Below are 72,089 nucleotides of genomic sequence, written 5' to 3'. Positions count from 1 at the left end.
GAGATCGATCTTGATTTTGGTTGGCGACTTTGATCAATCCGTAACATAACTGTCAGCTTGGATATGGCACCCAGACATTGGACGCCGATCCAAGAAGCATCCAATGGCCTTCGTCCTAGTGCCTCTAGATAACTGTCATATCAAGTCATTAAATATGGTGACTGTTACGATGGCGGTAACTAAAAAGGGGCCTCTCTATGAAGGATAGCCTTGAATAAAACCTCACGATTTTCAAAGTCTTAGCCATCATTCTATGCTACAAATATAGGTAGCTCCCACTTCCTATAAAATGACACTATCCTTCCGGCCCTTAGAGAATCAAAGTCCTTTTCCTAAATAATACAAAAAAAAAATTTATTTACATAAATAATTCAATTTTTAATTTATTTATCGATTTGATGCAAAAACGATAAAACGCCATTCAAAATGACGTTTTATCAAGACCACGTCACCTCCCATTTTTCACATAGACGTCGTCCAAAAAAAAAAATAAAAAATACCATTTAAAATGACGCTTTCTAATTTTTCTCCAAAAAAATAGAAAAAAATAAAATTTATAATTTTAAATTTATAAATAAAAATTTATAAATAAATAAATTTTTAATTTGAATGAATTTTAAAATATTAAAATTTGAATTTTTAATTCAAATAAAAAATATAATTTTAAATTATTTTCTTCTTTTCAAATTAATTTTTTTTTTAAATATCTAAACAAAAATCTTAAAATTTAAAAGATTAAAAATACCATAGAAAAAGAAAAAATGAGAAAGAAATGCGAAGAAAATAAAAATTATAATTTTGAATTTAAAAAATAAAAATTTTAATTTTAATTCAAATAAAAAATATCATTTCAAATTCTTTCCCATTTCAAATTAATTTTTCTTAAAAAAAGATGTTCAAAAAAATAAAAAATTAAAAAATTAAAAAGTACCATAAAAAAGTCAAAAATTTAAAAAAATTGAAAAAAATAAAAATTATAATTTAAAATTTAAAAGAAATAAAATTTTTAATTTTAATTAAAATAAAAAATATCATTTCAAATTACTTTCCCCTTTCAAATTAATTTATTTAAAAAATATTCCAAACAAATAAAAAATACCCAAAAAAATTCATAAAAACATAAAAAAATAAAAAAATAGAAAAATTTTATAATTATAATTTTAAATTAAAAAAAAATAAATTTTTAATTTGAATTCAATTTTGATAAAAGAAAAAAATGCCATAAAAAGTGAAAAAAGAGGAAAAAATATATTAAAAAATTATAAATTAAAAATTTTAAAAAAATAATAATTTTAAATTTAATTCAAATAAAAAATATCATTTCAAATTACTTTCTTCATTTCAAATTATTTTTTTAAAAAAATATCTGAAGAAAAGAAAAAAATTGGTGTAAAAAAATAAAAAACACCATAAAAAAATAAAAAATAGAAAAGAATAGAATTGAGAAAAAATAAGAATTATAATTCTAATTCAAAAATAAAATTTATAATTTTGATAAAAAAATATGTAAAAAAATTAAAAATTAAAAAAATAGAAATTTTTAATTTTTAATTTAAAAAAATAAAATTTTTAATTTTATTTGAAATAAAAAATATCATTTCAAATTACTTTCTTTATTTTAAATTATTTTTTTAAAAAATATTCCAAACAAAGAAGTAAAAAATGAGAAAATATCCCTCACTTGAAATAATTTTAGCATAACTTTACGTTATAATTTTTATAGCCCTTTTAGCATAACTTTTTCTCTCCTAATATTCTGAGACACATTCGAGTATGTGTATCCGATCATTTAAAATTAAATAATATAAAATAAAATTAATATTTAATAATATTAAATAGAATAAAAATATCAAGCGTACAAAAAATAGTACAATAAATGTTACAAAAATACTAAGTACAAATCTAAAAAAAATTAAGTCCCACAAAGACGTCGTGGTGCCCGTGGTCGCTTGGACCTTCTCAGGAAGGTCCTCGCCGGCTGCTCCTGCTCCTGCTCCTGCTGTGACGGCTCCTCCCTTATATCAGTGGAGAAGGTCTGCTGGTCATGCTGCTTAGGAATAACTGATACTGTCGGATCATCTACGGACTGAATGACCCACTCAACCCTCTCATCTGGATACACGGATGGGTCTAAAAAGAAAGTATCATACTCATATGGTCAACTGATTTCTGGTGATATCATCTGGGGGATGTAGGAAGAAGAAAGCGCTGCCATCTGTGGATCAAAAAGCGGTGGCATCTGTGCAGCATCTAATGATGACATCTGCGGAATATGCGGTGATAGCATATGTGGAACATATGGTGATGACGTATATCTCATATCTGGCACATCGGCTGCTCTATACCAAGACGCACAGCTATATGGATCAACACCAATCGCCACCAATGTTTCAGAACTTATTCTCTCTATCTCATGCAGTATCCGAATCCGTTCATCCTCATCAGTCGTAGATAAAGCACGACGAGCATCCAACACAAGACCCGACATAGAATCAGTCTTCAAAATAAAAATAAAATAGTCAATATACTGTAAAATATAAAATAAAAATATAACACAAACAACATAAACTAACTTTTGTAGTCTTACCAGAAGACGCACAGTAGAACTCTCGTCCTCGTATCTGGGAACTACATACCGAGACTGTCCAATGACTCACACTGTAATACTAAAAAATCAAGCCATGTAGTCATCGATATATGAACAGCCTCTCAAAATGGGATCACCATGAACAATGTGATCTCAACGTGCATCCCAAATATCGATATACGCTGCATGTGTGATACGCTAGTCAATACGAGCTCTACCTCATCGATCAATACGATGAAGTCCCAGACTAGTATCAAACTGCTCTGAAATGCCCTGAATCTAACCAAATTGCTGCAGGACATGATCGAAAAGATGCCACTCTACCATATCAAAACAAATAAGTGGCACCCTAACAGTCCATATGTCATGTCCAACTGTACACATCTGCGGCAATATAGCTAATATCTCATCTGTATATGGCTCCCACAAAAATTGATAGAGTTAAAATAAAAAAAATTAGTAAGCTAAAATTTTAATAGATTATGACAACTGTAAAATGATATTTGTAAAAAATTTGAAATTTACCTATCTATATGTATCAACTAATGTATCCAACTGGCACCTATAAACCCGTGCCACTCTCGTCGATACGTGATGAACGTTGAATGCAACGTTCCATCTGTTTCACAATCTACTCATATTAAATAAATTTTATCGAATTTAAAATAGTAAGTTTCAAATAATAAAAATAATATTTTTATACCTATATCCCAATGATCCGTCTAGTCTGAATGAAACATCAGGATCATGCTGCTCTGATGGCATCTCGAGCAACTGGCATCGTAATAGACTGATAGTCGGCATACGCTCCCATATCCAAATCTGTAAATTTCAAAAAAAATCATACATGATATACCCAATGTGAAATATGAATATTAAAAATAAAAATTTATAATTCACATACCTGTAATAATACAAGATAACCACCAATCTCGCTCTAATCAGCATAAGAACACCGACACATAGCTCTGTATAGGCAAGCTAGTACTGCACTGCCCTAACTGAGTCTACGAGTGAAGTCTAAATCCTCTAATAATGGCAAAAACATCAACTTCATCTTATTCGATGAAGTATCGGATAACAGGAAACCACCTAACAACCGCAGCACCTGACCCCTAACATACTGCTGCACCATCTCCTCTGGTGCATCATCCGCAATATGAAAATATTGATAACGATCATCCAAACACTCAATCCTGAGTCGTGAATGATTGAAAAATGTGCATCGGACTCAAACCCTAGCAATCACAAGCACAAAGCCTGTCACTCCAGAATGGTAAGCGTGGGATCAACTTCGGTAACTGGATCGCCATCAACTGGTAGTCTGGTAAGGATGCTGATATCCTGTAAAGTGATGGTCGCCTCACCAAATGGAAGATGAAATATGTGTGTCTCTGGACACCATCTCTCAAGCAAAGCAGTAATAAGACCAACGTTCATCTGTATACGATCGATCCAATATACTCCATAGAATCCAAGATATCATAAATAATCCAGCACTCTATGTGGGATGTCCTCTGTCCTCCAGAAGTCAGCATCGGATCATCGTAGATGAAGGTGTCTGGACTCCTGCTTTAAAATATAATTGTTGGTGCAAAAATTCACCTACGTCGGAGAAGCTGGAGTCGAGGGAGTCGCGATCACCGTCGGAACCTGTAAAAGAAGTCTAAACTGGAGGTGGGGTTGCTCCGGCAAGACCCTCCAACGCTCAAGTCAGTTCTCTGCCTCAACAAGAATGGAGTGCTCGAACAAAAATTTTAGCAGAGTTTTGGGATAGAAAATAGAGCTTAGAGAATAACGTATCTGGGATCCCCCCTTTTATAGGCGGAGGGAGTAACAGACTGATAGCGATGTTTGTAATCGTCCGACGGTGGGCTGCCCACAGTCAGGAGGAGTTTGTTGCGAAAAGTAGTGGAGTGAAATCGTGGCTATCACCGGGACATGCCACGTGGAGTCTGTCGCAGGGGGTGGAGCGGCGTCCGTTGTCGTGACTTGCCAGAGGATGGAGGAATCGCATGGTATCCGTCGCAGAAAGTGGAGTAGGATCGTGGCCATTATTGCGGTCTGCCAGGGAGTGATGGAGCCGTGCGAAATCCATCACAGGAAGTGGAGCAGAGTCGTGGCCGTTGCTGTGGCCTGCTAGAGGGTCCAGGCCTGTCGGTCGAAGTCCGGTTGGAGTGTCTGACAGAGAGGGATGGCTAGTTGTCCGTCTGAGAGGCGCTCAGAGTCCGGCTCTCGTGGGAGTTCGGACGAAGTCTTCCTTCAGTTAAAGTCGGAGATGAGGTCCAGCTCCCGTGGGAGTCCGGACGGAGTCTTCCCGCAGTTGGAGTCGGAGACGAGATCTGGCTCCCGTAGGAGCCCGGGCGAAGTCTACCTGCAATCAAAATCAGGGGCGAAGTCTGGCTCCCTTAGGAGTCCGGACGAAGTTTACCAGCAGTCGGGGTCGAGGACGGAGCCCGGCTCCCGTAGGAGTCCGGGCGAAGCCTTCCAGCAATCGAGGTCGGGGACGAAGTCCGGGCGGAGTCTTCCCACAGCCAGAGTCGGAGACAAGATCTGGCTCCCGTAGGAGCCCGGGCGAAGTCCACCTGCAATCAAAGTCAGGGGCGAAGTCCGGCTCCCTTAGGAGTCCGGACAAAGTTTACCAGCAGTCGAGGTCGAGGACGGAGCCCGGCTCCTGTAGGAGTCCGGGCGAAGCCTTCCAACAGTCGAGGTCAGGGATGAAGTCCGGACGGAGTCTTCCTTCGACCGGAGTCGGAGACGAGATCCAGCTCCCGTAGGAGTCCGGGCTGAGTCTTCCTGCAATGGGAGTTGTGGGTGAAGTCTGGCTCCCGTAGGAGTCCAGACGAAGTTTACCTGTAAGTGAAGTCATGGGCGGAGCCCGGCTCCCATAGGAGTCCGGGCGAACTCCGTCTGCAGCCGGAGTCGGGAACGAGGTCCGGCTCCCGTAGGAGTTCGGGCAGAGTCTTCCCGCAGCTGGAGCTGGAGACGAGATCTGGCTCTTGTGGGAGTCCGGGCGGAGTCTTCCCACAGCTGGAGTTGGAGACGAGATCTGGCTCCCATAGGAGCCCGGGCGAAGTCCACCTACAATCAAAGTCAGGGGCGAAGTCTGGCTCCCTTAGGAGTCCGGACGAAGTTTACCAGCAGTCGGGGTCGAGGACGGAGCCCGGCTCCCATAGGAGTCCGGGCGAAGCCTTCCCACAGTCAAGGTCGGGGATGAAGTCCGGATGGAGTCTTCCTTCGGCTGGAGTCGGAGACGAGATCCGGCTCCCGTAGGAGTCCGGGCTGAGTCTTCCTGCAATTGGAGTTGTGGGTGAAGTCCGGCTCCCGTAGGAGTCCGGACGAAGTTTACCTGTAAGCGAAGTCGTGGGCGGAGCTCGGCTCCCGTAGGAGTCCGGGCGAAGTCCGCCTGCAGCCGGAGTCAGGAACGAGGTCCGGCTCCCGTAGGAGTCCGGGCGGAGTCTTCCCGCAGCTGGAGCTGGAGACGAGATCTGGCTCCCGTAGGAGCCCGGGCGAAGTCCACCTGCAATCAAAGTCAGGGGCGAAGTCCGGCTCCCTTAGGAGTCCGGATGAAGTTTACCAGCAGTCGGGGTCGAGGACGGAGCCCGGCTCCCGTAGGAGTCTGGGCGAAGCCTTCCTGCAGTCGAGGTCGGGGACGAAGTCCGGACGGAGTCTTCCTTCGGCCGGAGTCGAAGATGAGATCCGGCTCCCGTAGGAGTCCGGGCTGAGTCTTCCTGCAATGAGAATTGTGGGTAAAGTCTGGCTCCCGTAGGAGTCCGGACGAAATTTACCTGTAAGTGAAGTCGTGGGCGGAGCCCGGCTCCCGTAGGAGTTCGGGCGAAGTCCGCCTGCAGCCGGAGTCGGGAACGAGGTCCGGCTCCCGTAGGAGTCCGGATGAAATCTGGTAGTTGTAGGAATCTACCGTTGGAGAAGTTCAGCCGTTGACGAAGTCCGGGGTAGTTTGGATTGGAGTTGAACCTGGCTGGAAGAAGTCTGGAAGGGATTCGGGGAACAGCTGATAGTCGTAGAAAGTCGGCTGGCGGTGGAGCTCAGTGAGCACTTGGGACGGCTTAATAGATGACTGGGGAAACTCATGTTGAAGGAGCTCGGGTGGTGCAATGGGAGTTCGTCCGTCGAAGGAATTCAGTCAACACTGTGGGAATCCGACTGTTGGAGAAGTCCGGAGAGATACCATCTGCGGTCGAAAGTCGGAGGAGTCCTGGGAGGGTCAATCCTGTCAAGAACTTCGACTGAGGGTATTTTATACCCAACAATAATAATTAGATAATATATATGACTTTTAAAAAAAATTAAATAGTAAATAAGATTTGAATGCTTACGCCATCATCTAAAATAGTCTGTGATTGATGGTGCTCCTGCAATGTAAGAATACTACTGTCTTGAGGATCGAGATACCACGGATAATAAGCCATAATACGCTAATGAATCTAAAATAATGATATTATCACAAGTTATTAAAAAATAAGAAATATGATATGATAGCAATTCATTTTATGAGAAATATATTTTAAACACAATATTGTCACGCAATACAACTTAAACACAAAATTCAATTCATCTCACAGAAATACATAAAATAATGATGAAAATACATCTTTGGAGCCTTTAATTTCTTCCACTACTTGAAGTTGAAGTGTGTTGAAGTATCCTACGACAATGGTGACGGTCATGACCCTATTCCTTACAAATGTCATAGTGGTTCTTACTTCTTATTTGCCTATCATCCATCTCATGACCCGGCCCTCTGACGCCGGCGGCCAAAGAAAAAGAGGGAGAGAGAGAGGAAGAGAGAGAGAGGAAGAGGAAGAGGAGGGGCCGACCAAGGGAAGGGGACCGCTGGGGCACGCCACGGGGGGCCGCCGTCGGGGCGCATGGGCCGCCGACAGCCGTCTGTCGCCGGTTGCCAAAAAAAGAGAGAGAGAGAGAGGAAGAGAGAGAGAGAGAGGAAGAGGGAGAGGAGGGGGCCGGCCAAGGGAAGGGGAGGGTCGGGGCCCGCCGTCGGCCCTCTGACGCCGGCGGCCAACGAAAAAGAGGGAGAGAGAGAGAGGAAGAGAGAGAGAAGAGCAAGAGAGAGAGAGGAAGAGGAAGAGAGAGAGGAAGAGGAAAGAGAGAGGAGGCAACTCACCACCGTCGGGAGCTCGCCGCCGTGCCGCTAGAGAGGAGAAAACGTCGGAGATTGCCGGAGAAGAGGGAGAAGGGAAAAGAGGAAGAAGAGGGAGAAAATGCCATTCCCTTTGGCGTTTTCTCCTTTTTTTTTGTTCTTTTTTTAAATGGTTGTTTTAAATTTTTTTTAATTTCTTTAGTTATTTTTATATAATTTTTTAATAAATAAAATTAATTAAAAATGGGGATAATAATTTGAATGATAAGTTTTTATTTGAATTAAAGTTAAATTTTTTTTAATTTATAATTATAATTTTTTATTTTTTTATCATTTTCTTCCCTTTTATTCACTTCTTTTATGTCATTTTTTTGGAATTCAAATTAAAATTTTTATACTTTCAAATTATAATTTTAATTTTCTTCCATTTTTATCTTTTTGGTATTTTTTTAGGTATTTTTTTTCTTTATTTAGAATATTTTTTAAAAAATTAAATTTAAATTAATTTAGTTATTTGAAATGATGTTTTTTATTTGAATTATAATTAAATTTTTTATTTCTTAAAATTCAAAATTATAAATTTTATTTTTGAATTAGAATTACAATTCCTATTTTTTTCAATTCTATTCTTTTTCCTTTTTTCTTTTTTATGGTGTTTTTTATTTTTTTACACCATTTTTTTCTTTTCTTCAGATATTTTTTTAAAAAAATAATTTGAAATGGAGAAAGTAATTTGAAATGATATTTTTTATTTTAATTAAAGTTAAAATTCTTATTTGTTTTAAATTTTTAATTTACAATTTTTTTTCACATTTTTTCCTCTTTTTTCACTTTTTTATGGCATTTTTTTCTTTTATCAAAATTAAATTCAAATTAAAAATTTATTTTTTTTAATTTAAAATTATAATTATAATTTTTTTCTATTTTTTTTATTTTTTTCTATTCTTATGAAATTTTTTTGGGTATTTTTTTATTTGTTTGGAATATTTTTTAAATAAATTAATTTGAAATGGAGAAAGTAATTTGAAATGATATTTTTTATTGTAATTAAAATTAAAAATTTTATTTATTTTAAATTTCAAATTATAATTTTTTTTTGATTTTTTTTAAATTTTTGACTTTTTATGGTACTTTTTATTTTTTTAATTTTTTATTTTTTGAACATCTTTTTTTTTTAAAATTAATTTGAAATGGGGAAGAATTTGAAATAATGTTTTTTATTTGAATTAAAATTAAAATTTTTATTTTTTAAATTTAAAATTATAATTTTTATTTTTTTCATATTTCTTTCTCATTTTTCTTTTTTTATGATATTTTTAATCTTTTAAATTTTTAAGAGTTTTGTTTAGATATTTTTTTTAAAAAATTAATTTGAAAAGAAGAAAATAATTTAAAATTATATTTTTTGTTTGAATTAAAATTTTAAATTTTTATATTTTAAAATTCATTCAAAATTAAAAATTTTATTTATTTATAAATTTTTATTTATAAATTTAAAATTATAAATTTTATTTTTTTTCTCATTTTTTTTATTTTTTTCTTTTTTTTGGAAAAAAATTAGAAAACGTCATTTTAAATGGTATTTTTTATTTTTTTTTGGACGATGTCTACGTGGAAAATGGGGGGTGACGTGGCCTTGATAAAACGCCATTTTGAATAGCATTTTATCGTTTTTGCATCAAACCGGTAAATAAGTTAAAAGTTGAATTATTTATTTAAATAATTTTTTTTTGTATTACTTAGGAAAAGGACTCGAGAATCAAAGGGATAGGCACAATTTTCAAGGATCTCATGAGGAACAAAAAAAAAAACTTTGTGACTCTCACTCCCTCTCCAAGATTCCTGTTAAGGATACTTTGTCTTTAGCCAAAGACACGAGAGAGGATTCCTAAACCAAGTCTGACAAAGCATTAATTGCCTCCTTTCTTCTCATCCTATCCCCCATGAGTAGCATTATTATTATTATTGTAAGACAAAAAAGAGAGAAATGGAGGAGAGAAAAAAGATAGCCGCTGCTGCCTGTGCTCTCCGTGCTCTTTTGAGCCCCCCTCTATCGGCCTATGAGTCTCTTGATGGCCTTGGCTTTTGCATCAGCTACCAATCTTCCTCGACCAGCTAGCCTCCTTCGGCCCCCACATCCAACATCGATTGTATTGTAGCATCGGCCTCCATTCTCAACTCTGGACGCTAACCCCCCAAAAGGCCTTTTTGTGGTCCGTCACATCATCCATTAATAAATAAGGGAAAATCACTAGTGAGGCAAATCCCTCATGCTCTCTTGCCGCTGCTTATCAGCCCGTACTATTAATAGAAGCGACCTCCACATGCTATGAGGCGACATTGCCAGATACCACTCTCAAGAATATTTAATGGGAGACAAAATATCTGTGACAATCCATGCTCTCCATCTTCTACTATAGAAAGATAAACAAGGGGACCCCTTAAGATATGCCTCCTCTCTCTCTCGAAAATACTCTTTCTCATCTATTGCGTATAAATCTAACTTGAGCGTTGGAGGGTTTCCACTGGAACCACCTCCGATGAGAGTTTTTTTTGCAGATCCGATCGCTATCAATCCGTCGAATATTGCCTCACTCCAGTACCTCCAATCCGAGATAGATTTTTGCATCAACAATCTGAATTCTCTTCTTTGTGATGGTAACCAACTTCATTAGCCTCTTATCTATCAAGTTTCTCTTTTTTTTTTTTTTGGTAGGAAAAGTGTGAGATAGTTTATTAACCATAGCAAATGTACACGTATAGGTACAAAAAAAGGCCTGCAAAGCAACTGTAGCTTACAAGATGGGAAATAAATACAAATGTTAAAAGAACAGCTTTTTTATGAAGCTTCATAAAAAAAAAAAAAAAGTATAATACTGTGAGAATCCAAAAAATCTGTGTAGAAATATAACAGTAGAAAACTCCACCCAAAAAATTGTATAAGACCGTGAAAAAGTAGATTCATGTCCATAGAAGTCCGAATCCATAACTAACTATATAGTGAGCAGGTTGCACCAATGAAACATTTGAAGTCGATTCTGGGAGCAAGCTAAAACAGTGAAATAGAATTTCATATTCTCTGACTGTGGATGATTCTGCAGCAGGTAGACAATAACACGGAAGCAGGAGAGGAAGCTGTAGAATCTCACAAATGTGCCCAAAAATACATCATGAGAAGCATCGCTTGCAGACTTGAAAATGAAATTGGCCTTGTTCCATAATATCCACAAATGCTGCATATTCAAAGGACGACCAACTAACAGTGTGCAAACAATGAGCAACAGATGCAGTCTTACCTACCTGCAGACTGCTTGCCATCTAAAATACAGAATGATACAAATTCTCCCAAACCCTCAGTACATATGCTGAGCAGAACTGCTTCAACTAGCTTGCAGCTGGATACATATAAAGAGAAAGGTCCAGATAGATAAAATATGTTTATAGAAAGTGAGCTCAAAGCTGACAGTAAAAGTACAATAGTGCCACAACTCCCAACATTTCAGCTTGTGATTAAACCAACAACACTAATCCGAAAAAGGCAGACTCCTAACCATATGATCGGGAAGTAAGCTTATAATATAATACCACATCAGCATCATCATTGTTCAAAACGAGTTCCTCTGAAATCCGAATAAAGAATATCCAAGAAATCAGATGGAAGAGGGTCGTTGGGTCCCCAATTAAACTCAGACTGTCTAGCTCTATTTGCTAGATAATTAGTAGCTCTGTTATCCTGTCAAAGAATGTGAGTAATGCGACAAACATGTACATTATGTTTTCAAGAAAACAAATCCTTCAACAAAGGATGTGCAACGTCGTCGATGAGTGAGAGTATTTGAGCCACTTAATCACTATTGACGAATCACCTTCCATCCAAAGTTCAAAGACTTGTAATTCTTGGGTAACAATTCTACAACCCATCTATGCGGCTATCAGTTCAGCATAAGGGACTGTAGAGGGTGGCAATTTTTTGCCTCCAGCTTGAACCAATCGGCCATAATAATCACGGATGATGAAGGCAGCCACACCATCATAAGGAGTGACAGAGGCATCAAAATTCAACTTAAGAACACCCATGGGAGAAGGAAGCCAACAAACCAACATAGGTACTTTAAAATTCTGATTAACTGAATTAAGAGCTCTCCAGTTCCATGGTATGCTCTCGCGCTGCATGAGACCATTACCCTGAATCCCAAAAGGTAAATGGTACATAGTAGCATGAAGAAGTTGAGAAGTAGTTGATTTGTGCTGAAAGAGCCTATCATTATGTGATTTTCAAATTAACCAAACCAAACAAACCACAAATTGTTGCGTCCCTGTGGCCATGCCCGAACCAAAAGCCAAATGCTCTAGTTGCTGTAATGAAGTCGGATACAACTCCATCCCACAAAGAACACGAAGTTTCTCCCAACAGTCCTTAGCAAAAACACAGGTAATGACAACATGCTAACAATCTTCCTCCAAATCAACACATAAATCACAAAATTTCTGACTAGCTGGAAGAATGTTGTGTTGACATAACCTCGCTTTACAAGGTAACCTTCTCCATAAAAAATATTTTAACACTTATTGGCACTTGAAGATGCCACAGATGAGTAAACCAAATATTTGAACTATCCTCATTTGCTGAGTGCAAAAGTCTTTGAACATCCATGAGCGTGATCTTAATAGATCTGCTCAAACTCCAGCCTAATGATCATTCCAAAGCCCCTGAGGTATAGGAATGGCCTTGATCTTCTCCAGCAGCTCAATAGGCAAAAATTCTGACAATTTGCTTTCATCCCATTCCCTAGCAAAAGTTATCAGCTCCTGGACTTTCCCCTTATCACATGGAATATTCATATTGATGTATGTGGGAGTCAGCGACAATGGTATAGTTGAGACCTAAGGGTCATATAGCAAACTAATTGATGACCCAGAACCAATAGACCACAGAAATTGATGCTGTATCTTAGTGCCTTGCTCCACAATCCTAGGCCATATGGTTGAACATGGAGCTGGCTTAACATAAAAAGACCAAGTACCAGGAAACTTATACTTCGTAGTCACTATTTTAGCCCATAAGGATTCAGGATGCAGAATAAGCTGAGCTGCCATCTTGCCTAAGAATTCTTCTTTCCACTGTCTGAGAGAAGTAACCCCCAAACCACCACATTACCTTAGAGAACAAACTTTCTCCCATGAAATGAGCTGCAGACTCTTATGCTCAACTGAATGTCCCCATAAGAAGGCCCTATACTCTCGTTCAATGTGATCCAAGACAGTAAGTGGTACATGAATAGAAGCCAAATAGTAGAGCGGTGAGGAAGTTAAAATAGATTGTAATAATGCAACTCTCCCAGCAAAACTCAAAGCCTTTCAAGTCCAGCTCTCAATCATATTCGTTGTCTTTTCCTCCAAAAAAAAAAAATCAGTTATGATAAGCCTTTCCCAGACAAAGGCACATCAAGATATCTCCAAATTCTTCTTTTTTTGGCAATCTGTAATCCAACACAGATAGCTTGTCTAGTCATGTTGAAGAAATAAAGGAGACATAGGATTTAGTAACATTCATTGCTTGACCAGGCATCAAACAGTAGGCCTCTAAAATTGTTTTAATGCAGATGCAGTCTTTGGTTGTCGTCCTGGCTACCAAAAGCACATCATCGGTATAAAAAATGCGAGACACCCATGGTCCAGTCGTTCCCACTTTATAATCTCTCGAAATATTTCACTGAACTGCCTGAGTAAACATAACAGATAACAATTCAGAGCACAGAATATACAAGTATAGTGAAAGCGGGCAGCCTTGCTGAAGTCTTTTGGATGATTTTATCCATTCAATATGCGACCCATTGACCAAAATAGATATCTCAAAATGCATCACACAATTAGTTACTCAGTTAATAAAATGAGCATAAAAGCCAAAATACTTAAGCACCTGCACAAGGAAAGACCATTGGATAGTATCATACGCCTTAGCCATATCAATTTTGATTGCCGTCAAGCTGCGACTTCGGGGGGGGCGCGTACGAGAGAGTGCATAACTTTCTACCTAATGAAAATGTTCTCCATGATACTACAGCCCGGAATAAATGCTCCCTGCTCAATAGACACCAAGGATGACAATACCGATTTCAATCTATTTACTCAAATCTTAGCTACCATTTTATGAATTGAGTTACATAAGCTAATTGGCCTATAATCTGTTACCGTTGCCGGATTAGGCTTTTTTGATAGAAGAACAATGAAAGCATTTTTTTCAGCAACCTAGCAAAGTGACCTACTGGAATACATATTTGGTAGTATCAATCACCTCCGTCTTGACAATACTCCCAAAGTGCTGAACGAAGAATGGTTGAAAGCTGTCAGGTCCAGGTGCCTTGTCCGGATTCATCTCCATTACCACATTCTCAATCTCTTCATCTATGACCTCACTAACCAGATTATTCCTCTGTTGTATAAAAGAGTTGCAGATGATTATTCCAAATCCACATTTCTAATGTTATCTTGGTTCTGCCACCAGCTCTGAAAATATGAAAACAACACATTTTTGATACTATCAGGGTCAGAAACCGAGGTCCCACTCGAATCCAAAATACTTGTAATTCTATTTCGTCGTCTCCTCAGAATGGCAGACCGGTGGAAGAAAGCAGTATTTGTATCTTCCTCCTTAATCCATGCTAGCCTAAGACTTTTGTCGCCAAAGAACTTCTTGAAGAAATAAGTTTCTTTCATACTGCCTAATTAGAGACAACAAATGCATATGTTCTTGAAAAGGCAGTCCTCCACTTGATTCCTCTTGTTGTTGGAGAGAAAGGATCGCTTGATTAAGTTCCTAGCCCTTTTTAAATATATTTTCTATAGACGCTTTCCACCTCTTCACTGCCACCTTGATCTGTTGGATCAGCATATTCGGCTTAGTTGCTGGAGAGAAGTTACCATCACACTTTTAGGCTTGCCTCATGCAATCCCAAATGCCATTTTCGTACAATCATATTTTTTCAAATCTAAAAAGAATATTTGTCCGTATCCACACACTAGAAACGGACATTAGCAAAAGACGATGGTCAGATGCAAACGTAGTTAGATGTTGAATCTTAGATTCAAATCCAGCTCTGTGAAGTGAAAGCTCTATCCAACCTTTTCCATACCCGAGCATTGCCAAACCTATTATTACATCATGTAAAAGTAGGCCCCTGATACCCCATGTCTATAAGCAAGGATATTTTTTGGAAATTCTCGATACTCTTTTATGTCTTAAGATGTATGAAACGGTTTACCATCCTTCTTATCTTTAGGACCTAATATGCAATTGAAATCTCCAATAATGAGAAACGACCTATCCAATATTTGAACAGCTAATATTTGATTCCAAAGCAACTGTCTCTCAGCACAATATGTACTAGTATACATGGTCCCCAGTAGCCATGAAGGACCCACAGTTGGAGTGACAACTCCAAAAGTAACCTGCCTGCTCGAATGAAAAAAGTCAATTTTTTTAAGATCAAGCTTCCAAGCAACAACAATCCCACCTGATAATCCAATCGTAGGGATCATATACAATCCCCAATGAGGCCCAAACAACCTCTTAAAATGACCTGATGCCGACTTAGCAAGCCGTGTTTCAAAGAAAAACATAATATCATGATTATATTGCCTCATCATATCTTTTGTATAATTAGCAAAGGGGGGCTTGACAGCCCCTTTACAATTCCATACTAGTATATACATTAAAGATCCAATGAAGAAGCACCCATCCCTGCAGACTACTCATGACCACTTTGCTTCTGTAATTGAGTGCAACCACCTTGGTGGTCTAAACCACATCGATCTATTGCTTCAACCTGCGATTGTACCCGTCCCCTTTGACCCATAACAGAGCCTAAAATGTTCTGTAAATTAAAGAGATGCTCCTTATGTGTACCTAAATATTCTCCATGGATCTTCTGTTGTTCAGATTGCATAAGTCGGTCAACTCGAATTCCTACTGTCTCTGCTTCTTGCACCGGAACTTTCGGTCGAACTTCTTAGGGGGCTACAGGCCTCTAGACCTCCTTCACCGTTGAAGTAGATTTGCCAACATGATGACCTGGTGCATATAACTATTTATTTCTCAAGTTCATTTATTGCCACACCCCCTTCTCATACAATCATTTTGGATTGAGGGGGAGACTCGGAGTCAGGAGAGCTGCTTTTTGCCACTGCTTTAGGCGGTGATCTTTTTCGCTTTTCCTTAATGACCCCTGCTGCTCCAAAAGATTCTACTTTTGCTGAAGAAGATGAACTGATATCCATAGGTTGGTTGCACCAAGGAACCCTCTTCCTCCTCCATCATGGGTGCAAACTGAGATCCCTCTTGATGATCCATTCTTTTTTCTAGGGATCTTGCCTTCCCCGAGTTACCTGCGTTAGCCAATTGTTTCTGCTGTATCCAAGACCCAACCTTGCTTCCTGCTTCATTGAGGATGAGGACCTCCCCGGACGCGCTGACCCATTATTTCCCACTGAAACTTTAGATGCCCTGATCCATGGTCCATATATAGCTCTTTCCCTTTCTTTGTCTGGTAATTTCAAACAGTCACAAGTCTCAGATTCATTGGCAATTCTTCCACAGATAAGACAAATGTCAGGCAAATCCTCATAAATAAATTCTTGCCAAATGATTTCATCATTGACCATACCCTTTGCACCAAGGTAGATTGTCTACTGGATATCTATAAGCACACATGCTCTAGCAAATCCCAGCCTAGTAGAAGCCTCCATCCATTCATCAAGAAACAGAGGTTTACCAGCAGCAGCAGCAATGCGCAAAATTTTCTCCCTCTCCCATAGTTCTAACAGTAGATTGACAACCGAACCCAAACCCGAGCCTATCGAATGGCATCATGGCCGGGCTTAAAGTTCAGCCGCCAACTTTTCAGAGCCAATAGGTACCCAGCAAGGGACCAAGGCCCCTTGTCAAGCACTGTTAGGATTTGACGCCTCGAGATTCAGCCCACATTGAGCCCACAGCGAGGTTCGCGGCGAAAAATGGAGTCCAACGAGACCAAGATCACCTGAATCGGAGCTCGGATGGAGAAGATACGAGCTTTCGAAGATAGCACGAAAACCGAGGCGGCGGAGGACCGCCGGCGACCGGCGGCGGGCGGCAGCGGCGCGGCCGCAGGCGGCGGCGCGCGGGACGCGCGTCCCAGGCCCGCTGGCCCGCGTGGGACGCGGGACCCAGGCCCGGGCGGGACGCGGGACCCAGGCCCGCGCGGGACGCGCGTCCCAGGCCCAGGCCCGCGCGGGACGCGCGACCCAGGCCCAGGCCCGTGCGGGACGCGCGACCCAGCAGCCTGCTGGCCCATTCCCGGTCCACCGTGGACCGGGTGGTCCACGGCGCGGCCTGTGGACCGCGTGGACGTTTCCCACTCGTTTCTCGCGGTCCACGGCCCTATTCCGTGGACCGGAGCGCGATCTAAGGGTCCAGAGAGCTCCCGGTGTTGATCGGACGGCTTGGGACGTGATTTGGCTTGATTAAGGATTCCTAATCACCCTCTAACCTATGTTTAAGGCTTTAAAAGGCCTGAGACACAGCAGAGAACGAGCGGGTTTGGTTTCTCGCCGCCGTACGAACCGAGGAGAGAGAGAGAGGCGTGAGGCGCTGTGAGAGAAGGAGCAGGAGGCTCCTGGACAGCGGTCGCCAGGCTCTTCAGGGGTTCAGGGGGTCTCCAAGAGAGAGAGAGCTTTTGTGAGGGGAACTTCATGTGAGAGAGAATTGGGTGTACAAGGGTTGAGGGTGAGGTCTCCTCTTGTAAAATTTTCTTTTCATAGTGAAGTTTGCATGCCCCGTGGAGGCGAGCCCTTTTGTGGCTGATCCACGTATTTTGATTATTTTTTCTTCTGTTTTGTTTCTTCTTTCTTCCTGCTGCATCGCGTGGTACTGAAAGGGTCTTGGGAGGTGGTGTCCTGGCCAGACATCCACCCAACAAGCACACGGTTCTTCTCCTCCTTAGAAGAAAAGCAGAAAATCAAAATACCCTCCGATAATGGAGAGACATGAAAATCTCCAAACAGATTCCATCTAATTTTTAGTTCTTTCTGAACAAAATCAAGTGAAAAACCCCATCCAAGGAATTTACTCAGCAAGGCCGACTTCAACTTGACAACCGCATGGCTCACTTCCTCACCAGTGAAAGCTATAACCTTGGTAAACCTTTTCCCAAGAACCACGATATCCTCTGATATCACCCTTGTCATCTTCCACCAGAACCACTGAGAACCCTATACAACTTGCGCCCAAGAACGAGCTTCATCAGATCACACCACTAGACGGCCCCATGGGGCCTTGCGAGTCAAAACCACCATGATCCTTCTCCAGTTCAGACCGCGAAGCCTCCCCCGAGGAGGATCCCCCTTGAGATGTCTATCTCGCAGTCTCCTTTTCCAACCCCGAGTTCCCCCCCAACCGTCCATGAGCAGAATCAGAAAAAATCCTAGCCTTCAATTTTTTCCTCACTCATCAGTCTTTCTCACTATAGACAGCCGAAACTCTTCAACTGCCCTACGAAGTTTCTCTTTGCTATGTAAAGTCTGCTCGTACTTTAGTTTTGTAATATACCACGGTGGTCTTTCTTTTTTTGGTACAAATTTATTCCACGAGATGCTGTCACTTAAGTTTTTACTCCTTATTTTATACTTTGGTTGTTTTAATGTAATTTTCTTACATATTTGGTCTATTATTTTGGGTCAATGTATTAGTCCGGCCTCTGGATTCTTTATGCTTGTACATTTTACACAATAAATTAATCAAATTATACTCTTTCTACCCAAAAAAAAAAAAAAGCCAATTGCTCCATGTTGCAGAAATTTTTTACTCCAATCGAAGTCTATGGAGGTTTAGTTCGTCACGTCCGCAGCATCCTCACAAGAAGCTCCTTAGCTCTTTTCTTCTTCTTCTTTTTTTTTTTGCTTTTAGGAAAAGATGAGAACCAAGGTAGAGATCCACTTTTTATTTATAATATTTTTTTCTTTACAGATACAATGCACCTAATTTATTTGAGAGGAGAGAAATTTGGATCATTGATTATAAGAATCAAAATTTGATAGGTATCTCTATCATCTAAATTCATCAAATTCACCCCCCACCCCACCTTATTTTTCTATTTTTAAATTATTTTTGAAATACAATATGAATAGATATAACAAAATAAATAACTAAAATAAAATAAAATGTAATAGACATAAAAATCTGATTATTTTTTAAAATATTTTTTAATATTTATATTATTAGATACTATCAATACACATATACTGTTAAAAATTTTATATAATTATGTATATAATAAGATAATATATTATTATAAAACAATAAAATCATGATCCTACCATATCCAGTGTATATATAAATAAAAAATAGAAAATTATTGCATATAAAAGATATTTACATACAATATAAGGGGATTATTAGTAGTTGTACTTTTACTTTTAAATAAGAACATTATCAAAAAAAATATCATAATAAATTAATAAAATAGTAACGTAATATAATAAAATCATACAGGATATGCATAAGATACAGTATTAATGAAGAATATTTTTCACTAATATCAAAACAATTAAGCAAATATGGTTATTAATAATATCATTATTTCTATATTAATTTAGTGATTTAAATAAATTTTTATTTAATATGTCTTAATAACTAATAAGTTTCTTATTAATACATTAATAAGTTTGAGCATTGAATAGTAGCTTTATTAATAATATTATTAATATAGGCACCAGTTGGCACAAGAAGAGTCCGAGCCTCCATTCAAATATGTGTGTGTATTTGTATGCGTACGAGACTATTAGGAAGGGTGGGTTTTCTACCAAATTGGTCTGACCCGAATTGACCCAAGGTCGACCTCCCGTCGGGTGACCCGAACGCTAGAATGGGCCGTTGTCCGAGCTGGGTTCCAGAGCATGTCTTATTAAAAAATTAGAGTTAATCAAATTTAAAGAAGAAGGGAACAAAGAAGAACAGCAAATTGGGCGTTTTCTTACCGCCCATCTCTGTTTCCAGTGGCATTGGGAAAGTCCATCTACGGTGACAATCTGAAGTTAGCAATATACGTATACTCGGTCTCCTCCCATCAGGGCATCTAATAGTTCCAAATGAGCTAATTTTTTGGTGAGGCCTCCGGACGGGGGTATTACAATCCCAGCCAACATAGATTAGAAGTCATGACTGTCAAACCAGCTAAGCACTACCCGGCAAAAATAAAGCAAAACTAGTCCCCACCTGCTCATGGATCCAAGACTCCATATGTAGCCAACCTGTCTTCTTTAATTGCATCTCAATGAACCTCGAGCCCATCAGTGTACTCACACAGCCGCTGCTCCAGCCTCATGGTTACATGAGTACAGACACAACACAGCACTGTATGGTCCAAAAGGGGACTAAGGCACAAAAATATGCAAAGGTTGCGAAAAGCTCTCTAGAAAGCCGAATTTCGGCCTATGGCTTTACCTTTTTTCCCCCATCCGGATGGATAACCAGGGTGTTTCTCTTACCCGAGCGGTTAGCAATCATAATTTGGGGCAAAATGATGAACTGAAACGCCCATTCATGGAGAACAGGAAAAAACCAAAAAAACCTCTACAGAAGTAAAGATAAACATGTCATACATCCAAGATATATCCTACTAATAGTCTCAACTCCTAGCACAGATAACCAAAGACCTCTTTTGCTAGAGTCTGCAAAAGAGGAAAGAGCGACAGCTGCCATCCTTAATATGGCATTCTAGCCCTTCTGCAACACCAGGTTCACCTGAGCCACATAAACATGACAAGGAGACAAAATAGAAGAAAAACAATGAACCATAAATTAGCTATCATCTTCTCCGTCATCATCTTCATCGCCTTGAACATCATCATCTTCAGAGTCAGTGCCCTGCAGACAAATAGATCATGAACCCAGGTCATACATGCTCCTCTAGTAGTCCGAATATAACTGGAGCATAGCATTCCAATGATGCTAGCATTGTTCTTAGATTGCATCAAAACTGTAAATATACTAGGGCGCACAAATAGAGGAATAGCAATGGAATAATTTGGGTCGGCTGCAATGTCAAAGGTTCTGCATTGTACCAAAAAACAGAACAGAAAGTTTCATTTATCTGCTTCAACAAGATAAGTCGTTTGGAATATCATTTCAATCCTAGTTAAGTAACCACTTCTTTCTCATGTGTGCTTATACAATCAGTCAGCTTAGGAACTTCAAGTAGTCGAGTAAAGATAAAGCTCACCCCATGATAAAAAGAAGAATAACGATTTAACAACCTTTATGGTAAATCAGGAAGCAATACAACAAAATACAGCACAACATCTAAATTCCAATCCAATAAGGTGTCACCCAGCAGTAGAACATCTCATATTACAGATTAGCCTCCTAGTCATAGAAAGTTCTGAAAAAGAAATCAAAGGGTAGACTTCACATTCTCAAGCAACTAAGATACCATTTCATTGAAATCAATGTTTATGACAGACAATCATGTATGAGTAAACCAAGAGTTTGGATAACCAATTTGCTAAATATCAAATTCTTAGACTACCTGAATTGAGCTTTCTTGACCTTGATAGGATAAGGAAGGATAAAAAATAAAATAATGGTTTTAAATTGCATCATCAAAGAGTTTAGAGCCTAGAGACTAATTCAACTGTATTGCTAGAGGCTGATGGATGCATGCTTATGTTTGACCAGATGTTGGATATGAACAGATTCTTGATTTTGTTGAGGTTGGGAAACATGTTTCACATACTGAAATAAAGAAAGAAAATCAGGGTGGGAAGTTTCAACATAGCACAGATATGCAGCTGAAGGAGAGTCTCACTGGTGATAACTGGTAAGACGTGGGTATTTGACTTTACACCACCACGCCACAACAACACACCCCCGGCCACACACGCCCCCCCCCCCCCCCACCGCCCACGTGCGCACCCACACACGCGCACACACAACAAAAAGAAAAACAACTCTTCTGAATGCACATGTATCACACGGTGGGAATTCCCCATAATGAGATTTGGCATTCAGCTTTATCGAATTGAATTTATACTTTTGTTTATCACTAGTTACAATGCATGTGCAGAAGCATGTGGCTACAAGTAAGATTTTATGTATAGGACAAATTTTATACAAAAGGATTAGGAACCAATATATATTGCTTGTAAGAAGTTTTGTTACAACCAACAAATCACTATCAATTTCCATTTTGGAGGACATATGATGTTATGCACAGAATCTTGGGAATCCCAACTCACGGAGATGGTTTCTGTTTAGAAAGAAATCTAATAGGATTATTAAGGGACTTGAAAAGTCAGGAAGTTAAGCCACTTTTATATGGTGTTAGGATTAGGTTAGGATGTTAGGATAAAAATGACTACATGCTCATAGCTTCCAAGTGAGAATTCCTTCAGAGAAAATTACTACCAGCTCCTTTTAAGGTATTACTGTTGCTTCAAAATATCAAGGAATAATTAATGTTTCATAAGAGCAGAGCAGCAAATCACAATATACAATATTTAACAGATTCTGCTTCATCTTATCATTTATCAACTTTCTTAAGTTTAATTTGAAGTGCATAAGCTGTTTCTTTGATTCCTTCATGAGAAGACTAATAGACCACCCAAGTGTCTAGAGTCATCCGGACATGTCCAAACTCGTTCAAAAAGATTTAAGATGTCCAAATTTTATCTACATGTTGACAAGAGTCACAAAACCATGAGAAGCTAGAACCTAGCAAAGGCTGTTCCATTAGCTAAGAGAATAAGAGCATTAAACAACAATTATCAATTATACAGTTAGAGGAACAACAAGCATAATTACCTCTTCATCATCTTCATCTCCATCAAAATCCTCCTCATCAGCCTCCTGCATGAGGGTGTATTAGCATTTTAAATCTTGGGATAATGCATTCTCTCTCTCTCTCTCTCTCCTCTATAATTATATTATACACAATGCATAAGCATGAATGAACAGATGTATGCATGCGTATCTATGCATACATGCATGTACATGTATACACATATATTCATATGTACAATAAACGATGAACTTGAGGCTACAAATATATATTCTATGTACCAAAAGAAGCAAGCACAAGTAACAGCTCACATTGTTAAAGTACTTCAAAGGATTGGGCCATAAATCTTCCTTTATTATCTCAGCCACCTGCATATTTATGAGTTATAAGATAACTTTCGCACAGGATAAAAAATAAATATGATGAAACATCCTGCAAACAAATAGCTAAAGAGAAAACAGATAAAGCTGGCTTGATTTAATCTACACTAACAAGTAACAACAAATATCAACAAGATGAAAGACAGAACATCATACTATTGTAGACCCTTATTTGGCGATCATTAAGCTTCACATCACACCTGAATAATGAACCGTAAAAATTTGCCTTAAATGGAGCAGAAACAAAGAATGATAGTTTACCTCGTCAGAAAACCCTTCTGAGATGCTTTTCTGCTGAGTTTCACCAAACCAGCTAAAGAAACTGCATCACAGAATATAAAATTAGTTTCTGCAATTAATATGTTAAATTACAAAATTAGTTTTGTGACAACCAATTCATCTACATCACACACACACACACACACACACACACACACACACACACACACAGGTGGATTAGAATCCAATTGATTCGATTTTGAGATCAGATCTAGTTAATCCTAACCAAACGACAGGAGTCTGACACCAATGATCCATATGAGGTGGACCAGAATCAAATTGATGGGTTTGATATCGGATCAAGTCCATCTCGAGTGGACAGTAAGGGTCTGACATTGATGATCTGAGTCATTGGATATGATAGACTACGTCTAAACTGCTTACAGATGAAAAATCATGTTTTTAGAGACCTAGCCTATACATTGAGGGGTAAAAAAAATATGTATTGTTTTATGTTATATATACATGCATATAAATGTGACTATGGTTTTAGGTTGGCCGTCAACCTATTGCAGCTCTCCTCCATTCGTCTTGGGACCAGCTATATACAAAACATCGGAAGAGTTATACAAACACACACTAACTACCATAATAAGTCAGTCTTGACTGGATGACTAGGGGCACGGCATCGATCATCTGGGCCATTGAATGCGATCAACTATCTATAACTTGCTTATTGTCAAACAATCGTGTGACTTTGAAATCCCTAGCCTACGCATCATTTATGTCTCCTGTCATTAAAAATATAAAGTTCAACTGACATGAATAATGCATGTTTTTGATCGTTAGGTGCATAAGCTGGGGATCTAAATCACATGATTTTTTGATAGTAAGTAGTTTAAAGATAGTAAATCACATCCAACGACTCAAATCATTGATTTCGAGCCTCTGAACATCTAGTCAAGATTGACTTTATTAGCATCTCACATATTAGCTCTCTCTCTTTCATAGACAGATACACCCACATATGTATAAATGTGTGTGTATATATAAAGATACACAAGATGGATTATACTTCTTGATAATCAAGAGCACGATACAAGATGTATGGTTATGGTAAAGAACTAAAGGGGGATCATGTTCCCTTTTTTTTTCTTTTTTTTTTTTCTGTTTCTTTTTTCTTTCTTCTTTGTTCATATTGTGCTTTCTCCCACTCAAAAAGAGTGCTAAGTCTTCATATATATATATACACACACACACACACTAGCTTAGAACCTCGTGCGATGCACAGCATGTAATTATTTTTTCTTGAAATAATATTTTTATAAATTAAAAATCCAACATAATATTTTTATTTTAATAATTTATTAATATCTATTTTATATATATTTTAAAAATAATTAAAATAATAAAAAAAATATATTTTATGTATAATATATAATATATTTTATTTATAAATTATTTTATTTTTTTAAATTTAATTTTTTTCTATTTTAATATATATATATATATATGTATATATTAAATATATTAGATGTTATATTCAAAGCTCAGATCGAGAGTTTCAAATTTCAAACGGGAACCACAGCTACTCCACGAAGGTAGGATCTTTCATTGGAAAAAAAAATTAAACACATCATGGATGGAAATTGATGCATCAGTTTTAATAAATATATATATAATATAGAAACATATGGCAAGTTATTATCGGATCGATCCACTGATCCATCTAGATTTTCTTTTTTTGGTGGAACCATTTTAGTGGTCCACCTACTTGTTACCTTTCGTCTTCTTCCCTGGCTTTTCCCTTCACTCTCTCTCTCTCTCTCTCTTCATGTGTTTAGTGGCTGTACCTTCACCAAAAAGGAGGGCACGTCCTTGCGACTGCAATCTCTTTTTTTTTTTTTTTACGTTAGCTCCATTCCCAAATCCCAATCTCTCTCTCTTTTCCATCTTCTTCGATCCATCATATTGCCATAGAAAACAGGACAGCAGCATTACTTTCTTTCTCCATGGATTCTCTCCGACAATCGTTCAAATCCCCCGGATCCACAAATGCTTCTCATTGACCTGCTCCTCCAAGCAAAAGAAGCAACCCATGCTCTTCGAGGAGCCACCCGACGACAATGTTCGCTTGATGATGGAGATCAGTGAAGATGGAGGAGATGGAGGAGCTCAAGAAGCCATCCTCCAATGGCTCCAAGGAGCTCTTCATCGCCTTTTAGCTTATAACCCTATGCAATGCGATGAGGATGGAGGAGATGAAGAGGGAAGAGGCAGAGAGGAAGGAACCGCAGCAGCGGCCCTTGCCGCAGCGGCGCCGATGGACGCAGTAGTGCGAAGGCGAAGGTGGAGGCGATGGAGGGAGAAGCGGCCCCGCCGAGTCTCCAGTTTTCAGCATCGTTCCGTTCGTCGGTTCTCGCCGGTGCTATTTTTTTCTTTTTTTTTTTTGTTATTGTCTCCATGACCTGATCCACACGTGAGGCTTTATTTTCGAGTTTCCAAGTAAATATTGTACACGTGGTGAATGGGAGGAAATAGCAATTTGTATACGTGGCGGATGGAGGCTTCTCAACATGGTTGCTCCATTTTTATATATTATACTAGTTTAGAACCCCGTACGATGCACGGCATGTGATTATTTTTTTCAGATAAGTTTTGTGATAATCAACAACTTTGATTCCATGAAACTCCTTCATTAATTCATAATTTTTTATTATTTTTATTTTTAATCATTTTTTAAACTTTTCTATCTCTCGTTCTCCTTCTCTTTCAATCTTCTTCTCGCACACCCCCCAACTCTTTCAATAGTAAAATTGGCAATATCGACTGTCGGCCACCACTACCATCAATGGCCGCAGCATCTTCGAGCTTGAGATAGAGCAAAAATATAGCAATATAATGATAAATGATAGTTTTGTGAGATACTGATCAAAATCTTGATGAGTGTACCTCCAATTAATGAGTTGTGAGAGATTTAAATTTTAAAAATTAAAAAAAATTAATATTAAAATTTTGGATATCTAAACTATAAAAAATTTCTTTTAAAAAAATTAAAAATCTAAACTTTAATTTTTTTTTCCATCTCTTCTTTTACTGCTTTGATCCTCTCCCTAAGATTGATGTATCCAATCTTTGGAATGCCAAATGATCAGTATCTATTCTTTGAATATAAAAAATAATTAAAAATTTATAATTAATTAATACTATCCAAAAAAATAATTTATAATTAATAATATATTAGATAACTATCTTTTAAATCTTAATTATTATTCTTGAATTCCTTATTTAACTATCAAGCCTAGATAAATTTAAATAAAAAAAATCAAAAGCCTCAACAATAAAGTTCTCATCTTTACTGTTATTTTTTTAAAAAAATATTTTTTTATCTTTTTCTTCTTTTTTTTATTCTTTTTCTTCCTTCCCTATTCTTTTTCTCTTCTTCTGTGGACGTCATATAAACTATCTCAAATCATCTAGTTTAGGATGTATCAGACTGTAGAGTGGTGGATTGGCACGGCACTATCTTTCATATTGAGAATATTCCAACTTTCACATAAAAAATCGATAAAGGAGGAGAGAGAGCAAGGGAGAGGAAGTCGGTAACTGGTCCACGAAGAGTTAGAAAATTTTTATTTTTTTTTAATATTTAAATGAAGACGGTAATTTTTTTATCCATTTTATTTAATTTTTTTTAAAATAATTTTTTTTTGAGATTTGTTTGAGATGGGGCCTTTTCTCCATCCCTTCACACCCCTCCCCAACCCTTCACGAGTCGCTCGCTGTCTTCTCGTTCTCCCTCTCACTCCCTCCTTCCTCTTCTTTTCTCTCTTTTAGTCTCTCTCTCCCTCTCTTTTCTTCATCTCTTTGCCTCTCTTCCATTCTCTCCCTCTCATCATCGACCTCAAGATCTCCCACCCGATCAAGGCTCCCGAGGATGGAAAAACACAAGAAAAATCGGAGAAAAATGGAGGAAAAATCAACGAAAGCAAAGGAAAGACAGAAAAAATTAAAAGCGAAGGCCTCTCAAAGGGATCCAGAAACCCAGAAATCTGACAAGGATCGAGGCCGAAGAAAATGGACGACAGCGGCGGAGAGAAGACCCAAAAATCCGGCATCCTTCTAGGGCTGGCAAAATATGACCCGACCCACCAACCCGAACCATATTCGACCAGCCATAAACAGGTTTGGGTTTAAGCTAAACGGATTCGGGTCATAAACGAATCGACCCGTTTAACCCATTTAATAAGGGGGTCGGATATGGATTTTGAATATCTGACCCGTTTAACCCGTTTAATATTTAGGTTGGGTTGAGTCAGATAACCCATTTAACCTGTTTAACCTATTTCTGACCCATTTAACCTGACCTGTTTAACCTATTTCTGACCCATTTAACCTGACCTGTTTAACCTGTTTAACCCATTTAAGACCCGTTTAACATGTTTAAAACTTGTTTAACCTCTTTCTGACCCATTTAACTTGATCCGTTTAACCTGTTTAACCCGTTTAACCTGTTTAACCCATTTAACCTAATTTGACCTATTTAATAAACGGGTTAAACGGGTCGGATCAAGTTATCTGTTTAAGAAACAAGTCGGGTTCAAATTTGAATTTTTGACTCGTTTAATAAACAGATCAGGTTTAGGTTGACCATTTTTTGATCCGATCCGTTTATGACCCGACCCGTTTATGACCGACCCGACCCGTTTGCCACCCCTACATCCTTCTCCACAACACTGTGATCGTCACCATGGACGGCACCCTTGTCATCGACGGCGATCGCATCCGCATCCTCGACCCCTCCCCGAACCTCCTCCACGAATTCTCCCCCCTCGCTGATGACTTCTCCCCCCTCGCCAACGACGTCCTCGACCTCCATGACTGCTTCGTCCTCTCCGATCCGAACCCCCCCTCAAAAAAAAGCAGCCGGTTAGTTGCAGCGCCATCGCTTCCCCAAAGCCGCCGCCACCCTCACCAGTCGACAGCCACGATGCCGCCCCTCGCTCGCTCTCCCTCCACCATCCTCCGTGAAGGCTCTGTCCCAGATCCCGTGAGGGGAACAGCCGCCACTCAAGGTCTTCTTGCTTGCCGAGACCAGGCCTCCGCCCAAAGAAGATCGTGATCCACTCCTCTTGGATCACCCTTATCGGCCTCTGTTTCCTCAGCCCCTCCCTGGACCTCCTCCGTGAATTCTCCCCCCTCGCCAACGACTTCTCCCTCCTCGCCGACGACATCCTCGACCTCCATGGCCGCTTCGTCCTCTTCGATCCGTCGTTCGAGGTCTTCTTGCCTACCGAGACCAGGCCTCCACCCAAAGAAGATCATGATCCACTCCTCCAAATTCTCCACCATTTTCTGATCCACCATAGAGAGAGAAAGCGAGCGAGAGAGAGAGTTGAGACAGGAGTAGAGGCAGTGAGGAGAGAAGGATCGAACTGAAACGATGGAACCCTAGCCCTTTTTTTTGTTTTTTCTTTCCTTCACGCGTGGCGGATGGAGGGACATGTATTGCTGCCACATGGCCAAAGAGACCCTGTATTGCTGCCATGTGACGGACGGAGGCTTCTCCATTGAGAGGTCTCCGTTTATATATATATATATATATTAGATATGATATATGATAATAGATATATAGATTCCCATGAGTTGGCGGAGATCTCATGTTATGTTTTTAAAAAGTTCCTTTTCAAATCTTGCAAAGTCTTAAAACATATAATTACCATTGGCTTTGGGGTACTATTCTGTTAATTATCTTCTTACCTGCACAGTGTTTGCTTCTCCTGGTTATATATAACCCCCTCTTGTCTCTCTCTCAACAATGTTCACCATCCTCCGCTCCCATCCCCACGACACCTCCTCCTTTGTCTCCTCTCCGTCACCGTCACTGACGTCGCCACCCCACTCCTCGTTGCTGTCATCGTCGATGTGGAAGCACACCATGAACTGCACTTTGGGCGTGGCAATCTCGTTAGCATTGCAGCTCGGTGACTGCTCGATCAGCACCATAACTGAGACGGCTTTGGCTCCGATGAGGTCCAAGGGATTGGGGGGCTTGGGATGAGGAAGGGCGGCACGGATGCGCTAGAGGCCGAGTGCAGCGGTGAGGATGATGAACCATGTCCCACAACCTCATGATGCTGCCGTTAAACACTGTATCATCTTGGTAACGGTACCACCCCAGATCCCCACCGTTCCTCACCATCCTCCGCTCCCATCCCCGCAGCGCCTCCTCCTCCTCTATCTCCTCTCCGTCATCGTCACTAACGCCGTCACCTGCTTCTTCTCTTCGCTATCGTCATTGACATGGAAGCATGCCATGAACCACGCTTTGGGCGTGGCAATCCCGTCAGCATTGCTGCCTACTGGCACCACAGCCGACCTCGATTTTTTGCAAATGGGGCAGAAGCGTGCTGGCACTGCAGAATGTCGTGCAAGACGACACGCTTCGGAGCTTCCTTGTTTTTTTGAACATGTGGCATGCAAACGGATTAGAAACGTTTGTACATGTGGTGAATGGGAGAAAATACCTATTTGTATATGTGGTGGATGGAGGTTTCTCAACGTGGTTGCTCCATTTTTATATATTATATATGATATATATATATATATATATATATATATATATATATATATATAATCAGATTCTACAGGATCAACAAACTTATGGGACTTAAGAAATGATGGAAAGGAATAAAAATAATAGAGGAAAAGAAAATCAAAATGAAATAAAGCAAAAAAAAATATGCAAATAGAAAAAAAAGTACAAGATAGAAGAGCCCATATTCCAAATGAACAAACTCAAGCTCGAAAGACATCTTTCTGATTCTCGAAGAATGATCGATAAAAGGATTGATCAAGAAAGAGAGGAGAGTGTATCTACTTCTCTCAATTTCAAAGTAAATAATAGAGCATCCAAATTGAATATCCATAATGTTGTACATCATCTATACTAACAAAAATATGTAGAAAACCAAAAGTCATGTGTTTTCATGATCTCTAACCTATGCATGAAGTAGGTGCAAAAATGAAAGCTTATATGAACATACCCATATCTATCTTTGTTTGAATACAGATATGGATTTTAATTGAATGCCAGAATTTGTATGCATATTTTATTTTAAATGGATTCAGACACAAATTGGATATTGACAAATACCGTTACTAATATAGATATAAACTGGATAATTAAATGTCATGGAGGAGATATTGTTCCACTTTATATATTTTATCTCATGTTAAGTTTATAAGCTTCCCAACTCTTTTATTACTTTTCTAAAACAACAAATGATCTACAAAAACAAGAAAGACATAATTCCATCCATTTAATAATCTGACTTAAAAGTGGATCCCAACAATTACGCTAATTTACATGCTTCAGATTAAAAAAACTCATTATTAAGGATGGAATATACCAAATCAGAGACGTCACTATATGCAAAGAGGATTAAACTACAGCTATCTTTATGTTGCCGCTTATTTTGATTAGGACTTTAGAATAAATGGAACTGCAAACAAAATTGAATATTTCAAATATGGATTGAAAATTGGTGCATCTATATACACATCCATATCTGCTTTTCCTTGAAGGAAATAGATAGTCGGACAATTTGCATTAAAAACAAATTCATGCAGATAATACTGATCCATTTTCACTTCTATCTAAAGCCCAACAGGTCCGGAACTCATGAGTCTGAAAATGTCTTCAGGCTGGGTCTATGCCTGAAAACATTTCTTACAATGAATTGGCCCTAGTTTAAGCCAACCTAAAAAAAATTCCTCACAATCAGGTTAAGGTTGGCCTGGGATCTTCAGGTCAAGCATGGGCTAAGCCAGGGTAGGCTCAGGCCTCAATTTTGAAAATTGGCCGAAATCAGGCCAGGCCCAACCAAGTCCAACCTAGCCCAATGGAACCCTTATTAGCAATCCTCATCCCTTCCCTTTCAAATAAGTGCACATGTTCATATTCTCTCCAACAAATCTCTCCTAGAAACTACTCCTTATCAAGTAAGGAAGTCTAGCACACAACCCTTTCAAGAAAAGTGATATTGTCCTTTCACAGACTTCGTGGACTGGAGGATAGTTTTGAAAATTCATTTTTAGCAACTGTCTCAATAAAACTTCCCTCTATAAGAGACGACAATAATCACAAGTTACATCATACATGTCTACGTTATAAAGTGGACTATGGGAGACGCATCTCCATTCCATCCCAGAGTCCAACACCATTGGACCTAGCCCCTCACCTCATTTTTTTTGTTTTTCCCTCCTTAACTTTCTTCCCATAATATGAGCAGCTCTATTTCTTTACCCTTCTTTGTAAGATTTTCTTTGCCCCTCTTTAAGGGATGTCACCTCTAATATTGAGCTAATATTCTTAAACATGATCATGAATGTGTTTTCTCTCACTTTCTTCTCTTAGTTTGTTCAATAACGTGCATCACACACGCAAAGCTCAGAGTTTTTCATGTAACCGTATGTCAGGTTTAAAACACTCGTATCCATTAATTTTTTAAGAAATATATGGATTTTTAATCTTTTGTTTGCCCCAGACCTCCCTTCAAAAAGAAAAGAAAAGAAAAGAGAAGAAAGGCATTCCTAGATCCGCCCTTGTTTAACAATCAAAAGGTGGGGATTAATGGAATTGAGAATACATAGACACCAACATAAGAAAGAGGTAAGATGTTCCAACCACATAACATTTCCAATGCCCCTAACTAGCAACATGTCTGAAATTATTAGCATCCCTCATAATGCATTAGAATGTTACTTTCCATCTCTAACATAAAAAATGTTTCTAGCTAGATATGAATCAATGGATGGGCATAGATTGCATCAATTGCTACTTGGAAATCAACTTCTAGTGAATAAGCACAAATCTGCCTCACCCCTACATTAACAAAATTTCCATTATGCACTAATTTCACTGGCAAACTCACCAACATGTTAGCTTTCTTCATGCACATGAGACACTCTTGTAACAAGGGCACCATGTGTTGATTCCTGCCTACAAATTCCATAGTTACACATGGCTTTCAGGAATCCTCAATCCTGAATTTAGATATTATTTCATCATTGTCCACATCCATACATAATGTCCCAACGTTGATTGAGTGGCAACATTAATCTGTCCACATTGATAATAGATTATCCTATTACATTCAAAATTTTCAATTTAAATTGTCCTGTCAAGTAGCTCCAAGCAAAGGAATACAGCACTACCCCAAACCCATCTGTCACAATTCAAGAAAGAACAATATTCTTTCAAGCTATTTGCCAATGAGAAGATAGCCTTGCATCCCAAGATACCATGGTTGACTAAGTAACATGGGGTTTAAAAGAATTTATAATACCATTGATGATGCCCAAGGTCAAGATACAAAGTAAGCAGGGTAACCCAAAACTTCAGCTATATGAAGCACATTTGACCATATAGATGCAGAAGAATTTACGGTGATTAAGCTACAGCAGTAAACATTATTTAAGACTGCAGATTTGGTAAGCTCAGTAATATTGCTTTATGTTAACATAGAAAGAAAAAGGGAGATTAAAAACCAACCTTTCCTCAGGAAAGGGTCGTTTATTTCCATTCTTCTTGTAAGCAACACCATTTGCAGTGTTCTTCAACTATAGTGGTAAGGAAACATTAGTTGAGCCATTCGCATCAGGTCATAAGTCAGAATATAAAGCACAATGTTCTTGAAGAGATTGCCCTTACCATCTCCTCCTTCCACCTGATTGCTGTACCAGTTATGTTAGTGGTTCCATTATCAAAGAAGGAGTATGTCTTTTTAAGGCTTGTATCTTCAAAATAAGGGTTAGGGGAGAAGCTCTGAACATCATTAAAACCATATTAGACCAACAAAGCAAGTCATTGAACATATTAGATGGCAGAAGGTGAGTTAATGCTCAGATAAAGAACAAGCAGACAAATTTTTAAAAAAAAATACTCACAAAAGTTATGCAATAGCCTGACTTCAAATCTTTAAAATCTTCCACATCTAATGATTCCAGGTACTTGAAGATCTGCAAGTCCCAGAATACAGGTATAGATAAAGAAATTCCATGGGCAATAACATATTTTCAGCAATGGAAGCAGACCTTTTGGTCTTCTTCAGTCACAAGATCACAAAGTGCTGGGTGGCTCAGAAACTGCAAAGTTGAGGGAAAAGCGATTTGAATGACTTTTTAATTACGAACAGAAATTAAAAATTCAATAAAGTAAATGAAGGATAACTACAGTTCGAAAACATACGGCAGTCAACCAAAAGTCTGGAATAGATTTGATGATCTCATTCCGCATCTTGTAAACAGGTCCACGTATCTCATTATATTTCTGTTCCACCTCCAAAACTTTATCACTTGCTTCCTCATTGACCTATAAAACATAAAGTTAGAATAACAGAAAGGGAAGAAGGGGGATGCAGCTCCGTTTTCTTTCGTAATTTTAATGCTGGATTTGCCAGGGTTTGACTGTCAGCATAGACATCACGCGAATCTACTCAATGCTTGCAAGAATATAAAAATAACCATTTAAAAAAATATATATAGAAGAAGAAGAAGAAAGATAAGAACAGCAGCACGTACCCAACAACATTACTCGATGAATATTTGTCCCTTCTACATATAGTCGGCCACTCTTAGATATCAAACTACGAATAAATTAATTATTTTTCCATGCAAGCATATACAAAATAAATGATAACTTATAAACTATGCTTTCTTCAAGAACAAGAAGGCATTAATTATAAACTGTTTTTTTTTTTTTTTTTTTTTGCCAAAGTTGCACAATTTCATGGCTGCAGCTGAGATTTCTCCATGAAATAATTAAATTCTTCAAAAGCATTCAAAGACCAAAGCATGTTGCCACATTCTAAAAACCATATACGCTACTAAAAATAAAATCAATAAAAAAATCCTGGTGATTATTAAAAAAAAAAAAAAAGAGATCCATCGTACTGATGTATCCCGAAAAAATAAAAAACAAATTCGGATTAGAAAATCGAGATTTCCGTAGCAAGAATCATTAGTTCCTAGTTATCGGAACAGCAAACTGAAAGTGGAAATAAAAAAATAAATATAGAATTTCAGTGTTACTTTTCTCATAAATTAACAATAAATCTACAGCTGAGATGTTAAATATTCCACAGCTGCTCCAATTCCTTCCGAATTCTCGCTCAAGAGAGGAAAAACAGAAAACAAAATTTAAAAAAAAAAAAATCGGACAAAAAGAGGAAAAATGATCCAAAGAAAACGGATGCCATTACCCTCTCGAGCTCGTCCTGAATCTCCTGTAGCTTCTCTATGGAGAGAACGAGCTTCCCGTCGATGTGTTCGGAGTCCTCCTCCCCTCGCTCCACCACCTTCGCCTTCTTCCCCTTGTCCGCCACCATCTCAACCAAACCCCGATCAAAACTTAACCCTAACCCTAATTCACCCGCACCGACCGCCCTCGGCCGCAAGAGAGTGTTCGAGGGAGGGTGTTGGGGTTTAGCCAACGGAAAAAGAAAACCGACGAAGGCGTCTACTCCTTTAACTAAAGTCGGAGAGCTTTGGATATTTATATGATCCTGTTGGTCCCTTGGATGTGCCTGTGGATCTGGTCACCTTCCATACAGTGTCGTCCGTCTTTGTCGTCCACGTGGCGGCTAAAAGCTGCGATTGGAAACGGGAGAGAAGGGACGGGTTGAGGGTGACTCACCGAGAGGCACCAGAATTTGTGTCCGGCGCCATGTTATTACTTGCCGCTCACTTTTATATTTTTTTTTAAATAAAATTACAGAAAGACGCCTTTAATTTAGCTCAATGCCCTTGGCACCTTCTGCATTATAAAATACCAAATAAATCCTTATAAGTATTGATATATTACAATATAATTTAATCATTCATTCTATCAATAAATAATATTGAATTTCTCTTTCAATGAATAAAAATATTTTTTATTCATGAATAGATTTAAAAAAATATATGAGAAAAAAAAAATAAATGAAGAGAAAAGAAAAGAGAGAAGAATGATCGCGGATAAAAAATGAATTAGAGGAAGAGGAGGATAAGAAGGAGAGAGGATGGGGAGGAAGAAAAAGAGAAAGAATAGATTATCTGCAGAAAAGGATGGAGGTGGAAAGGGCCACCATGAAGGAGATGGCTTATTGATGGTTTGGAAAAAAAGAAGTATGAAGAGGTGAAATGAATAAGAAAGAAAAGAAAGTAAAGAGAGCTATCATGAGGAAGGAGAAATGAGTGAAGAGAAAGGAGAGAGAAAAAAATTCTTTGCCGATGAGAAGGAATGGATGTAGAGAGGGCCATCTAAAGGGATAGGGCTCATGAGTTGATTTGGAGAAGAAAGACAATGAGAAAAAAAGGAAGGAAGGAAGAGAGGCCGTAGACAAGAAATAGGGTGGAGGAGGAGAAAGGGAAGGAGAAGAGGATAGGGAGAAAGAAAATGGAGAAGGTAAAAATGAATGAAGGTGGAGAAAGCTGCCATAAAATGTGATGGTTTGTGGGCGGTTGGGAGAAAAAGGATAAGGAGAAGAAGTTCATGGGAAGGAAGGGAAAGAGAAAAGGAAGGAAGAGGTAGAAAAAGTGAAGAAGAATGGGGAGGAGAAGAATGGGTAGAACAAGGAGAGGAGAAGAAAAGAGGAGGGAGAAAGGGGAGAAAAGAGGAGGAGAAAAAGGTAAGAAAGAAGAGAAGGAGGAGGAAGAGAGAGAAAGAGAAAAGTCGGTAATGGAGGAGGGGATCAATCGAAAAGAAGGAACAAAGAAGGAGAAAAGAGATGGATGTTTTTATCATTTTAAAAAATTTTATTAATGAAGATGGACGGTTGGATCATATTAGAATATATCGATAACTATAAGGCCAGTTTGATATTTTTTAAAGTACAGAAGGTGTAAGTAAAATTGTGCTAAAGTTAAGAAGATATTCCTATAATTTTTTTCTATATTTTATAAGAGAAATTCTTTATCTACCATCCCAATGGAGAAAAAAATGCAAACTTAATACAGTTCAATTTTTTTTCAAAGTTTTTCTATTCAAAATTCTCTTTTCTTCCAATAAAACATCGTAACAATCAACAAAATATGATAGCAAGATATCATAACAATCAATAGAATATCATAATAAAATATAATAATAATCAATAGGATGTCATAGAAAATAATAGAATGTCATAATAATGATATGACTTCCTTTTATATCCTATGAATAATTATTGGGATATCATAAAAAATAACATGATATTATAATAATGATATAATATTCTTTTACATTCTATGAATAATTACTGAAGGTCATATAAAAATATAAAAAATCATATATATTATTTATGATATCATAAAAAAAAAAAATTATTGTTACTTGCTGATGTCTTATATGACTTCCTATGCTTCTTATGATATTTCGGATAATATTATGACATCTTGTACTTGATATAATATTCTGTGTTAATAATTCTATATTTGATATAATATCTCATGTTAATAATATTATTTTTCGATAATTATTTATAGAATATAATAGAATATTATAAGATGTCATATCATTATTATAATATTTTATTATTTTCTATGATATTCTGTTAAATATTATAATATTTTAAATAATTATCAAAAAATCATATAAAAATACAGAAAGTTATATATATTATTCAGAATATCATATAATAAAAAAACAAGATTATTATTACTTCTTGATGCCTTATATAACTTTCTATAAATTCTATGACATTCCGAAAATATTACAACATCTTATACTTGATATGATTTTTTGTGCCAATAATATCACTTTTTAATAATTATTAATATGATATAATAAAATATCATATTATTATTATGATATTTTATTATTTTTTATGACATTCTTGATTGTTATGATATTTTAATAATAATATTTTGATATAAAAATTAAAATAAAATAAAAAAAATATTTTAATTAAAATTTTAAAAAAATAAATTATATTAATTATTTATTTTATTAATAATTATATTATACGATTTAATTAAATTAAGCAGCATATTTTTTCTATCAAAGATGGTAGAAAGAGAATTTCTCTATTTTATAAACCGTAACTCTAAAAGACGGATAATAATGATAACCGCTGCCAACTGTTGCGCGCCCGTGACCCTTGTGTCGAATGGGACTTTTATCAAAGTCATCCGACAAACAACTTAAGCAGCAAAAGTATATATAACGTCATTCTTTGTATGATTATTTTTATTATTTATATAATTCAATAAATATTTTTCATTTTGAAATATCAGCAAGTGATGAAGGTAGTGCTGAGAAAAGATAAAATGTTAAGGGTTGGTTGAACTTATAATACTATAATAAGCTATTATAGGTAGTTAAATAATTTAAAATTATAACAGTAAGTAATCTGTTATTAAATTTAAAACAATTTTCTTGTTACCTCCCATTACCCATCAACTGCCATTTTACCTCTCATATCATCTATAAATATATATGAACGCTTGTGCTTTGCCAGGTTTTCACCAAACCATTTTGTTAATTCTCACAATAAATCCTAATGTGTAAATCCAGATTGATTCCATACTGTATAGTTGGCTGTCCTTAACCACTTCTCTCTTCCATGCCATCCTAAAGTTCTGCATAATGAAATTGGTTCATTTTGATTGAAAATGAAAGAGCATATGATGGTTAGCATGGGTGAAAAGGTTAGTGGAATAATTAGCATTTTTTAAGATGAATAGAAGTGGTATTCTAGATATAAAAATTGACAAAATTCTATGATCTCAGAACTATCATATATATATATGTGTGTGTGTGTGTGTGGGTAGTTTAAAATTTTAAATTAAAAAATAGAGGTGGTTTAGACGGTTTTGAACAATTTCACAGCCACCTACACAAAAAGGAGACATCTTGGAAGGCTCACTTAATCAACACGGTTTACCAACAGTGAAATCCATAAAATGTTAACAACCAATGCCATCCACTTAGTATTTTGGGGCCGACTATAATCCTACTATGAGTCACAATAAGCTGATTTTAAAAGCCAATGAACTCTTCAGAAATCAAATATGAAGCTTGCAACATCATGAAGCTTCTAATGCAATTGAACTGGGGGATTTCTTTGTGAAGCTGAGTCGTGCTTGCTTCTTCCGTTTCAGGGGAGCTGTCAAAAGGAAACAGTAAAATTAGTGACACATCCTTTATATAACAACAGGGTTATAATTTTCAGCAAATGAATAAGATTGCACACCAGATTTTTGGTTTTGGTTGTTAGAAATGACAGAGGACTTCCACTCCTCATAGGCTTGTTTCTCCATTTTTTTGTGCCTCTTGTAGCTTGGAAGCTGCAAGATAAGTTTAGTTGATAAGTTCGGAAGATATTTAAGGAGACATGGTTTTTAATTACTGAAGACATAATAGATTTTGCATTATGAAACAAAGCATCTTTCTTATCCACGTAAGCAGCCATGAGACTTTTTTTATTCAGACAACTGTTCCATTATCTCTACGTTCAAACAGGATCCAATTAACTGCAGTCATTGTTTGCCTCATTTTCAATCATCTGTTAAAACCATAATTTCCAAATATTTTTACCTTTGATTCCATATCCTATTTAATAGTATGAAACATCCATAATACATTCCTTAAATGTCCTGAAATGATCATTAAATACAACATTCAATCTAAAGAGTTTCTTACACATAAATTTAGAATGAAGTTACCATCAAGTAAAATTCTATAAGAGAATCAAGACTTTCAATCTAAAGAGGTTTCTTATACATTAATGTATGATATTCCAAATCCTCAATTCTAATGGAATCGAAATGATCTATTATGAATAGATCAGAAGATCCTTTCAATTGGCTAGAATCCCTTACTTCAAGGAAAATAGATCTTTTAGAATGAATCATAGGAAAGTAAAATTCTAAAAAAGGGCATCATTTTTTCCAGCAAACAAATTGACAACACAAAATTGCCACTTCTAGACTTGCATGCAGATTAAAAAACCTTGAAACTTAACATTAAATCAAAGAGAAACAACTTTCAAGTTGCATGATCTACTGATGTGTGAATTCATAACAGAAGCGGATAGCATAATTCACCTTCCACATTCGCATGGACAGTTGACCATGTGGACTGTAAATAACAGCCATCAGATTTCCACATCAAAAGTACAACATAATAGTAACAAGGTTTCCATACAAATTATCCACTCTGGCCAGTAGCCTTCAGAAAAATGATTCACATTGGCTAGTACTTCTACAAGAAAGAGATGTTTCAACTTATCTAAAGTTTTATAATTTATGACAGATTGATCTTTGTCAAACAGCAATAAGATTTGTAACGCATTTGTGTAAACCTCTAATGGAAAAGAATTTTTGACCAATATCTACATTTATGTGCCATGTAGGCCAAGGGATGTGCCATGTAGAAGGAAAGAGAGGTAGAGGTAGACCAGAAATCATGTGGGATGAAATAGTAAGGGCTTGATATCACTATACACACGCACGCACGCGCACACACACATGCACATGCAAATTTAATAGTGAAAATTTTCCTCATCTTTTCTTAGGAAAAAAATTCAGGGCAGTGATTATACCATGAGCTGCATAAGTAACTAAATACATACAAATTCTTCCATGTTCTTACATTAACATGAACAAGATTAGGGGAAATTACTCCAACGACATGCATATGTATTTCTACTTGTGGCATTTGTTTCAGCAATGGAAAACAATAAATACCTCCAATTCATATCGATCATCTACAGAAGAATCATCAGATGCATCACCATCATCATCATGTCTCCTTTTGCCAGGCAAGGCATCCAAAAGTTCTGCCATTGCAAAGTATATAAACGGAGAAAAATGAATCACAATCACAAAAAGGACACAACGATGACAAAGTTCTAATATTGTGGAAAAATAGGCAATTGTAAGTATCAAAAGTAGTTATAAGATTAGGATGAAGAATAACAAAACAGTGCTGCAATCAAACAGCCACCCCAAAGCAAAGAATGCAGCTAAACCTCAAAATATTAATGGGATATCTGTACCTCGATGACCTTTTATAGCCTTGGGATTTTTCTTTTCCTTTGAAATGCCAAAGACATCAAAGCAAAGGTCGTTCATAGAAGTTGAAACCTGTAGCAAAAAATGAAAGATACATGGATTACAGATTAAATCAAGAGAGCAAAACCTAATACAACATCAAACCATTAAAGGACAATGTATGAAATTAAAAGAAAACCTAATACAATATCAGAGAAGATGTAGAAGAGGATGAAGGCCCTTACAGTGGAAAATTCAGACTCAGAAGTTCCACATAGCTCAATAAGCTTCAGCTTGTCAACTTTAAGCTACAACATGGGACAAAGCACTTTGATATAAGCAGATATTAATTAAAATATAGATCCAGGAAATTTACAGAACCTCAGAAGCCACCTTATGCCTTTTAGCACATAAGTAGAATGCAACGGCTGTAAATACAGGCCGATTAAAATCAGTATTTGCCCGGCGAGAGGGCGGTAGTGCAGCAAGAAAACGCTCCTTGTACCTGAAAAATCAACATGATAAACATTGTATGTCAGCAAAAAGGTATTCAGAGCTAACATGGTGACATATTCAAGGTTCATAATTTTAGACTAAGGGCAAAACTCTCAAGTCACAACCCAGCAAAAACTAAAATTGATTTAGTTGCATGCCAGAAGTTTAAAAAGGAAGGGAAACAAATATGAAAAACGTTATTAGCAAAAGTATTTCGGAGAACTTTCCAAATAATTCATGAAATATTCACAACAAAAAATTGTGAAATTATTATCCATAACAGTCAGCAGAAACTCATACAAGCACGACATTTTGCATTTAGTATAAACTCTGTAGAAAATATTACTGTTAGTGAAAAAAAATCAAAGAATTCTGTTACTAGGGAGGGCAGCAGAATTTCAAATGGTGACACAATGCCTATGAAGAAAGAAATGCTCCATTCCCTATCTTTTTTAGTAGGACATTGAAAAAATGTTATCGCGCATTTAACCAATGACATCTAAGAGTCCTGATTTAAATCATTTGATGGGTCCGAGAATTCTGTTGCTAGGGGAGGTTGGAGGCACAGTGCCCATGAACAAAGAAATGCTCCATTGTCTTCCTATTTTAGCAAGATATTGAAAAGAGGGTATCACGCATTTAACCAATGACATCTAAGATCCAAGAAATAAATCATTATTACAGATCAAAAAGAAAAAAAAGGAAAAAAGCTAAAAGAAGAATAAAAATTTCAAGTTATTAAAAAAATCTATAAAATAAGAAGAAAGGATTAGATATTTCCTTTAATTAGGTTTGATTTATATGAAAAGTTCATGGCTTGTACTTATTAAAGAAATAAATAGATCAAGGGTAAAGCAATAAGATCTTACAGAGACAATCCCTTTCGCACAAAAGGTATGAGCCTAACACAGCCAAACTGAATCCCCAGTTCACGGACATCCAAACGCGCCCTACAATAAAACCAATCAGGGATTCCTGCATATCTCTTAAAACTTATAAAACCCGAATTGAAATATCAAAGAAAGAATTGGACTCACTTGACCCCAAGACCATTCTGCATTGCATTGAATGACCTCATGTAAGCCTTCTCCGACATCCCACTCATTCGAATTGCACTCTGCCGATCGAATAGCACCTGAAACCTACAAACCCGACTCCCTAATTTAGTGTTCAGAAACTCGAGATCAATCAAACTGATGGAATCAACAAATCAAACAGTAGATAGGCATGCGAAATTACTTGGAAGCGGCGATCTCCAGACAAATGATGGCTTTGGTGACCTCGCCCTGTTACAGAAAAAACTGACTAAGATGGGATGGATTGAGAGAAACGGGTGACAGGAAGCAGGGGAAGGAGGGGGCTTACGACGCCAATGATGGAGGAGTCAAACTGGACGTCGGAGAGGCGACGGAGCTCCTCGGCCTTCCTTATGAGGGACTTGGAGTCGGCGAGGCCAAGCCGAGCGGCGATGGAGGAGATGTCCATGGCGAGAGTGGTGAGGTAGGAATGGCGCTTCTGGGAGGAGAAGGCATTTGAAGCGCCAGAGGGTGGCGTCGTAAGGGAAGGATTTGGCGGGGAAGGGGGGCGGGAAGGCGCTTCGAATCGGAGCCAAAACTTTTGGCGGGGCCGCGGAGGGGGCAAATATTTAGATGAATTTATATGGGCTCGTTAATGGACCTGACCCAGGCCCACAGATTTCTTTTTACCTGGGCTGGTCAATATAAAGCTGGCCGACAAAGTTTAGGCCCAGATATAAACTAAGGTGTGGGTAGATTAACAGACAAACATTCCTTTGAGGAGCTCTCTTTGAAGTAAAAAAAAATCATAGGAATTTGTCACTTGAACTCGTGTATTCCCTTTAAAACCTTTAAAGTCAGTGTTTGTCACATGTTTATCCTGTGAGATCTAAAAGGAGACTCTATCTGGGAGTTATAGTATTTGGGATGAACAAGTTTGCCTTTGATGATTAAAAAAGTGCAGCTCTCCCAAGTCCCAAATGAATGGAAGCAAGTGAATAAGCAGGGCTAGAAACAGAGTAGCGAAACCAGTGGAGGATGTTAACAGGTTATTAGTGAAGAATATGTTAAAAGATGGACATAAATTTTTCGAGTCCAACCTGATCCGTCAGGGGGATGAGTTTGATTTAATAATCTTGAGCTAACCTGACCCCGGGCCAAATAACTTAGCCAATACACCGCATAGTTTAAGATTCACATCCACTATATTTTACATTTACCGAAGTATTAGTTGAATGGTTCCGGCAGGGGGTACAAAGGAGACTGAGCTCTCCAAGTGATACTACTAGGTTGAAACCAGGACCTGATCCAAACCAGCCATACCTGATTCATTCCTCAACTCGATCTCTATCTAATCCTACCAAACCTGACTGGAACCAATACTTGGATGGCTAGGTTAAAACCCAAACTCCAACAAACATTGGGTCCAAGTTAGGAGTACCCGGACACGCGATCCCTGCGTGCTACCCTAGTGCTGCATGCTCTTTAGTGCACCCATTTACCACTAGAATGCATGCATGGCCATGATAATTCATAGCATGCAGTGGATCGAACTCAATCGCGCTGTTGTTTGTGAACCGAGCACTTGGTGAAACCTATGCAAATAAAACATTCAAAATCCTTTTTTTGTTGAAACAATGAGTTTTAATAATTGAATATTTTAACCAAAATCTTCAGAAAATCTTCTATTCTCTTACATTGCATCATTAAGGCATAAAAACAACCAGCAAATCCGAAGGTGCGTTAAGAATGTCTGTGGTTCGTCAAGTCTCTTCATAGCATTCCGTGCCCTGTCGTTTGCAATGGCAAAAGTAGACTTCTATTTTGTTTTCTAATGGGATGCTGCATCAGCAAGCGACTAGAATAGACGGAGTTATACTCCACCGAGTGGAAAAGACGATGGTGCGTGACTAATGGTGATTACTGATAAGAGCGACGCAAGGCTCCAAAAAGACAATGTTCCCAGGGATTCTGCGAATTTTGGGGCGAAGCAAGGGAGGCCAGAAAGTTGGCACGAGACATTCGCCTCTTGCTGCTACCTAACCGCGCGCCCTCTAAAAGGCCACGTGAAGCCATCAATCATGGTGCTTATTTGGCTTGACAAAACTTTTGCTGGTTTCATCTTGGTTGAATGCAACATATTGTCTGTACTTTCTATATAAATTTATATATGTATATATATATACTATATTATTGAATAAGAGAGAAATGTATCATTTTCAACTCTGTATATCAAATTTTTAAATATTTTGAATATATATATACTATATTATTAAATGAGAAAGAAATATATTATTTTAAATTATCAATTTTTGTGACTAAAATAATTTTGGTTCCTCTCTTCATGAATATCTACAAAAATATATGTGAACATGTGCTCCTATATTTATTCATATATTTACAACCAGATAGCTCCAAACTAATTATTTTATTTTTTAAAAAGCCTCTATCTATCTCTTATTCATATTGCAAACCAATTTTTGAAACTAAAAAAAATATTAGAACTCTTTATTTGATCCATGTATCTTATCTTTCTTATTTCTCAATTTTTTGAACTTTTGTGCATGTATCCCACATATTCATTGCTAGTATTATGTATGCTTATTAAAATATACTATAATAATGTAAACTCTTAGAGGCAAGATGCCATCATTCTTTTCAATTCATGTAAGCATTGATATAAAAACTACTATGCAACTCTCTACAATAGTTCCACATATGATGCAACATTTGATATTTTCATTATTTTTTTTTCCCTTCCCACAAATTTGCAACTCCGGAAATGTTCAACATTTCTTATCGCAATACTTTATTGCTTCTTAAGAAACGCTTCTATCAGGGAGAACAAAAGGTTTGGATGGTACCATATTGCGACAGTTCAAGGATTCAATTCTGATTAGAATCACCCTTGTGGGGTAGGGTGGAATAAGGATAAAAAGATGGAGAATATTCCCTCTAAATTTTAGAGAGGGAGAGATATTATACCAACATGCAAGATAGTTTTTGGAAAAAAAAAAAAAAAAAGGAAAAAAAGCCATTTTACCAAAGAATTAGACTTAAACCTGTATGGAGAAAAAATAAGCCTCATTTCACACACACTCACACATATTGAAGAAGAAGATAATGGACAATCATGAATCATGATAAAGGTATGACTCCAACCCAAATTATTAGTATCCATCTAAAAATTAATGAGACTTGAGTTTTGGATGATGGACAAATCAAACCAACCAATCACCTTTAAAAGTTGAATTATTCTTGTGATTCTACTCAATCAATGAAATGAACTTTTTAGCATATAAGAAAGGTGTCATGCTCCGAATCCAATACTAAAGACGTGATGAGGTTTGGAGTCCGTGAAATGCTAAGCCCTAGATACGTGGGTCTCTTTAAAATCTTGAAAAAAGTTGGAATAGTTGCCTACCATCTAGCTTTACCGCCCTCTCTTGTCAGAGTATACAATATTTTTCATATCTTTATATTGAGAAAATATGTACCTGATCCTAACCATATGGTAGAGTTTGGACCACTTCAGCTCAGAGAGGATTTATCTTATGAACGACCAGTACGAATTGTTGATAGAAAAAATCAAGTTTTGAGGCAACGCAATGTTCTTTATGTCAAAGTCCAATAAAGCAACCATACAAAATGAGAAACAACCTGAGAACTAGAGGAAGAAATGTGAGCCAAATACCTTCAACTATTTCTTGACTCGAGTACATCAAATTTCGAGGATGAAATTTTTGTTAAGGGGGGAGAATGTGAGAACCGGTTCCTTGGACCCTGTTCAACCTGAAGCCGGCATCCTTCGTCGATTTCATCGAAAAAAAAGGTTTGTGGGGACGGAAGATGAAGCCGGGTTCGACTAGAACAGGAAAATCCTGTTTTGAGTCAATCCATAGCCAGTGGAGGAAGAACTGGGATGGCTTACGTCGGTGAGGCCCAGTCTTATTCGAAGAGGATTGGGTCTATCTCGCTCCATTCCTCTTTTATTTAAACCCTACACCTCCCGATAAAACCCTCACCGAAATCATCATCCTCCTTCTTATTTTCTATCTCCAGTAGCCACCGCGTTGCCGTGTCGAGCACCACCGCCTTCCTAAAATCCTAATCCTTTTTTTCCAAAACCTTATCATACCTGTGTCAAGAGACTTCGGATGGGAGAATCATCGATTCCTACCATCGGCTATTGCTGTCACCATCACTGTTGTCATCTCCGACAAATTCTTTTTCCCTCCTTTTCTTTTTCTATCTTAGGATAGAGCCTTTTCTTCTTTTTGGTGGTCTCCGATCATTATTGACCAACCGTGGCCTTTGGCCATCATCTTGCCACCATCCTTAGCCGATCCGATTGCTTCAATGTCGAAACCCCCATAGTCGGTCGACCTTGTGAAAACCCAGGGGAGGTCTTGTGATCGATTAAAAGAGAGAGAGAGAGAGAGAGAGAGAGATGGGTTTAATCTAGGTGCATCTAGCCTAATTGATTGGACCCAATTCAATTGAGTCTAGGTCAACCCGAATTGCATGGATCTGATTTATAAATTAATCTAAATCTAAATCTAGATTAGGCCAGATTGAAAGGCCTTTTCTATTATTTTAATTTTTTTAAAATTGAGATTAAATAAAACTTATTATCAGAGCCTTAATATAGGGAGAACACCAAACATCATATTTACAGAATGGACTAAGAAGATTATAGAATTTTGGATCTGATCAACTGTAAATTTTCTCTTATCTCTAGATTTATTTTTTTATATATTTACGTATTTAAAAATTTAACTTTTGTATATAAAATATTTAAAAAATATTGAAATTTAAAATTATGTATTTATTAATAAAAAATAATTTAAAATATTGGATCAAGTATAGCATCATCTCTGCATGATTTCGAACTAAAAAGGAGATGATTTTTTGATTTTAGTAATTGCATGATCTTTCAATTATACATATTACTTTTTGTATAATTTTTGAATAAAATTATTCTCTTATTTCTAAAAATGAGGTGTGAAAAGTTTGGTCTGACATTATTATGAAAAACTAGTATGACGATATATAAGAAATTGAATACTATAAAAATTATGAGAAAAACTCTCTAATCGACTATGATTTGGATCTAACCAATGGGATTGATTATTAGTCACATATCAAAATTATATTTCTTTCAAATTTAGTAAGTCGAGACTAATCGTTGGTAGAGCTAGTTCTTTTAGGCCTAGCTAGTTAGGACAGATCATTGGTATACACTGATACGTCGCATATATATTTTAGAACTAGTCTTTTTACCTTATTACGAAATTAATTATGGCCGTGTGAATCAGAGCTAATTTTTTTCAGATCTAGCCAATTAGGGCTAATCGCTAGCACATGATGATATGTCACGTATTTATTATTCAGAAGTTAGTTTCTCTCAGACATTGTCACGAAGCTAATCATGACCGTAGTCATCAAAAATTGAGAAATTTTTTTTAGATATTTATTAAATTATATAGTATATTTTTAAAAAAATTATTTTATTATATATTACTATTAATTAGTTATATTTTTAAAAATTAGTTTTGCTTAATTTTTTAAAAATATTGGTAACTTATTGAGCTCGTAAAGCTCACTCTCTTTTCTGTATTTTTTTAGATCCAGAAGATCCTACGGGGCTAGAGATTGATCAATAAGGAATATAGGACTTAGACAGTTATTTGCTTGACTACATGCAAACAGTTTTATTTCAAAAATATTATTTTAAATTTTGTTAGATTTTTATTTGGTTTGTTATCGGTCATGGAGACTTTACAATTTTTTATTAAATAAAGATATTAAAAAATTTACTTTTACTACTGTCTAAGTTAAATTGAGATAATTAACTTTTAGTAAAATACAGGCCTTGCATGTTTAAGGGGATTAAACCCTAAGAACGTGCGGTCGTCTGTTATATGCCCAGCTTGAGTCATCAGGTCGAGGCATGATAAAAGGTCTGAACATAATGCCACAGCATCAACTTCAATCATTTGCAACTATTTGTTCGCTTATGATTTTTTTGAAAAAAAGATCATAAAACATATTTTTTTTACAAAACAGATCTTTTCAAGAAAGAAACAAGGGAAGATTTGTATTTCATAATACTCATCAATTTATAGGTTTTATGACTTATCAATTTTGGCAAAATGATTTCATAAAAATAATGAGAAAATGTTTTTACTAAAATTTATTCGAGTGTTTCTGTAAATAAATTTTGCTAAGACTTGTCAAATAGCTCATCTGATGAATAACAAGATTAAGGGCAATAAAATAGGATTGTTTCAGAGATGATAATCTAAAAAAATCATTAGACTCGGCATCGGCCACTCTAGCTAAGATGGAGAGGATTCGACAATGTTTATAGTAGAGATCTACCATATCATCAGGTTGAATTTCATATCAAATTTTTAAAGGCCCTGATTTGCTTATATATTATTGCATTGATGTGTATTTTTATGAAATTAGGTATTTTTTCAAGTTTTACAATCCACCATGACTATATAAGGATACGACGCACCAAACTGTCATATGCAAATTTTATCATTTGAGTCAATCAGTCAAATCAAAGATTTTCTTTTCAAGAATGATATTTAATCATGTATATCTCATAATTAGAGAAATTCATATAAAATAACTGAATATAAAATCAATATAAAAGTTGAGATCTATTTTTTGCAGGATTTTATATCATCATGGTGATTTCTTTAGTCCTATCTTTTTCAAGAAGATCAATTAAAGAAGAAATCTAGTTTGAATTATACAAAAGAAAACTTCGCTAATATAAATAGAAACTTTGCAACACAATTTTATAATTATTAATAAAAAAAAGCGAACATAGATCTTAATTTTACTATTTTTATTTTTTAAATTTTTTAAGAGATTCAAGTTAAGTAGATTGAAAAAGATACTTTTTTTTTCCACCGACAAATAAAATGATTAGGTCTATGTCACCTCATTTTATATGCCAAGGGCACTAGCGTGGCATTAAGTCATCATTATCGTATTTTGCAATTGCTTTAGGATGGTATTACTTCTTGCCACTCAAGCAAGAGATCAAGAGTTCACTTCTGGTTAAAGCACCCTCAAGGGGTGGGTTACGTATAAAGATACGGATTTACCTCTTCAAATATCGAAAAAGAAAAAAAGCTCCTAATATGAACCATCCTTAAAAATATTTTACTAAAAAGATCTTTACAATTTTCCCTTCTAAACTTGAACATGTTTTGGATAAATCTTTATTTGGTGCACGTATATTTCTTGTATATGTGTTGGTAGACATGATGCTCCTTAAAGGGATAATTGAAACCTAGTCCTTGGATTTTACTCTAAAAATTCTAATAGACTAGAAATTATGTGATTGGTTTCCTTTTTTAGTGACAAACATGCTTGGACCATAAGTAGATTCTTGATGAAAATGCCTCCACAATATGTCTATTATTTTTTTGATGCAAGTGTTTATAAGTTGTCCTTCTCAATCAATTACCACTAAATCTTTATATACCCTATACATATGTAACTATTTTTGTTTTGATTTAATCGTTTGATATAATTTACTGCTACCAGGCTTGGGCATCGTCAAATTATTTATTTTAGGAAGCATATGTTGGCTTTTCTAATTTTATTATTTAATAAATATTTATCTATAAAGTATAAAAGAAACAATTTATTAATTACTTGATTTAAGTGTTTGTTTTCATCTGATCTAGGTTATATGGAGAGATGTACAAATAGAACTATTTGTTTAAGAGTGTCATCGTCCATTTATCTAGCTTAACTATTTACTGCAGTAGCTTGCGATTTCATTTACAACTTAATGAGCCTTTAGTTTTGGATATGATCGCACTCTTATTGTATCTATATATTTTGTATCGCTTCTCATTGCTATCTGCCATTCTTCGATCACACTGATTAGAGAGTGTGCATCTACCATCTTTATATGGTGAAGGGAAGCATAGGGTGGATTGTTCAATACTAGAGATTTATCACTTCACCCACTTTAGATTAAATGAAAACAAGTCACAATATTGGGAAACAATTACTTTGATGTAATATGCAAACATGAATGAAAGATGGAAATAAAACATCCAATTACATTGAATTATAGGTACTTATTGAGCAATATTTTAGCTAGCCGAGCTGCCTAAAGATGTTTTTTCCTCGAAGCAAAAGACATGATCCTATTATCTTGGGCCTATATGAATCTCTTTTTGAAATAAATCTAGGGCACTGGATGTTTTTTTTTTTTTTTTTTTGAGCAAAAAGATTAGACTGGAATAGCCCCATCATATCCACAAGAGATAATGGAAACCTTGAATAGAGATTCAAGCATGGCAATGTGAAATGATTAAAAGCCTAATGCAGGTGCAATGAATTCTAACATGATTGTTGGTGAAACATGTTCTGACCAAGACATTTGACATCGATTCCTTACCTTACGTTCTTATCAAAACAATGAATGCTCATTTCACCGCAACATGCAGCTAATCCAATTAATGACAGGTTATTGCCTTCTAATTTGAGTTGAGTGTGGATCAAATACCACCTACCTATGCTTGCTCATTTATTCAAACAATTCACATGAAGCCTATGCAACCGTTGGATGTCTCTTTCCTAAAAATTAAAACTATTTCTCATCTCATTTTTTCTTTTCCATTTTTTTAGCCTCTAAATTTAGCGTTACTGTGTAGCAAAGAAAGTTGGTCATATATACCCAGCTCACCAAATGAAGAATGTCAGTTATTAGGCAGAGAAAGGAGGGGAAAATGACAACAAATATAAATCCGTGCAAGAGATAGTAGATAACACAAATTTTCAACTCAACAATCGACAAATGTCCATGTCAATTATAGCAAGTGAAAGCAACTTAAGGAGAGATTTAGTTTAGGTGAGCATTTAAGGTACAAACCATAAGATCTATTAAATAAAGTGGTGGACCGGACAAACGTAACCCACATAGTTCTTATGGTTGGAAAGGCTTGTTATCTAGGCCCCTAAATGGAGCATGTTACGTGTGCACATGTCTCTCACATATTACGATATTTCTTACTTCCTATTTCTCACCTATAATCTATGCCACAAAAAAAAATTCGCAAAAGATATTATTCATGAAAGTAGTACAATACATGAAAGGTTTGTGATTTAAAGCATTTAAAGCACCAACTGTCGTGACTTATGACCTTCCACAGATGACAGTATCCTATCCTAGCTAGGGCATTCTTGAAAATTCTTTGAACCTCGGCAACTAGTAGTAGAGTTTATCTTTAGGAAGTATCTCCTTCTTCTTTTTAGGGGGTGTCTGACTAGTATTTATCTTGCTTCTTTATCAGTTACCAGTCACTAGGTGGTCCTCCCATTGCATTTATTTTTTCAAATTTCCTCAACACCATCAAATGGTCCATGATCTAATCTCCACTCTAAGAATTTTATTTGAGACAACTCAAGAGCAAAGATTGATTAATTTGCAATAGGATGCTAGTTGTTTAAGATATTTAATTGATTAGATTAGTACAACAAATATCTAAATCTAATTTCCTTTTATTTAGGGGATAGCTGGATTTATTTGCCTTTCCTTGCAAGCTCTTTTTCTTCCTCCCATTCATGCTTCAAGAAATATAAGACAATAAACAATTTTTATTAAATTCTAATTTTATTATTTAAAAAAGTAATACCGGTTTATTTATTTACTTACTTACTTTTGTTGGCGCACATACGATGAGAATGCACACCATCCAATCATGAAATTAGATACCTTCTAAGCAAAGAGGATTGCAAATACACCAAACTTAGATTGGTTGGTTAAATTTTCATATTCAAGTTATGTGAATATACTTGTGCGGGTTCATTCGCACATATGAGATCGATTTTGTTGAAACAATGAGCAACTTGGCATCGTGTTTCAAATTATTGGATATGATTTATTATTTTCAAATTGCTTACTATTAAAAAAAATCACATGATTTAAAAATCTCTAATATATACATTGAGTGAATAAAAAAATATGAATTATTTTTTTATTTAAATTATTTATTTTTAACTATTTGATATATAGGTTAAGAGTCACTAAATCATATGATCTTTCGATAATAAATAATAAAAATAGTAGATCACCTCCAATAACTCAAATCATTAATATTGGACTCCTCATTGTCAATCGACCTCACCAATGCTAATATACTAGTATAAGTATATTAGCAATATTTTATTTTCTCTTGGATGCGAAGGCTCTTGAAAAAAGATAATTTTTTCTCACTTTTTCATCAATTTTTTTTTTTCTCAACTTATAATTTATCGGTTTATTCCATGGTTTATTTGCCTCTCCTCTTCTTGCTCACTTTACCCTCTTCTCACTCAAGACTTAGCTAGTAGAGGATTATGAATTAAGCGATGGTTAAATCTAAGAGCTAGGGTTAAAAATGTTCATAAAATATAAAATTAGTATCTAACTAGAAAATATATGTAGAATTTTTTGCTATCATCTAGTCAACTTAATTTTAGAGACGTACAACTAATACATCATAAAGTTCTATAAATTCAAATATAAATATAAAAAGGCAAGATTAATAGATAAGTGATAAAAGACTTCAAGAACTAATCTATAAAATCTTTTCTAACTGGGATAAAGAAATATATCTGAATTTGACCAGCATATTACATATTTTTAATCTAATATTTTGATTTAAAATTTACTAATCTAACTCCAATCTTGTCTCTTTGTGTAGGCCCCAAAGACTTCTCAGTTGTGGTCCAAAATTCATGTTAGGCAGGCCTATATCATTTTAGTTATTTGTTGATGTGGCCCACTAGATGTAGCTGAAGGGAATCTCTATCTTATATGGTATTGAAAACTTGAATCATTGATTCTTGTTCGGGATAAGACAATTAGGTAGCTCATGATCGAGTCCTTTGCATGCCCTTTCCTGTACAGTGCATGTTATATGCACAAAAAAGAATCCTCTTTTCACATGATACAAATGGATTAACATAATTATCAAAGATTGGTGTAGTATATGAGGATGGCTGAATTCCATATCGTCGGACCAGTATTAATTAATAGGTCTAGAGAAATTTGGTGTGCATGAAAAGGGTGCCCCCATAGTATTTCTTGTTTCCCAATCCTTTGTTTTAGCAAGCAACAAACTTTAGGTTCCATGAGAGCTTTAATGTTTCTCTAGATTTTTTTACTCTTCCTTGGAAAATAAAAATGTATTTCCTGAGTTTTTCCCCATGTTTAGGTGGTACACTAGTTGTAGGGCTATTAAACTGCTATATATAGGGATATGAACATCATATGTTAGGCTCAAGATTTGGATAAAGATCCATCAGTCAGCATGCCAACAGTGCTAAGATTAGCCCTTGCTTGCTCTAGATCAATAATTTTTAGCTTGAAATCTGAAGAAAATGTAAGTAATATATGACACAGCATTTTGATTATTTTTTTATTAATTTAAATTCAATTTGTAATTAATTTATATTAATTTATACAGGGACTATTGTAATTTATATCGGGAGAAATTATTTTCATTGTAAGTTCGGGATGCAACCATGAACGGTTAGTTAAAATATAAATGGAAGAACACTAATCTCTCGCCAAATTTCTTAAACATGATGGTATTAAATAACCTGAGTTGCGTTCAATGTTGAATGGGCCTGCTTGAACGTGGCTAAATTAGATAATGAACCAGGCTAAAAATAGTGATGACAAGCTTAAGTTAATCTCATCTAGACCTTCATAAGGTAGTGATCTTGTTAGTAGAAAACTCGTAAAACTATTTACCAAAATACAAATTTAACACAACTTTCCTTACCTCCTATGAAGCGACTGAAGATAAAGTATTTTTCACACTTCCTTCCATCATTGTACAAACAGCCTCATCAGTCACAACACCATTGTTAGCACTGGGACCCATTCACCAAAAGCCTACTTAAAGACCTGGCTCTCCTTAACCCAAGCATGCCCAACACAAATCCTGTTCCTAAATCAGAACCTCTCCTCTGCCCCCCACAGCTTATCTTTTGACTGTAGCCTAGGTGGCTTCAGATTTCCCCTTCTAAGCTTTCCCTTTCGTCGCTGAGCTATTTAGAGGTGCTCATGTTTCCATAAACAAACTTAAAGTAAAATCTTTCTTCTCTTTTTGGATCCTTCATCTTGCCTTGGCTTTTGAAGACACTACTTCCTCTCCTCATATTTCTCCCCGTCTCTAGGGAGACACCTTTTATCTTGTATCCAAACCAAAATACCTCTCCTTTTGTCTCTGAAGGCCTATTATCTGTATACAGTGCCTCAAGATGCTCTTCTGAGCCAGCTTTTTGTAGGAGTCATTAAAGAAGTTCAAACTCTTTCCCCAGACTGCTCTGTGTAAAGGTTACTTCACCCTTCCTTATAGCATCCAAAGACTCCTCTTCAAAGTCCTCAAAGTCCCTTTTCTTTGGTGTAACCTACAGGGGATCTTGTCTTCAGCTTCCATGGCCGCTGTCAGCATGGCCTCACCCCGCTTCAATCCCAATCTCACAAATAAACCATTCACCATTACAAGCAGCTCGAGCAATCCCCGAGATGACTCCTTCTCTTCACACTACACCCTCATCAGAGAGAACTTCCCACCTGAGCTCGGTAGCTCCGCTCCGAGTGGCTTGTCCTTCCAAATAAGCCTCGGTGCAAGGAGGCCAAGTGATGGTGAGATAGACATCTTCGATGCAAAGAATTACTTCAGTGGACGAATGGATGGTGATACAGAGCTACAACCTGAGAACATACCAAAGACACCAACTAATAAAGAAGAGAAGTCCAGCGTCAAAACCAAGTCAAGGACGAGGAGCATTGCTTCGGAGATGAGTGGAAACAGCCAGATCACTCTGCTCCGAGAGCACCGGAAATACCCGCTCCCCGGTGGGCAAAGACCAGCCAATACCAAGAGCTTCCTCCATGTTTTCCGGTGCTCTTGCTCTCGAAAGAATGCCGTCGAGGTCGACCAGGATGCCGGGTCCAGTACTACTCCGAGCAGCCGCAGGAGGACTGCACGTGGTAGAGAGGGTGGTGACCGCCGTCCGGCGAGCCGGCGATGGGAGGAGCACTTGGGAAGGGACCTGAGAACGGAAAGGTTCGGTTTTGGGCTCAGAGAAGAGGCAATTGGTTTCCCACCAAATTTAAATTTTGGGATGGGAAAAGTGACCGTTGTAAGGGATTTGAAAGAAGAGGGAAGGGTCGGGGGAGTTCCCAAGAGGTTCGTGCCTCCTTTCTTTGAAAAAAATGATCATATAGGCTCCAGTCTCAGAAGGAGCTTGACCATGACTCCAGTACTCAACCCTGCCGGTAGCGGCGGTGGCGGGAGAGACGACGACCTCGGGAGCGAGTCGAGCTCCGAGTTGTTCGAGATCGAGAGCATATCACTGAATTCCCATCCATTCTTCCCGGCGACGGGTTACGAGCCCAGCGAGGCGAGCATCGAGTGGAGCGTCGTCACGGCAAGCGCCGCAAATTGCTCGGTGGCGTCGGAGTGCAACGACGACGGCCTGAGGGGGGGCGGGAAGACTCCGAGGCAGCACCGGTCGGGGCTGCTGTTGGGATGCGTTAGCGAGAAGGCGGTGAACGTGAAGGCCGACGCCTATAACTACAAGGTGCCGGAGAGGGTGAGCTTGCCGGCGGCGAGATACCACGGGGAGAGCTGCAGGGCGATGGACTTGGGACCGGCTCGGGCTGGACGGGCGCTCTCACCGGGCGGTGTCTCGCGCGTGCGCGCGTCGCGGGCCCTCTACATGCACTGAGGGTCGGATTGGGTGGTGGAGTTCGGCGTAGCATGCGTTTTGCATTAAATGATGGTGGTGGGGAAATGAGGTGACGAATATTTGTGAAGTTTTTATGTACTCAAAAATTGTGAAGTTTTTCTTTGGTTGTTGTGAATGATGTAATGTTTTAAATCAGTGGAGGACTTCTAGAGCAGGTCTCTTTTCGATCTACAGGGTGAAAGCTTGATATTCCACTCTGTTGGTGTAGCTCCAAACAGAGTATTAGGTTTTTTTTTTTGAGTGCGCCAAACAGAGTATTAGTTGCACGAGGGAACTGAAACCCATCACCACAGATTTAGATTTGGATCCAGTCTTAGACATGATTTTGTGGGGTTAGGAGTACTAGAAGGAAAGCAACCTTTTCTTCTGTAATTCGATCCTTTTTTGTTTAAGAAAAGATTTGGAACAATGATTGGAGCTGGAAAACCTACAACGTAATTAACTGCATAACCAACTGCAAATATTGGCCTTAATAGAGTCTGTTTAGTTCGCGGAACACAATTATAGCAGGAAAACAGTAGATTCAAATGGGAAAACCTGGTATGAACTATATCAAACAAGGGTTCCGCAACCATTATTGGCTGTTCCTTATTTATCTTACTTTCTTAAGAGTTTAAAAGTCTATAACTTTTAATTAGATGAGTTTCAAATTCTCCTCTTGAATTTTCAGCATGAATTTTTGTTTTGCTGCTTGCTAGAGTCTAGTTAAATGTTGATTTACCATACACCCATTGTGCTACTCTATGATTTTTTCACCGATCGATGCACACAGATCCTGCATTTATATTGATGCTGAGAAAATCAAAGAGAAACACTCATGAATTCCATTATCTAGATGTACTTCCCGGAATGTGCATGCATGACAGAGCTTCATTAGTCGTAGAAGCGGACCTGCATGATTTCAGTCAAAAGTCACTCAAACAAATTGGTGCTTGATCTTCTATGTCTTTTTGGACTGACAAACATATATACGAGCCATGGCCAAGGGAATGAGTAAACTCCGTCAACAGATGCTAGTTTTGGAGATAGATTTATATTTCAATTGTTTACCATTTTATTCTGTGTTGGCAACACCTTCAGCACCAATTCAAAGGAGCAGGAGCCGCATGCCGCTCCAGCAAGACCATACTTCTAATCCAAAAGATTTGGCATTTGAAAGGCATCTGCAAGCTTTTCTCACGGTCTTTTTCACCAGTAATTATTCTGGGTTGGCAACGTCTTCAGCACCAATTCAAAGGAGCAAGAGCCACATGCCGCTCCAGCGAGACCATACTTCTAGTCCAAAAGCTTTGGCATTTGAAAGGCATCTCTGCAAGCTTTTCTCACTGTCTTTTTCACCAGTAAAGTCAGATAGCTATTGAACGAGTCCGGCCTTGGACTCGTACACACACGACCTCCAGCAATGGAGTGGTCTCCATGCTGCTCTCTAATTTGTCAACGTCAGGCTCAGCATCTAGCTAGCTACGCAACCAATTTTGCCTCCAGGGCTCAACAAACCCCCATGTCAGAGCAAACACAAGTGTGATGGCATACAGAGTTTTGATGCATGGCTCCACTTAGTTGTATGACAGCCTAATGATCAATGAAAGACCCACAGCTATATATGAGCTATGTCAGATGTAACAAGTATGGGGCCATTTTGTTCTTACACCTTGAGCATAATTAGCTCAACGCCATGTGCCTTAATTTCTCTTGGAATGCAAGTCATCAGTGCATTAAAAGCTATGCCGATCATTTGTGGGCCATGAAGATGCTAGTATCTCAGACGTTCAACTCCCATTTTTTTTGGTACAATTCAATAAACTTCCATTGGTTTTGGACCAGTCCGAGTATTGCATGGTGGTCTTTGGAAGGATCTTCTGGGGTGCTAGTTGTTTGGGTGGACATGGGCAGACCAAACTTCAACCATCCCTAGCTCCGAATCATGGGTTGGTAATGAGTTGCATTCTGCTAGTGCAACTTAGCATAGATTTGGATTGTATTTTTCATATAAAAAAATGATTGAACTTCTTTCACGATATCGACTGTTATCACATCCCTCACAAATCACAAAGCATTAAGAAATTTTTGGGATATCTGTCTGTAAAGATTTTGATGCTATCATTGCCAGGACCGGTCCTGGGGCAGGTCAAACTAGGCGACCGCCCCAGGCCCCAGGCCTAGACCTTGTATTGATGTTCCAATAGGATGCAAGGATGACTTTTTACAATATTATAACAAGAAAAATAATTAAATAGGTTAATGATAGGTTTTATATACTGCTTAACGAATATATCTATAGAAAATTATTGCACGTAGATTAATTTTTCAATGATAATTAATATTTAAAGTATGTTAATTTTTAATAGAGAAGGTTCCATTTTTTTCATTTAGCCCTAGGTCTAAAAAATATCAGGACCGGCTCTGATCATTGCATTATTCAATAGTGGATTCATGCGAACCAAGGTATATCTTTCTCTGATGCATTCAAACAATTTTTATATGAATACAACTAATAAAATCAGGAACATAATGTCCCTAAGGAGGCTCGGAATTATCTCCCCAACCCACAAGGACTGTTTTGTAATATAAGCTTCCATTTAGTTGACAGCAGTATTTGCTTCTCAAAGATATATCTAGACACACATATTACAGCTTAATAATAACAAAGAAATATCCTTCAAAAGAGGATGATTGTGACTTCTACGACTGCAGCTCTGAATCTAGATCACTATTGTAGCCAAATCACCTATAAGATGGTGGGCCGATAAGATTTGCCTGACATGTAAAATCTCAGTCCAAGCCATACGGAGCTCCATCTAAAGATATTGTAGGTGCAAAAAGATGATTTTCCCTGCAGCTATCAACTTGGAGTCAGGATTACGAATCACAAACACCGCCCTGTCCTGTCCATCTCGAACGCCAAAAAGAAGGCCAACATGGACTCATGCTGAGTCAGCTTTGATCTAATCTAACTCTTTGACTCGAAGCCTTCTGACGAAGATCAGAAGCAACCGGACACAATAAAAGCCACTTGCGCGCCTATAAAGTACTTACATGCAACGGCAGACTGGCAATGTCAGTATTAAATTTTTACCCGTGTCTGGTGAAGCAAACTAGCCAGAAAACTAATTTTCTAAAGAAACGATCACTTGGGACTGGAACTGGCGAACTGCTCGGTGGACCTCATATTTTCCACCATCATAGCTTGAGCTGGTTGCTGGATGTGACAGTTCTCCGTGCGTTCTATTGTGGTTTAAACGTAGCGACCTTTACTAGTAAGTAAAAGAATATCAATAAAATTGAAGTCCCACTAAGACACCCATAATTGTCATTTATGAGGAAAATTAATGTATAACCACCCAAGAGGAAGATGAGACCATTGCAACCTCTCTCCTCTTCAATCATGGTTTCGTGGTTGAATTGAGGACCATCTAGTCCTTCCTTAAAGCTATTCTTATCAATTTTGTACAAGGGTTCAGATTGTATCTTACCTCCAGCCATATTGATCTTTGTAGGCTGATGGATAAGAGAGATTGAAATACTTTAAAATCTGTGCAATATGTCATCTGATGTTTGGCATTGCGAAAACAAATTAATCATTTTTTCATGCAAAAGATACAATCCAAATCTTTTGTACAAGACGGATCAGCCTAGCTACTAGGCTTTCATACTATTAATGGGAAGCATAGAAAATACACCACCATTATAGTTAATAGTGTAGGATCACGCGACCAATTACCTTTGCCATCAACGTCCGCTCCTGCCACAGTACTTTTCATACGAATGTATGGATGGGCTGTATGCATGTTGTAAGGCCAGGACCCTTTACACGTTTACCAAACCCCATCCACTTGACTTGTAGGCCAAATGGGCTCCAACTCATCCAATAGGCCCACACTGAGATAACCTTCGTTTCCTTTTTGTCTTCGTTATTATCAACCCACTGCACCTGAGACAGCTACCAGTTGGAAGTTCTCGCCATGCTTGCTTCCTCCAGACTGTTCATGTCCATGTCATGCAACCTGCTGCCTCCATCAAACCACAGTGATTCAACTTGTAGCCCAACACAGCACTGGTGGTCCATTGTATGCGAACCAGCTCCCTGCTAATTCTCCAACATTCATGGTGGAAACTGATGCAATGATGCTATCTGCCCTGTCGCAGTGGATCCATCTACCTCACTTAGATGAGTCCAAAAACTGTCGAGTACTGGCTATCGGTTTATTGTTCGGAAAACAAGCTCATCTTAGGGGGCCTGAGACATGGTGGCACTTGCATGGCCTAGGAAACTGATCTTATAATCGGCCAAGGCCAATTTTGCTTGCTATAGAGATGGTGACTGTGGAGATCAATAATTGCACTATGTCAACGCCTAGGGCTTTCCAGTTGCATGGATGCTTTAGAGGCCCATACTAGAGGACCGGCTGTTCTTTTTCAGATAAGGTAGAGGTGGATGGGCAATGGACGTGCTATTTTGACCCGTTATTTTTCAAAAATGACGATGGTTTCGTTGCTCATTCTATCAATCTGTATGTTATTCTGATCCACTGAAATCAATTAAATCTACTTAGAATCTTCTCATTTGTAGGCACTTGGATTGGCTTGGATATGGTTGTTGGGTTTGCAGGGTGCAAGTTATATAGAGGCACCTATCCTTCGTTGGGGTCAAATTAGTACCGCTAATATCAGATAAGGAATGGTTCTTTGAAAGCGTCCCGGTGACCTATAAGGACAGGGCAAAGAGGATGATTTTTTTTTCCCCCTAAAATCCAGGGCAAACAGATTCTTGTCTCATGGTTTGGATAGTTATAACAAAGTCTAACGGTAATGATACAAAACTTGTCGGTCCGTATACTTGGAATATTATCAGCAACGTTTCTTTGAGAACAATGTTGTAAATTTGCATCGACAACGTTATGATGTCTCTTTATGTCTTTAATCATTTTAATCATTTATTTTTCCTTTTGCAGCAAAATTATGGCAACTAACGTACCTTTAATTTAATAAATTGGAAGACGCAAAAAAAATGAGGAGGTTGATCAGCTCAAAGGTCGAAAGTAGCCCATAGAGAAGCAAAATCAGCCAACCGAAAGCCATGTTCCATGATAGAATTCTTTTATATGGTCATAAAAAGGCAGCTTCTTTCTGGAGATTTTTTACAATTTATTCACTTACTGCCATGCTTATTTCAAACACTTAAATAGATACATGAATATTTCAATGATCTTGTATTTTGAATTTAATTTTGATTTTTTTTTAATCTTTTCTTGAATTTTTAAGCTTCATTTGCTCGCAAAAGGCAAGTTTTATTTTTTAGCAAAACAATGAAAAGCTACAATCCTTTGACATGGTTTCAAAACTAAGGAAGAAGGACAAAACATTAAAATTTTTTTGGCCCACGTGGCTCATTGAATGCAAACCTTGTGACCAGTGATTCCATCACCAAATCCCTTTTCTACTTATTCATAAAAACAAGACTTTTAAAGTTACAAAATATTTGTTCTCAATTTTGTCCGTCAATTTTTATACTTGTACGTGTTAATTATATTTCTTTTCTCTCCTCTATTTTCAATTAAAGTTGACTTCTTTCGCAAAATTTTTAAAACTCAACTTTTATCTCTACAATTTGGCTTCTCCGGTTTGACTTCTAAATAGTATGAACTTTTTTTTTCTCTTCTCTCATATGTGCAATGCGCATACTTTATTTTTGATTTTTTTTAAAAGGAAAATTTTTTAAAATTTTTTGGATGAAAATGAAGTTTTAAGTTTCTTTAGTCAAAATAACAGACTTATCTATGGTAGAGGAAATTATTGTAATTTTTGCTAGGCACCCATGTTGATTTTAGTAAAAAAACATACGCTGGGTACATAGTTTTAGCTAGTCTCAATCATCGTATTGGTTTCATCAAAATATCAATATTAATTAATAAAATATAGGCACTTATCATCTTGTTATTTTTTTTGATAAAATTATTATCTTTGTTTATTAAGATTGATATATCTAGGCCACTATGATTTTACTAGATCGAAGATTTTTTCCAGGTCTCCTTATCTCACATATTCTTTTTCCCCTAAGGGCCGTTCTTTTGCAGGTAAAAAATTTACCTAAGAAACTGTATTTTCTCAAATAAATATTTCTTAGGCAATATTTAGATAAAAAAATAATTTACTCATATTCTTTTATACATTGAAAAATAGTTTGGGAATCTGTTACCTATGTTCTTTTGTATTACTATTTTTCTAGATAAATTGCTATAGTCTATCTATATTTCTCATAATATCATTTATTATATAAATATTATTATATATTATATTATATTATTAATATATTATAATAATATAATAATATAATATATAAAAATATATTATATTATTATACTATTATAATATACTATATAACTATTATATTTTATTATTATATATTATATCATTACAATATATTATCATATATTATAATAGTACATTATATTGTTATATTATTATAGTATAAAATATTAATATATTATATTATTTTATTGTTATATATTATTATAATATAATATATATTATATTATATAATATTATTATATATAATAATATAGTATAACATATTATAAATATTAATATATAATATATTATATTATTATAATGAAAAATATTATTATATTATTATCATATATTATACTATATTATTATATCATTATAGTATTATATATAATATAATATAATATATTTTATTATTATATTATATTATATTATATTATTGTATTATTATATTATAATATAAAATATTAATGTATAATATTATTTTATTATTATACATTAATATAATATAATATAATATTATATTATATTCTATTAATATCTTAAATTAATATAATATAATATAATATATAATATATAATATATTATATTATTATATAAAATAATATGATATAGTATATTATAAATATTAATATATAATATAATATATTATTATGTTGCTATATATTATTATATTATTATAATATATTATAGTATATTATAATATATTATACTATATTATTATAGTATTATATAAATATATAATATAATATATTTTATTATTATATATTATATTATTTTATTATAATATAATATATTATATTATTATATTATTATGTGAAATATTAATGTATTATATTATTTTATTGTTATACATTAATATGATATAATATATTATATTATTATATAATATTATATTAATATATTATATTAAAATAATATAATATATTATATAATATTATTATATATAATAATATTATATAATATATTATAAATATTAATATATAATATATTATATTATTATATTATTATATATTATTATAATATAGTATATAAATATTATATTATATTATTATATGGTTAAGGATATATTATGAATGAATTAAACGGGTTACTTTTTCGATTGATGAAAAAATGATTTAGCCATCTCCTAGATGGATAAGATTTTCTCTTATTTCATGAGTAAATGCTATACATGGAAAAATAACTTATCTATCTTGAAAACTATAAGAATATAGATAAGTTGGCCAATAAAAATATTAACTAATTTTTTTATAATATTTATCTACAAAAAAAGAAACCCTAAATATAGGCTCCTTTTCCTTTATTTGCTGATGCGTCCATACATCTGTCACTGCATACCAAATAAAATATACATGAGGATACCTCTTTACTTTGCAAATTCTTTAGCCTACCATGCATCTTGGCCAAGAAAAATCTAATAAATTAACATAATAGTCCTTATTCCCCTCTCGATTACAAAGACGTTGGTGTTGAAAAGCATTATCTCCTAGCATATATAGTTTGCAGCAGGGGACATGTGAAATTTGGCATAATTGTGAAATCATTTGCAGATCCATGTTCCAAGTACAACTTTGGTGCTTGGCTCATTGCCAAACATATGCTAAATCTTTCTTGGCTTACAAAAAAGGAGAGGAGACCAATAAGGACCTCCCTGCGAGCTTGGGCTACAACAAATAAGTGCATATGCTTGTCTCTCCACTTCAACATGCATACATTTATAGTGATGAAGAAAACTATAGTTTGTGAGCCTCCACGGTCTCTCTGTGATCTTCTGGCTATACTGTCTCGTGACTTCTTCTAAGCCCTGTTATCTTTTCATGTAGATTCTCTAATGCTTTTGTAGAGACCTATTCTCTATCTTGTTCTTGTACATTATTCTCTGCTTTTCTACATATAATTATTTCACTTTAATAAAATTTTGGTGGCTAATGGCTTTCATTAGTCTCCACTTCCCTCAAAAAAAATATGTATACATTTACTCAGAAGTTATGTATGGATGGTCATAAGGTGAAATTTTTAGTTGGACCACATCAATTGCTAAGCTGGTGTGAATCAATCCAGAGTAGTCCTGTCACGCCCCCGATCCGAGATTGTGAATCGAGGGTCGCGGCAACCACCGCATACTCATGAAGAACTCTCTCCATAAGCATGCAAGGCATCTCATCACGATATCAATGCATCACAGCGGAATAAATTCAAATAATTACTATTCAACTGTAATTCAAGTAATTAAATCAAATGTCTTACGTCCAATAAAATTTTTTGCTAAAAAAATAAAAACAATAGATCTAAGTTCAATGAAATTGACAATGCTAATCTCGCTTCTAAAAGCTCTGTCCCAATATTTCGTCCCACGCTCGAAATTAATTATCTGAATCTGAAAAATAGAAAGAAAGGTAATGAGCTAGACATCCCAGTAAGTAACAATTATCTCAACTAGATAATTCAGATATTATATAATTTTTAAAAATAATGCTGCAAATAAACATAAGAGTATATTTCATGCTGATTTAATACAAATCAAATATTTTCAAATATTCACATATAATATAATCATAAATCTGATTCGATTTAAAACACTCGTAACTCAACAGCCTTGACTATGACCAACGTTTAACCCCCATTGGCGGGGTCCACAGAATACCAGCGCACAACCCCCACTGGCAGGGTCCACAAATACCAGCGCACAACCCCCACTGGCAGGGTCCACAAATACCAGCGCACAATCCCCACTGGCAAGATCCACTGAGTACCAATGTATAATCCCCATTGACGGGGCCCACTGAAACATAGTTAGGTTGAGAGCATAAATTCGATCTGTATCAAAATACTTTGTACCATAATATATCATAATTTTTTACTGAACATGTGCATAAATCGACGTACCATAATATTTCAAAAGCACTTTTCTTTCAAAAATAATTTCATAAATCATGCATAATTTCAGAGAATAATTATTTATTTTCAGAATAAATATGAAATATCTCGAGAAGATGATTCATTACTTACCTTTCACGGAGCACTGAATGAACAGATCGACTAACTTTTAGGAGATTCTTCCGTGCCTATTATCCAAAATTATATTTTTTACATTAATTTTAATTCAAAATTCAATCTAAACAGATCTCAAATCAAAACCTCACTTAAAATCAGACTCTTCCCTAAACTCGATCAAAATCATCAGATGAAGCCTTCCACTACGCTAATCCTAGAGGAATAACTTTAGAGAGAGAGAAATCCATCAAGAGAGAGAAACAATCTAGAGAGAGAAAATTTTAGAGAGAGAAAGTAGAGAGAGAAAATCCAATTCCAAAGAGAGAAAGTCAGGGTTCAGACTGAAAGAAGAAAGAGAAGAGAGAGAAACTTTCTCTCTCATCATTTATTATTATTATTATTATTTATATATATATATATATATATATATATTTATTTTTATTTTTTTTCTTTTCTTTTCTTTTCTTTTTCTTCTTTTTCTTTTTTTTTTTTCTTTCCTTTTCTTTTCTTTTTCTCTTTTTCTTCTTCTTTCTCTTTTCTTTTTCTTTCTTTTCTCCTTTTCTTTTCCTCCTTCTCTTTTTTTTTTTTCTCTCGTGGGTTTCCTTTGGGCCGAAACAGGGGACGGCAGTCCCCTCCATGTGCCAGGCCGTTCAGGCCGAGGTCGGCGGCAGAGGGGGGCTGCTCCTCTGGTTACGGAGGAGCATGGCCGGCGGTCAATTACGATCGTCGGTGTCGGAAAATCAAGAAAAAAGAGGCCCAAAAACAGGGTCTCTTTCCCGACCGAAAATCGGCGACACTCGCCATCGGCCGTCACGCTCAAGGGTATGGGAGGAAAGGGAAGGAAAAGAGGAAGGAGAGGAAGGCTCACCTCGGCCTCCGGTGACCCCACCGGTGAGCAATCACGGCGAGAAACTGAACGGTGTCCGCGGCTCCGATCGGGAAGAACAGGGAGAAAGAGAGAGGGAGGAGGCCGATGGTTGATTTCTAAGGAGAGGGGAGGTCTTCTTATAGAGGGTCCTAGGACTTCGAGAGGTCCTAGGACTCTCAAATCGCTCGGGTTTCGCCGGAGAAGAAGACTCCTTTCGGGAGTCTTCTTCCCGGTTTTCCTCTATTTTTTTTTTTTTTTTGTGGGCTTGGATCTTGATGGATTGGGCTTGGTTGGGCTAGGTTTTGGGCTATGACAAGTCCATTGAAACTTTTAATTTCTTATTATACCAGCTTTGGGGCGTTTGCGAAATTATTTTTCCACTGAATTTGGCTACGAGGAAATGAACTATTTCCACTCAGATGAATTCTTGGCCACTTTTGTGCCGGTACGTGGCTTTTGGGCCTATTCTGGGTTCTATATGCTGTTGAATTCTATGAGCTTCGTCAAGCGGGCGAGTGTAGTGCACCCAGGAGGGTATGGCATTAAATTTTTTTTTTTATATGTATATTCTCTTAAATATTTAAATTTATATGAATATTCTTTTAAAATTAATATTTATATATATATCCTAATAAAATATTTATTTTGCAAGTATATCCTTCTTTTTTTTATTTTTTTACATATATACCCACATCATTTAATATCGTTAAAAATTAATAATTTAAAATTTAAATGATTAAAATATTCTTATGGATAGATATGCAAAAAAAAAAATTATAAAGGTATATATATAAATAGCAATTTCATGAGAGTATTCATGCAAATTTGAATATTTAGAAGGATATATACATAAAAAATTTTAATTTAATTTTTATCTATTTTATCTAGATGGATTCAAGTCCTTTTACTTTATAATATAGTAACATATTATATAATATAACAACATGATAATGATATAATATAATATTTTATATATTAGAATACTATATTATATTTTATTTTTATGCAAGATGGGACGATTATGTCCATCTTATAACAACATGATATACCTTATATACTTCATAAAGATATTTTCGATAAAAATTTTTAAAATAAAATATAATAAGATTATAAATTTTTATTGTTACATAATATCCAAATCCATAACTATGTCAATTCGATGCAAATATACAAGCTATTCATCTAATATCAGATTTAAATATTTTTTTTAAAAGCATATTGTTATAAGTTAGAAGAAATATGGATGGTTATGATCTCTTTATTTTTTAGATAAAATAATTTTGATCTATCATTTGATAAAATGATCATTTTATCTATATAAATTAATAAATTAAGTAAATTTATTATTTTAGTTGTATATATTAATTTTTCTCTATTAGAATAAGAAAAGAATTAACAAACCAAGAGAGGTATATTTATGTTAAGAGTTTTTTGCATGTATATCCTTTCACATATTCAAATTTACATGAATATCCTCATAAAATTACTATTTGCATATGTGTATTCTTATAATTTTTTTTACACATCTATCCATAAGGATATTTTAGTCATTTTAATTTTAAACCGTTAATTTTTAACGGTGTTAGATGATATGAGTACATATGCAAAAAAGGATATTTTATGAGGATATACATGTAGATATCAATTTAAAAAAAATATTTATATAAATTTAAATATTTTAAAAAATATATATGTAAAAAAATTTTAATAAAATTTTTTCAAGATGTTCTTCAAGACCTTGGCCAGGCCACCATTGCATTCAAGGTGTTGGATTCTATGAGCTTCACAGCTGCAATAGAAACCCAGACATATTGCTATGTCATTGGAAATGTCATAATGATAAGTTAATAATACGTTTTCTTTATTCATTGCAATATAATAAGGATTCGTTCTGTCATAAAAAAAAAAAGTACAAATGGTGTGGAATATTACACTCATATGGATTCATTTACAAGTATAGTAAAAGAAAAGGCAGTAATTCCCATCGACAGCTCTAATCTTTGATTGGCCGGGCTTCGAAGCCTCCTTCCTTTCTCTTCTCGAGCGAATATGGCAGGTATGTCCCAAGAATTTTGTCCCACGTGACAAAGGAGGGCTGCGAGAAGTAATATTTGTTATTGTTGGGTGAATATCTGGTCAGGACATCATTTTTTAAAATTTTTTTGGTACTACACGATGTAGTAGGAAGAAAAAAAAAATAAAATAAAAATAATCAAAATATATGGATCAACCACAAAAAGATTTACCTCTACGGAACATGCAAACTGCATTATGAAAAAAAAAAATTATAAGAAGAGATCTCACCCTCAACCCTCGTACACCCAATTTCTCTCTCACAGAAAGTTCTCCCTCATAAAAGCTCTTTTTCTTGGAAGACCCTCCTGAACCTTTGAAGCGATCACTGTCCGCTGTTCAGAAGCCTCCTACTCCTTCTCTCACAGCGTACGGCTCTCTCTCTTCTTCACGGTTCCTGTTTTTTGATTTCTGCGGCCGTACGAAGCCAAAACGAGCCACCACCAGTTACTGTTTACCAGATCAGGGGTTTTAAAGACGTTAAAACTCAATTAGATTAGGTTTAAGACTCCTAATCATGCCCAAATAACCTCCTCAGCAGTTGGATTACGACTGCAACATCCCAGAGCCGTCCGATCGTGACTGGTCCATGGAATAGTATCGTGGACTGTGCGAAACATATGGGAAACACCCATGCAGTCCACAGACCCGATCGTGGACCGCCCGATCCATGGTGGATTAGGAAAACCATGCCTCAGCGGTGCCTGGGCCTGGGCTGGCCCGCACGCACCGGTTTGGGCCGCGCCCGCATGCCTGGGCTAGGCCGCGCACCCCGTGCCGCACCCTACGTGCCTGGCTTGCACACTGGGCGGCGCCCCGCCGGCGGTCCTCCATCACCTCGGATTGCGTGCCAACTTCAAAAGCACGTATCTTCTCCGTTCGAGCTCCGTTTGGGGTGTTCTTGATCTCGTTGGACTCCATTTTTTGTCACGAATCTTGCTGTGGGCTCAATATAGATCAAATTTTGAGACATCAAATCCTAACGAACTCCACCTCGACTCGATATTCGGTCTCTTCCTAACTTCGAGAGCTTCTGGATCTCCTCGTCCTCATGCCCTGGGGCAATCGCCTACTGATCATGGATGGGCAAACATGGGAGTCGAGCCAGGTCGCTCGATCCCATCTCCATCGTATGCTGTGCTCCTTCTGACCTGAGACCTACTCGGGACATCGTCCTGCGGCAATAAGAATCTCACATTGCAACGTCGCCTCTCGTCTTCCCGAGTCTCCTGTTTCGTACTCGATCCACCTCCATCTGGAGCTCCACCTCGCTCTGGGCTCCACTTGGCTCCCGAAGCTCCACCTCGCACTGAGCTCCCAGCCAGGTAATAATATCCTCTGCTCCCCTTTTTTTCCTCCAGTACAATCCTATCGCCGCATAGCACCCTCAGGATTCCTCCATCAGCTACCATCCTGTAGCCTCTTGAATCCAGTCTGCTAAGTGAGATAAGATTCCGTCTGAAATTGGGTATGTATCGGACCTCTCCTAATCTCCTTACTGCACCATCATGTGTCCTTCAACTGACCGTCTCGAAGCCTCTGATCGCACAACTCGATCCATCGGGCAGATATACAGTGCCTTCATTGTTCTCCAAGGAGTCAAACTGCTCCTCTTTGCAATATACATGATAGAGGCATGTAGAATCCAATATCCATTGCTGGAAAGAAGTAGATACCTCGTCAGATATCTTCAGGATATCTCTATCTGAATTGCTGCCGGCCGTCATTACAGCAGCCACCATCTGATTTTTCAGTTGAGGATAATCTCTGGCTAGATGCCCCAACTCCTCACATCAGTAACACCTGATTTTGCTCAAGTCCCTTCTGGACTTGGACCACACTCATGATTTTCTATCGCTTCGTCTACCACCTCTTGCTCCTCTAAAAGAAACCAAAACTGAGCTTGTTAGGATTTGACACCTCGAGATTCAGCCCACATTGAGCCCACAACGAGGTTCGCGGTGAAAAATGGAGTCCAACGAGACCAAGATCACCCAAAATGGAGCTCGGATGGAGGAGATACGAGCTTTTGAAGTCGGCACGAGATTCGAGGCGACGGGTGGCAGCGGTGCGGCCGCAAGCGGCGGCGTGGGGGACGCGCGACCCAGGCCCGCGGCCCAGGCGCACGCAGGACCGCGCCCGGGAGCGGGCCGGCCCTACTGGCCCTTTGCACCGGTCACCGTGGACCGGGCGGTCCACGGCTGGGCCTGTGGACCGCGTGGGCGTTTTCCACGCGTTTCACACGGTCCACGGTACTATTCTGTGGACCGGTCGCGATCGGACGGCCCAGAAAGTTTTCGGTGACGATCTGACGGTTCAAGAGGTTGATTTGGCTTATTTAGGACTCTTAAATCTAATCTAATTAGGTTTAAACCCTGTTTTAACTAAAGGCCTGTGGATGAACAGTAAAGTGTGTGGTTCGGTTTTTTGCGCGGTACGAAGTCCGTATGGAACCTAAGAGAAGAGAGAGGCGGAAGCGCTGAGAGAGAAGGAGCAGGAGGCTCCTGGACAGCGATCGCCAGGCACTTCAGGAGTTCAGGGGGTCTTCCAAGAGAGAGAAAGAGCTTTTATGAGGAGAACTTTAGGTGAGAGAGAATTGGGTGTACAAGGGTTGAGGGTGAGGTCTCCTCTTGTAAAATTTCTTTTTCATAGTGAAGTTTGCATGCCCCGTGGAGGCGAGCCCTTTTGTGGCTGATCCACGTATTTTGATTGTTTTTCTTTTATTTTGTTTCTTCTTTCTCCCTGCTGCATCGCGTGGTATTGAAAAGATCTTGGGAGGTGGTGTCCTGGCCAGACATCCACCCAACAAGTGGTATCAGAGCAAGGCGGTACAAGGATGCAGATTGCAGTGGTGGTGAGCAAGACTGAAGATGGAAAAGACAGGAATAATCAAGATGGAGATCAACAAGTTCGATGGTAAGAGCAATTTCTCCTTGTGGCAGACAAGGGTGAAGGACGTGCTCATCCAACAGGGGTTGATCGATGCTCTCTTGTGTGATGAGAAGCCGACCACCATGGAGGTGCGGGATTAAAAACGGCTACAGATACAGGCAGTGAGTACCATCCGCATGTACCTGGTGGATGAGGTGGTGATCCATGTGCTGAGCGAGACTTCCCCGACGGTGCTGTGGTCGAAGCTCGAGGAGTTGTACATGGCGAAGTCTCTCACCAACACTCTTTTCCTCTGGAGGCAGTTTTACCAACTGCGGATGACTGAGGGACAGAGCGTGTAGGAGCATTTGAGCCACTTCCAGAAGATCCTCACCGACCTTCTCAGCGTTGGCGAGAACGTTGAGGAGAAGACCAGGACGCTGGTTTTGCTGGCGTCGCTTCCCCCTTCGTACGAGTCCTTGGTGACTGCTCTTCTAGTGGGGAAGAGCACTATCAAGATGGACGAGGTCACTGCGGCGATACTCCAGAACGAGGTTCTCAGGAGAGAGAACCCAGCTTCGAGCTCAGGTGGCGGTAGCTCAGCTTTGGTGGCTTTTGGAGGAGCAGGAGGCGGTAGACGGAGTGACAGGAGATCGCAACGAGGGCGGTCTAAGTCCAGGAGGGACTTGAGCAAAACCAGGTGTTACCGGTGTGAGGAGTTGGGGCATCTAGTCAGAGATTGCCCTCAACTTAAAAATCGGACCGTGGCTGCTGTAGCGACGGCAGGCAACGATTCAGATGGAGATGTCCTGGAGATATCTGACGAGGTATCTACTTCTTTCCAGCAGTGGATATTAGATTCTGCATGCCCCTATCATGTATGTTGCAGAGAGGAGCAGTTTGACTCTCTGGAGAACAGTGAGGGCACTGTATATCTACCGGATGGATTGAGCTGTGCGATCAGAGGAATTGAGACGGTCAGCTGGAGGACACATGACGGTGCAGTGAGGAGATTGGTGAAGGTCCGATACATATCCGATTTCAGGCGGAATCTTATCTCACTTAGCAGACTGGATTTGAGAGGCTACAGGACGGTAGCTGGTGGAGGAATCCTGAGGGTGTTATGCGGCGATAGGATTGTGCTGGAGGGGAAGAAGGGGAGCAGAGGACATTATTACCTGGCGGGGAGCCCAGTGCGAGGTGGAGCTTCAGGAGCCAGGTGGAGCCCAGAGCGAGGTGGAGCTCCAGGAGGCGGATCGGGCACAAGACAGGAGACTCGGGAGGACGAGAGGTGACGTCGCAAGGTTAGATTTCTATTGCCGCAGGATGATGCCCCGAGCAGGTCTCAGGTCAGGAGGAGCACAGCATACGACGGAGATGGGATCGAGCAGCCTAGTTCGACTTTCATGTTTGCCTATCCATGATCAGCAGGCGATTGCCCCAGGGCATGGGGGCGAGGAGATCCAAAAGCTCTCGGAGTTTGAAGGAGGCCGAATATCGAGTCGAGGTGGAGATTGTTAGGATTTGACGTCTCAAGATTCAGTCCACATTGAGCCCACAAC

The 72,089-nt window shown here is 37.4% G+C and overlaps 3 protein-coding genes and 1 pseudogene across 3 annotated transcripts; 1 reads left to right on the top strand and 3 right to left on the bottom strand.

The window, feature by feature from the left end:
* Nucleotides 1-20,297: 20,297 nt before the first annotated feature.
* On the bottom strand, nucleotides 20,298-34,668 carry LOC105041721 (NAP1-related protein 2). Its single transcript, XM_010918728.4, has 10 exons — nucleotides 34,383-34,668; nucleotides 33,371-33,493; nucleotides 33,217-33,267; nucleotides 33,070-33,141; nucleotides 32,834-32,947; nucleotides 32,675-32,742; nucleotides 23,161-23,221; nucleotides 22,831-22,887; nucleotides 22,543-22,587; nucleotides 20,298-20,607 (listed from the first exon to the last, which is right to left on the bottom strand). Exons 1-10 carry the CDS (start codon nucleotides 34,506-34,508, stop codon nucleotides 20,542-20,544), a joined length of 783 nt encoding a protein of 260 aa, XP_010917030.1. The 5' UTR covers nucleotides 34,509-34,668; the 3' UTR covers nucleotides 20,298-20,541.
* A 3,353-nt stretch (nucleotides 34,669-38,021) lies between these two features.
* Nucleotides 38,022-42,248, bottom strand: LOC105041722 (origin of replication complex subunit 6). The gene is made up of 10 exons (XM_010918729.4): nucleotides 41,992-42,248; nucleotides 41,866-41,912; nucleotides 41,664-41,768; nucleotides 41,496-41,576; nucleotides 40,525-40,636; nucleotides 40,377-40,439; nucleotides 40,137-40,224; nucleotides 39,826-39,917; nucleotides 38,331-38,424; nucleotides 38,022-38,243 (listed from the first exon to the last, which is right to left on the bottom strand). The coding sequence occupies exons 1-10, from the start codon at nucleotides 42,109-42,111 to the stop codon at nucleotides 38,164-38,166; spliced, it is 882 nt and encodes a 293-aa protein (XP_010917031.1). The 5' UTR covers nucleotides 42,112-42,248; the 3' UTR covers nucleotides 38,022-38,163.
* Nucleotides 42,249-53,615: 11,367 nt separating this feature from the next.
* Nucleotides 53,616-55,604, top strand: LOC105041723 (protein PHYTOCHROME KINASE SUBSTRATE 4). The gene has a single exon (XM_010918731.4). The coding sequence runs from the start codon at nucleotides 54,114-54,116 to the stop codon at nucleotides 55,410-55,412; it is 1,299 nt and encodes a 432-aa protein (XP_010917033.1). The 5' UTR covers nucleotides 53,616-54,113; the 3' UTR covers nucleotides 55,413-55,604.
* Nucleotides 55,605-67,576: 11,972 nt separating this feature from the next.
* The window catches only part of LOC105041724 (sphinganine C4-monooxygenase 2-like), an 8,048-nt pseudogene continuing 3,535 nt past the window's right edge, over nucleotides 67,577-72,089 (bottom strand).

Source organism: Elaeis guineensis, chromosome 3, assembly GCF_000442705.2.
Source record: "Elaeis guineensis isolate ETL-2024a chromosome 3, EG11, whole genome shotgun sequence".
Lineage (NCBI taxonomy): Eukaryota > Viridiplantae > Streptophyta > Magnoliopsida > Arecales > Arecaceae > Elaeis > Elaeis guineensis.
The sequence above is the reverse complement of the archived record's forward strand: the minus strand, read 5'-3'. Positions and strand labels throughout refer to the sequence as shown.

What these genes read in the sequence shown, in the direction of transcription:
- LOC105041721 (XM_010918728.4), bottom strand. Translation starts at nt 34,508, where the DNA reads ATGGTGGCGGACAAGGGGAAGAAGGCGAAGGTGGTGGAGCGAGGGGAG. An exon ending in CAGACTTTTGGTTGACTGCC is followed by an intron (nt 33,268 to 33,370) that starts GTATGTTTTCGA and finishes TCAACTTTGCAG; the next exon opens with TTTCTGAGCCACCCAGCACT. An exon ending in CAGGCTATTGCATAACTTTT is followed by an intron (nt 32,948 to 33,069) that starts GTGAGTATTTTT and finishes AATGATGTTCAG; the next exon opens with AGCTTCTCCCCTAACCCTTA.
- LOC105041722 (XM_010918729.4), bottom strand. Translation starts at nt 42,111, where the DNA reads ATGGACATCTCCTCCATCGCCGCTCGGCTTGGCCTCGCCGACTCCAAG. An exon ending in CAGAATGGTCTTGGGGTCAA is followed by an intron (nt 41,577 to 41,663) that starts GTGAGTCCAATT and finishes GTTTTATTGTAG; the next exon opens with GGCGCGTTTGGATGTCCGTG. An exon ending in TATGTGCTAAAAGGCATAAG is followed by an intron (nt 40,440 to 40,524) that starts GTGGCTTCTGAG and finishes CCCATGTTGTAG; the next exon opens with CTTAAAGTTGACAAGCTGAA.
- LOC105041723 (XM_010918731.4), top strand. Translation starts at nt 54,114, where the DNA reads ATGGCCGCTGTCAGCATGGCCTCACCCCGCTTCAATCCCAATCTCACA.